Genomic DNA, 54382 nt, shown 5'->3' on the forward strand with positions numbered 1-54382 from the left:
CTGATTAATGAGACTCTGCGGTATAAGGTCCAGGCTAAAGCCTCGAGGTTGATAAGGGGAACCGGGGCAGGCAGGTTGTCTGGCCCCGGCTAGGCTGCTGCTGCCTCTGGAGCCTAGAGGGGCCATACTAGGAGCAGACACAAGCCATTATGTTGCTGCTGGCGTTTCAGGGTTAAATTCCAGTGCGGATTGGGAACCAGTAGACTGTAACTTCTATAGAATAACAATAGAAAGGATACGTAAAAAAAGAACAAAACAACCCCCCGACACAATGAGATTTTAATAAAAAAAAACAAAAGAAAGAAAAAGCGTTTTCCAAAGAGCAGCGCTTTCCAAATTATATTTGTCACCGGCTGCGTGTTTGGGAAACGAAGTTATGGGTAATGCTGACAGACACATGCGCGTTAGGGTCAGCACTTTGCATTGATCTTTGAGACAATTAAATACATGGAGGCCGATAAAAGCTGTCAGGACGTTTTTATGTGGAATCTCTCAACTGTAAAGAATCTGCCTGTCACTCGTCCCTTTACGCAAGGTCACTCACGGGCTCATAATATTTGGGTGTGAAATATGAATAAACAAAACAGATCGTTTGGTTGGTAGAAAGTTGGAGGGAAAACTGGAAGAATGATGCGTGGGATAGAGAGGGACTTTTGTGCGTTATTAATTTATTTCCAGTGGACCATTTTCATTTGGTGCTTTCTCTCTCGCTCTCTCTCTTACTCGCCTTCTGTCTTTCTCTGTGTGAGTGAATTTGTGACCTGTGGCTCTGTAAAAAAGACTCTCAGGGAGCAGAAGAGCCCCCCGAAAGGGCTCTGCGCGATAAAGCAGCACTGCCCGAGTTTCAAACTGTGGTGAAACCTTCAGACTGCGAGCACACGTACGTTTTGCTCCCCTGACATGCAGGGCGCACGGGAGAGCTGCTGCTCTCCTGCAGGACGATGACTTGCAGTAAATCCAAAGATAAAACAACAGCTAGTGTCGTAAACCTAAAGTTAAAATGTCTCAGAACGCCTGCAACAGTCCGGAATTTAATCAACGGAATAAAATTTTAATTTCTGCAAAGAGAGATATTACTTTAAGACTTTGTTTTAATTCACACTGTCACATGGGGACAGATAGCTATGAGCGTCATCCATGAGATGGTGGTTTGAGCTTCTCGTAACACCCAAACAGTTTGCAACAACAAAAGTTTAGACCGAAAGTTTACATGTCATGCTATGCTACTGTGGCTTGCTCCTTTAATTGCAGTGAAACTTTTAAATGCTCAACTCGAGTCTGACTTCCCAGAGCCTCTGCTTTTGGTGTAAGACAAAGTTTCTCCCCAAGGATAAATAAATAAATAAATAAAGTTGTTCAGCCTAATGGCTCCTGAAACGAGAAGCCTCTTCTGTGAGTCCACTGGTCCTTAATTTACACAAGTCAGATATGACGAGTGTGGACAAAATCAAACATTAAATTCTGTTCACACTTAGATATATTTCCTTTTTTTTGTATTAAAATTATGCAACCTCACACTTCCGAAGAATCATCGTTTAATGTGTGAAAGTCACAAGTCCCATTTGCATTTACAAATATAATTTAGACCAAATTATACTAAATATCCACCGTCTTCATCCGCAGCTTCTGAGCATGTTCATTTTAATTTTCAAAAGCTTTAGTGACTGGTAATTATCCACCGTGTATTGAAAACCACCATGAACTAGAAACGCGCAGAGCAAAGCTCTATCCTTACACTTTTCAAGCAACATCTATTTGTAACAGGAATTATTTAACAACATAAGTTTCAATCTGCTTCTTCTCCACCAGCTTCCCGTTTGGAGTTGGAGCCACCGTGCCCAACTATAACCGATATTCCCCTTCACTAACGCAGCCACTGTTCACTCGCTTCACTGTAGCCCCCATCACCGCGATCGCCGCTTTAACACGAAAGAGCGACGAGCCGGGGAAACAGCGCTGCCTCTGCCGGAGTTTACCCGGCATCCTGCTGCACGGAGCCGGGGTCAGAGGGAGGGATGGCGGCCTGTGTGGAGAGCAGCTGCAGCTGGGAAGTGCACCGGTGCTGCTGCTGCAACTTTTCCTTTTTTAAATATCATCCAAACGCCAAATAGTGTATTTCAAAGTATAGCGAATAATATATTGGACATTTTTATAAAAGAATTTAAACAATTAAAAATATTTTTAGCACGTAGTCCCCTGTGCGTAAATGTGCTATATACTTGATATATTTATATTTAGATAAAACAATACACAATTATTATTATTATTATTATTATTATTATTATTATTATTATGTAAAATGGTCGTCTTGTCTGGAGAGATTCTTCAGACACCCTGATTGTTCTGTGCGTATTTTTAGCCTGCGTGTGTCAATTAAATTTAAATGCTCTCGAGTTAATAACGGAGCCCAAAGCACTGAACACGCGTTTCAGAAACGACACAGGGAGCCCAAAGAGCTGGAGCCTGGTGGGTTTCCCTGGCCAGAGGGACTTGAGAGTGGGGGGAGGCAGGGGAAAACCAGCGCCAGAGGGCTTCTGCTCCGTCATGGAGCTCAACTCCATTTGTAAAGGCTTTTCTGGGGGACAGCGGAGAGCCAGATGTAGCCTAACGTTGAATGAGGCCCGGATACTGGAGCAACTTTTAACGTACAATTCAATCAGCCATCAACAAGACCCGGTCAGAGATGTTTGCTTCGAGCGCAACTGGGGAAGCCAAGCGGGGAGAGGAGCTGACCCACAGGAAGACATTTTAACAGGCATTCATGCTGTTATCAAGCTGCACGTTTAAACGGGGGCTATTCCTCATTAGTCAAACACAAATAAATATATATCCTGCACTTTCCTTACAGCCTGTGGCACATTTAATTAAGAATAATTCATCAACTTGATCAGGGGAATCATTCATAGAGGCTAAACATATTTTTTGCATTCCTTAAGTGTTTTAAAGTAGCACAACTTTTTTTTGTTTGTTGAAAAAAATGCAGCTTAATTTAATAAAATATTCAGTTTATCAGAAATGCATTTGGATCAAAATTATAATTCCTAAAAAAAAAAAAAAAAAGTTTTAAAAATCAAGACGGTGACATAAAAAATGTCTGAAGTTGAAAAAAAAGACAAGCGGAATAAAACTAAAACTCTGTTAGTTATATAAACATGAAATAACTATTAAAAGTTTTTTTTAATTCTTTTAGTGACCTATATATAGGTGTAAAAAAAAAAAAAAAAAAAAAAAAAAAAAGTTAAATTCCGGTTGTTCACTGTCAAAATTCAGGGATCAGCCTAAAGATAATTATTATGTTTAATATTAATATAATTATTATTAATATTGTTATTATAACAGTGGTTGAATAATGTAGAAACTTTACAACTTAGCAAATAATTGTCACACTTACCCCAAAAAGGCTAAACTCACCAACTTTATAAAGTTATTTTACCAAAAAAATTCAACTACATCAGTTAAATATGTAAATGTATATATGGTAATAAATAAAATAGTTTGGATAAGTCTGAGGTGAACACCCACAGTAACATGTATGACGTCCTGGAGAGAGTTAGGTTGGAAAGAATTCAAAGCCCCAGATGAGCTGATTAAAACGTTCCTTGGTCTAAAAGAATAAAATAAAAACCAAAATGAGGACACTCCCTCTCTTTCTGAAATGACAGGTCAGTCGAGAACATTGCACACTATAGAGGGATTTGAACATGGCCACAAGCAGCAGTGACCTTTGACCCCTCATACCAGGGAGTTAGGACAAGGCTCAACTGGCTGGATAAAAGCCACCAATGCACACACACACACATACACTCACAAACACACACACACACACACACACACACACACACACACACACACACACACACACAAGCACTGCCACAAAATTAGCTGAATTTCTAACAGCGGCGTTCAGGCCACAGCTTGTTGCTTGTTGATTAGTATGTCAGCGCCGCTGCCCCCTTGCCTAAGTCGACAGATATTCTCATTTATTTGTCATGAGGCAGACAGATGAAGAGCACAGCCGTTCGCCTCGCTGCAGGGCACAGAGACACGATGCGTCACAAGCAGATTTGAGTGGATGAGTTCTTCCCCTCTTCAAGTTAAGTTTCTTACACTGGGCCATTGGGCAAGTGAGAAATATAACAGGATACTTTTTTATTTTGGGGGTGGGGAGGGGAAAGGGTTCCTGTCTGGGACTTAAGTTTCAGTCTGCATTTTTCAACCACACCTTTATGTTGAGGATTGAGAGTGTGTCAAAGTAAATGGTCTGATTTCACCGGACAGTTGGACCATGAGTCAAAATGAAAAATTGCCAGAACTTGTGTTTACAAGTCTATGAGCACTACTCAGTAATGAATTTGCTAATAACTTAATTCAGGATCATTTTCATCTGGATAGTCTTGAACAAGGCTGGTATGGTCTCAGTTTTGATTATAATAATTATATTAGAGCTAGGAAGAGTTCGTTCCTTTTTTTCTCACTGTACTTTGCCTAATTGTGATTTTAATTGTGATAACATCAACAGATTATTGATTTAATATAAAATAGTGCCATCCGTGCACTTTCTGAAGCCTCTTTAGTCCGTGTTTCTTTTCTCTCGGCCGCTGTTGTTAGATATTCTCGACAAATCCAATTTTCTGAGTGTTGTTTTTCCTACAGGTGCTCCGCGGTCGAACTCGCGGAGCTGTCCCCGGTGATCCAGCTCCGATACGATCTGCATGTTACACTGGATCCTCGTTAATAATTTGGCCTGATTCGGGCTTGTTTGCAGAGTAATCTGAGCCGGCAAGAGATCCTCCTTCTTCCCCCGCGGGGGGAAAAGAGAGCACAAAGGGCCGTTAAGTAGCGTTTTAATAAGGATGTTTAAGTTATATGTTCAAGTCACAGCGGTGACTGGAGCGAGGCAACGTTACAGGACACGTTTTATAAGAGCGCACGGCTCAGGGTTTTATCTCACACTCGTGCGTCCCAGCAGACCTATTAAACCATCAATTCAGTGTTGTTCCGTGTGATTGCTTAACCAGTCTCTTTGCTTAAATACCCATTAGTTAATGGGCTGTGTGTCGTTCTTAAATCGTGCGCCATTTGGCCTACATGTCTCCATATTTGCTGCTTTTATTGCTTTCCTGCAGATATACAGTATCCTATGGTTCACTGACATGGTTCCAAACTTCCCCTTGCGCTCCCAGGCCCTAAGCCTTTATGTACTCGAGGTTGAGGAGCGTGTAAATTAATTGATGAATGCGTGAACCAGAGGACCAGATGCAGAGGTTTTTTGTTGTTTTTTTTTTTTGGAGGGGGGACACACAACAATCCAGTAAAGTCCCGTTAATAAGCTGTGAACACAAAGAGAGGACTCGGGTTCTCTTCTGCTTTTCGATGGAGGGATCGGACCTGAGGAGCTTTGTTCAAAAAAAATGCAGCAGATTGCACGACACGTTAATTAATATATGCACGACCTCCGTTAATTAACAAACAGGGTTAGGGTGTATCCCAATTTACTGATATGAAGAGACTGGACTCAGTGAGAGCTCATATATCTAAAGTCGAGGTTTAAATAGTAACATAGCTAGGATTAAACAAATCTGAAGTTATATATGTCACATATAATCTTGTGTTTTATATCATATACTTTACTACTGAGTGTTTTAGATGAGATAAAATGTGTCCATGAGAAACAACAGCTTAAAATACAAAGTAGAGACTTTAATGCATGTGTTATCAAACCGGAAAAAGGTGTGCGAATAGAAAAGAAATAGAATAGACTGAATCTTTTTTTTTCAGACTAAAGTTCCCATTTTTTTCTCTCTTTCTAACCAAACTCTTTTCATTTACAGTATTTATTCATTATGACCGAGTCTGTTTTTCTGTTGTGTAGACTCGCTGCCATCACTACCTATAATCTCCTAATCTGCTTTCATTTCTGTTTTGGCAACATGACATGGCTGCGTTTTTGGTCCCTGGGCCTGATGTCTTCTTCCTTTTTTTATATTCTTTTTTTCTATTATCTTTATTTTTGCACCATCCTCTTTAAATGTCAGAGTGCTTGTAAATAAATCTAGTTAAACTGCTTGTAACATTGTGATGTGGACTGTGGCTGATATTTGGGGACTTCCACTCAAAGTGTTGGTTCAATAAACGGAGCATTAGAGGACTCTGTGATCCTGAATCTTTTTTAGTTTTGTTTTGTTTTCCAAGCAGGCAGGATTTACAAGATATTTGCTTTAATAAAACTGCTTTGCTTTCGAGTGTATGGGTTCATCTGTGTTGTCTTGGCTCTCGGAAACGGTTCCATGAAGATATAGCGGAAAGTCCACAAGGGTTTAAAGGAAGAAAAAAAAAAAGCTGAGGCTGCTGCACATCGGATCATTTATTAATATTGTTGATGGAGATGATATCAGGAATTATGATCGTGAAGATTAATGTGCTCAAACGCGTAATTCAAGATGAAGCCAAAAGGACCATTGTTCGGGGTTAATATTCCTCCAGGAAACCAAAGATAATTTGGTTACAATGAACAGCCAAGAGTACAGTGGCAGGTCAAAACATTTGGAGAAGTATCGAAGAGAGTTTTTATGTATTTATAATTTAAGATGGAGAAAAGTGACTGGAAGAGGAGGCTCATCCTCCACTCTGTCAGCATCATTTCATTTATACATCTCCTCCTCAGTAGAAATCTGTTTCTGTGGCATAACAGGATGAGGTCTTCTATAATTTAGAATGGTTCTCTAGTTTATTGACAACTGATTAACTCTTAAATTATGCAAGTAAAGAACGCGGGTGGACTGGATTTAGTGGGTGGTTTAACACCTCCGCATCCCTAGCATCAAAATCATTCATATGTAATCTGAAGATCGCTCCATCTCAGTCCACTTCACAGCCTCACCGAGTCAGCGGTGTTATTTTCTCCAGCGTGCTCCTCGGTAGGGGCGCAGACTGCAGGCGCTTACATAACGCTTCGCCCCGTTTATTGGGACTCTCCGTTACGCAGCGGCGCAACGCTGATCTGGCAGCTTCTTTGCAAAGATTTCGTTGATTTGATCACTTGTTCGCCGCATCCCCGCGTGCACACGCTGAAAACAAAGCGCGCGCTTAACGAATTTTACAGGCTCTGGCCGAGCGTTTAGGCCTGAGGTGGGTTTTACGCACCGACGCGACAGCGGCGCTTCACATCGATGTTTAGCGTTTTTGGTTTGAGAAAGGTTTTCAAACTGGGTTCCGGGAAACGCCAGGGGTCCTCGGAGGGGGCTCCTAGGGGTCCCACAGCGTGTTTATATTGTGTTTTCAATATAAATTAATTCACATGGAGTGAACTCAATTTAATATGTAGGCTGGAAATGCACGCCTCTCCCCCACAGCTGTTTTACTGCCATGTGTAGTTGAGTCAATTTTAAATCAAGACATAGAAATGACATTATTTAGAGGTTTTAGATGCAGTAAATTAGTGTTTCTGCGGTTCCATAGGTCTCAACTTTGTATTTTTATGGCGCCAAAAACGTTCGAGGATTCCCGAGTGGAGAGTCGAAACGAAATCGACAAAATATGCGCGTATTCCGTATAAAAAATGCGCTCAGAAACTGTGTTTGATTCCCCCGCTGTGCCTCTCTCTGCTGCAGGCAACAGGATGAGATGGTGCGGTCTGACGGCGCCCCCTGCTGCTCACACGGAGGCGTAGAAACCTCTCTTAAAGGGGATGTCAGAAAACCGGAAGAGGTTTTTAAGGTGGACCGGCGGAGTTAGCTGCACGACGGGGATGTGTATTTTGTTACCCAGCAAAGGACTCACAGGGCAAGTTGGGCTCTTCAGAGGGGAAGAGTGGCACCGCATCCGTTTTTTTTTGCCCTTTTCCACCTGACACTTAATGGCTTAATCTGCGAACAGGCTGTAGACGCATTTGGGGGAAATCTAGTGCCATGCTGGGGTTATCAGTCGTAGCATTGTTAAACCAAACGCAAAAAAAAAAAAAAAAAAAAAAAAATGACACTGCGGCGGATTTATTTCCTCTACATTCTTAGTATAAAATGAACGGCGCAGCGTAATAATTTCCTTGAGTTAAGCAACTGAGTGACGGCTCGGATCGAAGCAGAGGGACAGATTAAGACAATACAGCTTACTCTCGGTTGCAGAATGTGTCACCACGTTGCCATTTTGGCTCTCCGTGAAAATCTGTTTAATAGAATTTTAAAACTAGATTCACATATGTTTTAATGTCCCTACTTTGTATTGAACAGCACGGACACAGTGTTAAGTTCAGGTCGTCTGCAACAAGGTCCAGTGCTGCTCATTTAAAGTAGAATATGGCTGCAGATTTCCTAAAACATAGAAGGCAAAGCGACGTCTGAGTGGCTCCTGCATAACCAAATCAATAACACGACCACTGGCTTCGCGGCTTTACGTAGGTAGAAAGTTATGTCATGAAATAAACAAGTCATATTCTACTTTCGGTACAGTAGTTTATGAACCTGCCTGAAGCACAAAAGCTTCAGTTCAGTTTAACTGTGTGGCACACTGTGAGTCTGTGTGAAACAGACTCATTTTACACCTCATTAGATTCAAAGACAGAATAAGAGAAGCACCTTCTTTTTTTTCTTCTTTTTTTACACTGTAGATTACATTATTATTTTATTTTAAATTTGTAACTATAGAGCCAGCAGTGAGCGCAGCTATGGCCTCTGTTTTATTTCACACTGAAGCCCAAACTGCGATGATGGTCTGTTACGCACAGGTGAACATCGTAATTGAAATTTAGACGTAGTGGAAAGACGGATACAAGTCCCTGAAGGGGCGATTTCACTTCATAATTGTCGGGCAGCTGCGCATTTATTTCAGTTCTCAAAATTCACCACCTCCTGCACAAAATCTTCGCCCTCAGAAGCGTTGCATGAAATGCAGTTATAACGCGACACAGCACTAAACTGTGGCCTTGAATCAAAATCCTTTCATGCGTTTTCTTTTGGACTCGACTGTTAGGATCACGCATGCATCCTATTTTAGTGTTATCCGGGCTATTTTCTGCACAGTGCCACATCAACAGGCCTGTATTTTTTTTTCCGTTTGACCCTCGATCAGTGAAATGCGCTTCCTCCTCCCTCTCCTGCCTCCATCGTTTGCATACAGTTACCCTGTATGTTCTCACCTCCCACACACAACTTGTATGCGTGGGGCTTGTGGTATCGGTGCACCTGCTTTTATTTTTCCACTCTTTACCTCTCCTTCCTCTCCCTCGCCCCTTGTCAAACGCAGTCCATGCTGAGCTTTGCTCTGTCTGCGGCCTGTGTCCGGAAACTTGCCCGAGCAGACATGCTCAGTGTTCTGGTCTGCGTGTTCGTTGCATTGCACCTGTATTTTTACCGCTCGTCGGCTGCGGCCTACTCACCGGGTCAGGAGAGTTCACCGTGGTTCATCGGGTGCGTCAACGCCAGCTCCTCTTCCCTCAGTCTTTACGCACCCAAGGGTGCCCGTGACCTTGACCCGGTAACTTGCTCTGTGCGCTGCCTGGATGAGGGGTGAGTTGGAGGGGAGCTGTGGAAGAGCATGACGAGTCAGCTGCGTTTGAACCAAAGCAAAAATTTAAAAAATTACAGATGAATGATTAAAAAAGATTTGCATGTCAACTGTGACACTAACACAAGGCTAAAAAATATTTGATGCATAAGGACGTATTTTATTTTTTCAAATAAATCGTTGCTCCTACTCTGAAATATTTTAATTTAATTCCAAAGCCTGGATTTATTTAATAATAAATATATGAGATGCTAATTTTGCCTATTTTTTAAAAATTTAATCTGAACGTGAACCCAGTGCTTTAACTCAACCTTAGTCTAAAACCATTCATATAAAATGTGTACTTTGGTTTCTATGCCTTTTGCAGATAAATAATAGTTTTATTTATTTGTAGCTACACCAATAATTTTAAAGCCACAAACATCCAACACCAAGGCTACCAACAGGACATGAAAACTAAAACTTGTTTTGTGAGTGTCAACTTGCATACATCAGCGTTAACCTCCTCTACTTGTTGTCGAAGGTACCAGGTTGCAGCATTGTCTTCACAGGCTTGTTACTGTGGCAACCAGCTTCATGGTTTGGTGGTCAGCGAGTGTTTCGACACATCTCCAAATGAAGGGACAAAAGATGTGAAAGGAGGAAGTGAAAGACAAAGGTGAGACAGACGGCTGCCTTTTGATGTGCAACTGACTGCTCTGAATCTGGGTCATCTTCTGATCCACCAAAGTCAGATAAAGTAATGAGAGTATTAAGGACCAGTCTGTGAAAGCTTTTAGTGTCTGATATTGTTCTGGATTTTTTCTTTTCTTTGCTTTTCTTTTCTTTTCTTTTCTTTTCTTTTCTTTTCTTTTCCAGTGCCCTGTACCTGCCCCTTGGAAACCAACAGGAAGGAAACATGGCCCTCTATAGAACTGAAGGACCCTTTCTGCACAACATCAGCACGTCTACCTCTCCAGACCCACTGCAGGCTGGGGAGACTTTTGTTGTGAAGGTTTCTGGAAACCTGGCTGGATGCCTCAATCAGTCCACAGGTCACCAGCTACACTATTTTATGAAGTAGCTCTTGGAAAAAAAACACTCCTCAGTTTGCACGGACTCCTGTGAAACACATACCTGAAGAGATTTGTTTTGAGAAAAGGCAGCATTACTTGATAGGATACCTACTTCTATTTGTAATTGTTTTACTTTAATTTATTTGAAGGCTACTGTCATATAACAATAAATAATGAAGATATAGTTTTCTTTTAGCTTTAATTTAAATAAATTGCATTGTATTGTATTCACTGGAATTATCACAGATGCAGAGTGAATCCATGCACGGTGCTGCTAAAACTGTAAACTGAATTTTACAACAAAACATTTTTAATTTTATGTGTTCGATTTATTTTTATTAGATTTTTCCACCCCAAATGACGACTTACTTTGAAAAAAACTAAAGTATTTATGTTGTTATATTAATTAAAAATATATATTTCTTTTTGGTATAAAGTTGAAACAAGCCGCATCGAGTTGTTTATTCTAAAAGAAAACTAAAAATTCAGATGTGGGGTGGATTGTCATTAAAAGCATTACAAATTATTTGTGTAAATTGGATTTTTAAATATAATACAACTATAAAATTATTAGTATGCCTTGATTATTCCTAAAAAAAAAATAAAAAAAAAAATAAATGTAATAGATGGAACTGTTCCTCTATGTTGCACTGAACAATATTAGACTTTTATTGTGAAAGGATATGTTTGAACACAAAGCTATATAATTTAATTCGGAAATTCACATATTTTATAAAAAAATATATGTATTTATATCTCAAAGCCCTTTTCTGTGCTTGACTATATTGTGTGGTTTCCAGGGATCGTGGGTCTTGGAGGGCAGGACCTCTCTCACGTCACTGTGGAGTTTCTGGGCACGACCTCTAAAGGTCAAAGTTCACTTCATGTCAGCGTGTTGGACGACGGTTCGTTTGCTGTGTCATGCCACTGGATTTTGAACACTCCAGGCAATTATAAATTCAGTGAGTTCACAAACTTATTTTGTTGACTTGAATGAAAACGTGTATTTAATAATATCAGGTCTCTCTTATTTCTGTTATTCTTTTAATGGTTTTTTTTTTTTTTTAGCTGTCCTTGTCTCCAACCCTCTTTCCACACTGTCCACTACCCTTCACTTGTCCATCTTGGATCCCTCCCCAGGGAGCTCAGCGTCCTCCTTGCGTCACAGTCCCCTGGGCGTCCCCACCTGCATCCCCTTCGTACATTTAGACTCTTACGGTGTGACCGTGGAGGCAGCGTACCAGGGCGACCCCGTCACACTACGGGCCAATCTGAAGGAGGAGCGACTGGCAACAGAGTTCTGCTGCTGGTTGAAACACGAGGAAGAAGAGAGCTGTTCACTTTGTCTGAACAGCTCAGCGGTAAGTTAGAAACAGTTTTCATTACTGTGTGATGCTAAACTTTAAAGGCCGAATGTCTTTTCATTTGCTCAGCCTGTGTTTGATAATTAACCAGTGCACAGAATGATTATCTTTTCTTTTTTTAAATAATTAAACAAAACCTTATAATGTACACTAGATTAAATACCCCACATTAGATATAGTTGTTTTAATAATTTTTTTATCATGAAAGAATTTCAAAAATATTCTAACTTCTATCAAATTCTCTTCAATATATATAATGTGAACATATAAAGTGAACTTTAAATCTGATTAAGTTTTACTAAAACTGACAGCAAGTGTTTTTTTATGTTCCATCTAAATCAGAAAATAACTGGTGAAAATAGACAATTGCAATTTACTTTTAATCACAATTTACCCTGTTTTCTTTCTGATTTTGTCTATACGTAGAATGGGAAAAGTGCACAAAAGCATAAAATGAATCAACAACATAAGAAACTATCTGGTTAATTAGGAGGAAAACTATTAATGCTGGGTAAAAAAGCAAACTTAGTTGTTGCTCCTGATTGCTCATTTTTATTCATGTGGATCAGAGGCACTGTATTCTGCTAGGAAACTGGAAAAAGGATTAATATTGACTCAACGGAAAACAATGTTCAATTTAAAACTACTACTCATCCGTGTGCTGTCATATCTTTATCCAGCTGAAAAAAAATATAATAATTTTACACGTCCTAAGACCTTTGAAGCAGAAGGAGTCCACAAAGTGTCAGTGAACGCCTCCAGTTCTTCTGCATTGATACAGGAGACGATGCATGTTAAAAGTATTCAGCTTTCAGTGTGTGTGGCATGAATGATGCAAATATGAATCAATTAATTAAGAATACAATCTGTATCTTCATCTATAAAGGAAGGCTCAACAAAAAAAAAGTTTTAGAAAAAGAAGAGTAAATTTGGGGGACTGCTTCAAGCAGGTTAGCACATATTTGGGGCTTTAGTAAGTATTTCTTTCTCTTAAGGAATCTAACAGTGTGGCACAGAGTGAGGCATAGATAAATATGGTGAGAGATTATACAGCATATCAGACTCTGACAAACAATATTTGTGATTACCATGACCGTGTGTTTTGATGTCTCATATGTGTGTGTCATTGAGTGCATACTGTGTCCTCTTGCAGGCGGTTGTGCGTCTCATCGTCCCTGACCTTGGAGAGGGCGTCTCTGGGGTTCAGCTGTCTGTTTCTGTGCACGCCACGAGGCACCTTCTCGTCCTCGGCCTCACACAAAGCTATGGCAGTCACGGAGATCTCAGCGGCAAAGAGCAGGGCTGTAACCATGGCAACGTCACACACGATGATCGCAGTCGCAGTCAAAGCCACGGTAACATCCGTTGGCATGTTGCTATCCATTCACATCCGTGCACTGATACCCATCACCCCCACAGCTCCAGTCAGTCCAGCTCCTGTCTGCACGTCTGTCTTCATTTCCGCTCCCCTGTCTTCTCCGCCGCTGATCCCTCACCTGTCCCGCCTCTAACCTCTATGTATGATTGTGTCTGTGTAGTGAGAGCTTCTGGAAATTGGTCATCAGTAGTTTCAGCACATGAAGAATTCAGCCTGGAGGTTGTCAGCTGCACCAACTGCACGTGGTCAAGAGTGGTTTGGACCATTAGTTCTGAAGATGGCGTTGTGATAAACAGGACGACCGAGGACTGTAACATTAATGTGTCTCTTCCAAAAGCCGGGCGTTACACTATGATGGTTCACACCTATAATCTAAACAGCTGGGCCTCATTTCAAACACAAATCTCAGTTCAAGAACCAGTTGGAGAGCTGCTCTTACACCTCCCCAGCAGGGTCGCAACAAATCAAAAACACTTGGTTTCATTTAGCATCACAGCGGGGTCAGACGTGACTGTCTGTCTGCCTGTGAATGAAACATTAATGTACAGAAACAGCAACACTACAGGAGTAGAGGCAGCTTCGGTTTGCAGTCACACTGGGACTGTCATGATCGAGCTTCGAGCTCAGAATCAAGCGTCTTCTCAGAAGGGAAACGCAAAGGTGCGTGTTGAGAGGAAGCGGAAGCCGTCACCACAAGCTAAAATTAATCCACCACAGCAACCCCCCACCAGTCAAAGCCCTATTCAGGACACTAGTGACAAAGGTAAAGGAAACATTTAAACGTTAATTAAGCTTTGCAAAACATAAGAAGTGTGGCTTTCTTTACTTGTAGATAGATGTACCCTTGAATTGTTGAAGATTATCAGCATCTCTACTATGAAGCATTTATAATATGTGGAGTATAAAATGACCATGTGTCTCTTTGGTCCCCTAGCTGTGAGCATTTATGCAGCAAAGCGAGCATATCCCACGAATACAGATATAACCTTGTTGGCTGTGGCTGATGTACCTGATCCTGTGGAGTTCCTCTGGCACTTTGGAGACTCCAGATCAGCAAGAACCACCTCAAGGGCCATCACCAGAAGATACCACCACCCTGGCAGGTAAAGAATAAGACACATGCAAAATATTCAAAACTGACTAAAATGAATAAAACGTACATGCAGAAATCTTATCTTGAATATTGGCCAGTGCAGGAAATAGTAACTTGCATGAGACTCACCCATTGAAATATCACCTTTCTCCACATAGTTATGATGTGTTCGTAGTCGCGTCTCGTGGACAGACGTCCGTCACCTCTGATGTCTTCCCGCTGGTAATCCAGAGAGCGGTGAAGCTCAACAGGCTGGTCCACCGGGCCTCGGTCCTGCAGAATCAGACGGTGACGGTAAGCTGCCGTGTGAATGTTGGGACCAACATTAGTTTCTTGTGGAGCTTCGGTCACGGAACAACGAGGCCCGGACAGAGCACGGAACAACACGTCTTCCACAGGTAAATCAAAGGGTTTTGCTTAGTTTTGCGGTTCCTCAGGTAAATTAAAACTGAAATAACACTCCAGGGTTTTGAGTACTATTGTTGTTGGTTACATATTGCTGCCCTCGGTTCTGTGAGTAAAGGTAAGTTGTCATAAAGTGGATGTGAGTACAAGCATGACTACATGAGCCCAGTATCAGTCATGTACTCATAGCTTCTTTCTAAATTTCAGAAATAAAGGATTACTTTTGATATTTGTATGTGACAACACAGAATTTACTCATTTGTGCTTACTTTCAAATCAGTCATGTCTTGCTGCTGTATTAAGTGGATGTGTTCCTGTGTGCAGGACAGGTGCGTTCAGAGTGGAGGTGACTGCGTCTAATCTGGTCAGTTCGGCTTCTCTGAGCAGCTACATCTTTGTCGTGGACCGTCCTTGTCAGCCTCCGCCAGTCAAAAACATGGGGCCTTTGAAATTACAGGTACCTCTTGGACCTTCACCTAGTCCTTAACATGCAAGTAAGATAAAGACTTGCATGATTCTTCTCCTCTCTGCATCCAGGTACGGAGATATGAGGTTGTTCACCTTGGGGTGACCTACGAGACAGAAGTTGACTGTGACATATCAGGAGGACTCCGTTACTCCTGGACGTTGTTGGACTCTGCAGGCCGGACCTTCCCTTTGCCTCGCACAGACACATACAGACAGAGCCTCATACTGAAAGGCCATCTCCTGCAATATGACACCTACACTGCCACGGCCAGGGTGAGTAATGACAAGAACTGTGGAGCGCTGATCTTTAAATAGGAGGGAGTCTTTACAGTAATTTGTGAAAGGCCAGGCCAAGAGTTATTTTTTTACTTAAAAACAGAGATGTCTGTGGTCATTTGCAGGTTCAGGTCATTGGCAGTGTGGTGTACAGTAACTACAGTGTGAGAGTTCAGGTGATACCGAGTCCCCTCGTGGCTGTCATCCAGGGTGGCACCAACGTCTTCATTAACAAGAGGAGCGGTGCAACAGTAACGCTGGATGGACGGTCATCTCACGACCCCGACTGCCCCGGGAACCTGCTCAGGTAGAAACTGCGATATTTTAATTGGTGCATTTACACAAGTGCTACAAGTACAAGTCTGAGGTAACGGTGAAAACTGAGGCTACTTAGTTTATTTAAGGAAATGTTATTGCCTTAAAAATTGTATTCTTATCTGAAGCAGCTTCACTGACTTAGATGAATGGTATACATTTAAATTTTCAAGCGTTTCTATGTGTTTCATTACCATCACTAAGTAAACCTTCTGACCAGTAGCCCAGACAGTTCAGCAAAAAAATCCTTGGGAAAAAAAAGAAAAACATTTTATGAATCAGTTTCTATTTAGAATATTTTGGACACTGATGGAGGCAGCTTTAAGAGCAAAGGAAGTGTTAGATCTACACCATATCTACTGAGAAGTGTAACATTTACTTTCACTATTTACACCGCACATTAAAATAATATAATTCATAACAGTAAAAGAAAAAACCACCACACTACATAAATAATGCACACACGTTTATATCTCTAAGCTTCTCGCTACTTCTGTTTATACTGTACGCACCAACAACCCTTTACATGGATATATGGACTTTTAGGTACCGCACTAATAAACTGTAAATATTTTAAAGTGAAAAGAATATTTTCACACTTTTCTTACTATTTCAACAGGAATTTTTGATTTTTCCAAATAATTAAATGCACATCAGCAGAAATTATTCTGTTTTCTTACTGTAGCTTACTTACTGAGCCTACGTTGTTACGAATGAGTTGATTTAATGGAGGAGTTTAGTTTCATTTGTTTTTCAAAATTAATGCATTTGTAGTAGAAGTAGATTTTTTCTCTCCCAAGAGTTTTATCACCCCCACATGTAACACTAGCTTTTACTATTGCTGTGTAAAATGGGAGGTGACCACTCTCCCTCTATTTGTGTGCAAAGTGAACAAACTGATTCGGTGCATTCAGATTATCTGTTGTCTGCTATAGAATAAGCTGGTTAAACCCATTTTTTTCTCTTCATTAATCATTTTACACAAACAAAAAAACTGCAAATATGTTAAAATAATAGTGATCACTTTATAGAAGGCTAATGCCATCAGATATTATTTGATATATTATCATTATATAAGTATTGTTCAACATATGCAAGTTGTTCACCTTACTCTAATTAAATATAATGATCTACATCATTTTTAATTTTCACATTGAAAATTTAACTTTTATGCCACAGTCAAAATAGCTGCTGAATAATTTTTGCTGATCGCTTTTTTAGATGTTAAAACTAACTCAATGTTAAAATTATTTTTGAGGGATCGATTCAGTCACTAAAGCACAATCTGATGTTTTTATAACCTGAAATAAAAAACAGAAACTTCAGCTGTGCCATATTATACTGACACTTGAGACACTGAGAGATTCTTTGTTTTGTTTTCTCTTTGCTGTCCTTTAAAATTATCTGTTTCATTTATTTATTGAAGAGTTGCAGGAGTCTTAGCTGCCTCTGGACGCCTTCTCTCGTCCCTTCTTGTTCTTTTCCTTTAAACCGAGGAAGCTGTGGATTTGTATCCAGACAGAGCGTCTATTTCTTTTTTTCCTCTCTGTGAACTTCTCCTCAGAGGCTTCAGGCTCTGGCACCAGTTTGATATCCTGTGCAACAACGAGGGACTCCTCCTCCTCCTTTTCCTGCTCCTTTGGCTCTTTTGCTGAGCCTGGCAGTTTCTTTCTGGTAATCCTCTTCCTCGGCGTTGAGCTTGGTGACGAGCTCAAACTTGGTCGAGTTCAGTTCCTTCTGAACTCTGCCTTGAGCTGTTCATTATGGATGTCAGTTCCTTGCTGAGTTGATCCCTCAACTGCGGTCTCTCGGTCCTCTCCCTCTGTTGCCCTTTAGTTCTGTGCAGTTTTTGCCTGAAGCCTGGTGCAGAGTAGACTTAATGTCTCGTCTTTACAGACCGCGAGTTGATCGACAAGCTTGATGCAAGTCTTCATCCTAAGAACCTCACACGTTGCTTGGTATTTCCTCGGCTCCTTCTGGTCAATTCAACCACTCAAAACAAGTGTCATCTGTTAACACACAGTATATAACATAAGGACCTAATTTCAGTCCTAGAACTCCAGGATCCCATTTGTTTCTGCTTGGCTTCATTAAGGTTATTTTCATTAATGGCTCCAAAATGGCAAATGACAAATTAACAACTTTAACATTTCTTAATTTGTCATTTTGCTTCTTTCTTTAGTTGTTTCAAGTCTTGTTTTTTCTAATCTTTGAGGTTTGAAGTCAAATTGTGCCTCTTGTGTTTGTTAATGTCATTCTGAAATGATGTTACCTCTTCTATTTATCTCTGCTACAGCTACAGTTGGACATGTAAGCCAGTCAGCTCCATCCCTGCCTCCTGTTTCGACCAGCACGTTCCCACTTCAGCCCCTCTGCTCGAATTTCCCGTCAGTTTCTTGAAACACAGCTTTGACCAGTTCCAGTTCACGCTCACCGTCCACAGCGGGGAGCGTTCAGCCTCGTCAGAGACCTTCCTCACGGTCACATCAAACCCAATCAGGTATGAGTTAATAAAATACTCACCTAATTATTATTTTTTTTATTAAAAAGAAGTAGTAACTCATTAGCTTAGCCTTTACGATTACCTGCTATTTAAAATAGCACCATGATCCATTCTGCAGCTTTTAACATGCATCTAAATACATCCACTCCAGGAAGGTGGCTGTAAACTGCCCTCAGTGTCAGGGAGACCATGTGAACTGGGATCAGTCTTTCTCTGTCGGTGCCACGTGTGAAGACTGCGACATACCTGCAAAACACATCCAGTACTCCTGGAGTCTCTACCTGGTCAATGCTTCATCTAAGCCTGTCACAGACGGTAGTACAAAGACAAATTCATCCAGCTACTTCTTTTTTTTAGGACTGGCCCTGTACAGCCGTCGTCCTGTATTTATTTATTTATTTTTTTATGACATTAAACATCTGTTCTGTTCCAGTCCCGTTTTGTTACACAGTGGATCTCAGAGCTCTGTCTGCCATCATGGAGGATCCTGCCACATCTGCTCAGAATCCTGTCGCAAAAGCTTCACAGTACACCCATGCTGTCCACTCCTCGGCTCCTTCCTACCTTACTGAGAATGCCTCTGAAACTGAGGCCAAAAAGGAAAATCTGGACCTGGCTGACAGTGTCGTGCAATCGAGCAAAAGCAGAAACACAACCAACAAAACTGGTGAGTAGTGTGGCGATTTGAGATTAAAACTACGGCTGTGACTTCACCTCTGACTTCCCCTCTTTCCTTCCAACACAGGGGTGTCAGAGCCTGAGCCCTCTGACAATGGTGGTGAGCTATATTCAGATTACACTGGCCAGAGCAACAGTATCAGTGAATCCCTAATGGACACCGACTCCTCTGCTGACTGGGAGCTTTCTTTCTCTCTGCTGGAGAGTGGTGATTTTAGTGGTCGACCAGGTGAGAAAACCCCCATTTTAAATAAAAATAATAAAAATGATTTATGTATTTTGTAAGGAAAAGAACTCAACCACACACCTTTAAAATCAAGCAGCCATGTCTGAAGAATTATAATTTTTTTGTTTTTAACTAAAAGTTTAGTTTTGCGTTAATGGTCCAAGTTGGAATCATATTCCAGATTAAACTTTAATCAGCTCGGTAGCAGCATGTTCACATATAATAGTCACCCTGTTTTTTGCTAAGTTTTGGTCTCCACCAGTTCCTGAGTTCAAAGATATGTGGCTCGTTAGCTACTAAATGCTACGCTAAATTCGCAAGCTGACTTTGTTGTTTTGCACTGTTTTGCACAAATACCAATTACACAATTCTAATTAGGGCAGTGAGATAAAATCTGAATGGTAACGTTAAGGGTGGTAAAACTAAGCTAATTTAACACGTACAAATAGGAAACCTTAAAACTAAATAAGCTAGCTGGCTGTGTTTACTTTTAAATCCCCTTTGAAAACCTACTGCTACAGTATATACAAACAAAATTAAACATGGTTGTCTTTTTGTGTATGTATTTTCTTCCCTCACTGTATGTATCTGGGGTTTTTTTTGTTTTACTTCTGCAGGAGTGTAGTCTGGGAGCTGCTTTTTTTCTCCTCCCCTCTCCTCTTGTTTTTCTTCCCCTTTTCCTCCCCCCACTATTGCAATTTTCCCATTGCGGGACTAATTAAGGTTTTCCTATTCTTATTATCTTATTCTTATTTAGCTACTTGTTTTTACCCGTGCAGACAGCAATCTGCTGCAGGGTTGCTAAATAATTACAATCTTTTTAATGCCTCTACATGTGGGAATAAGACTTTTGTCCATATGTCAGTTTTAAAATTATTTAGTTGAGGGAGACAAAATCCTAAAACCCTTTTTGATGTACGTACACTGAATTTTTTTGCCTCATTCTGTTTCCTTCACAGTTTCACGTGTATCACAAATGGATTGATATCCATCAAAGAGCACATAAATACTCTCTAACTTTAAATATGTTTGTCAGAGTGTCCATTATCTTAGGTAGCTCTGTGTTGTGAGACGTCATGCTCTTCAAATAGTGCAGCAGTTGTTGTTATAATTATTTTTGAGCTTTCTTTTCTGTTTATTCTGTCACAGATTCTGATTATGATCTTCCCTTTCCAAGTGCAGAGGAAGGGGACCCGGGGATGTCGGCGGGAAGACCCAGAGGTACAGTACACGTCTGCTTTTCTTATTTCTTTACTGCTAACACAGTATACAGAGATTGTTATTTATTTACTGCGTGGGTGTACTCCCAGGTGTAGATGGTGAAGACGTCAGTGCGGGAGATGACTCGGCGTTTGATCCAGCTTTACACGAAGATGAGGGGAGTAATCTGGTGGATTCCAAGCCGTCCGCGCTGAACCAGGAGCCAACTTTGCTCGACTTACCCCGAATGCTTGTAGACAGAGGCCTCTTTGAGTCCTACACTTACACAGGTACATTATTCAGCAATCTGGGCAACAAACATTTCCTGTTTCTGTGTCTCAGACTCAGGCATTTAGTCATTGCTCTTTTTCTTCTTGCTTTTTTTTTTTTTTTTAGGAGTCTCCTCCTCTTCCCTCAGCTTCAGAGCCTTCAGTCTAAGACCGAGGAGCGCTTACATGTTGGAGGTCACTGCCAGTAGGTTTGATCACAATAACTGACATGTAATACATATACAAGTGTAATCAGCTCTGACTCTCTGAAAAAATTAAGATATTTCCAAACAAGGTATGTCTAAATGAAATTAAAGATGAGTATTAACTGCAGCATAGGACATAGTGCGAGCTTACATTTACCAAACTACTGTCTGTAACCTCAATATAACAAAAATAATCTTTGCTCTGAGTCTGAATCCGTGTGATAACGATGCCCTCCGTTTTTCCTCTGGCAAATTCAGAGTCTCAAAACAGTTTTCTGGGTCGAACTCAGCTGTTCTTCAAAACCAACCCAGTTCCGGCGGGCATGACGTGCCAGGTGCAGCCAGACAAAGGAGTGGAGTTACACACACACTTCAGCATCTTCTGCACCTCGGGGAAGGAGGTGAATGCAGCTGACACATTTAGGTTATTGCTCACTTGAGTCTGCACGTCTAGGTGAAACATTTCCAAGTAATGTTTTTTATATATTAAAATAATCACGTTGTCACTCAGCTCACTGCAGTGAATGCTTCCTTTATATTTGAGTTCAGTCATTCTTGGCTACCTCTGAAAGTTTGAATTATGCCTCCTTTTGATGATCTTCTTTCCTCGCTCTTTAATATAGGATGATTTCTAATTATCTATTATACTCTTTGGAAAAAAAAAATTACTACCTGCATTCAGTATTTATTTTCTCATATTTATCGTTGGCATACACAGCAACAAGAAACTCAAAAATACTACCTGTCTATTAACCTTTTCTCTCCATCTTTTCACGCTGTTAAATTATGATAAATGTTGTGTGTGTACTGAAGGACTTACTGTATAAGTACAGCTTCAGCGTAGGAGACAAGGCCCCCAGGACACTGTACCAGGGCAGAGACTTCCAGTACTACTTCAGCCTTCCCTCAGGTGACTCCAGTGATGACTATAAAGGTAAACACAAACCAAACAATATGCACATTAGGCGCTGATTTATTAGTGTTCAAACACACTTGAGTGAAGTAATTTATTGTTGTTGTTTCTATAGTAACCATTTATACAGAGATCACCAATAGCGCATATGGGTCGTCCACCAAACCCTGTCCCGTCATCGTCCAAGTCCAACCGAGCTTCCTCAGAGACGCCTCATCATCTTCTTCCCATCATGATCCTGGTCTGGAGCTGTAAGAATAAACATTACATCAACATGTACACGAACATATGATCATGTTCATGTTGTACTCTGGTGAGGTCCACAATAAGTTGAGGTAACACAGTGTTTCCAAGCACATTGGGCAAAATAAACACTTTAAGTTTAGGATCTCATAAATATTAGTGTATACACGTACCACTATCACTTTTAAACGATGTATTCTTTATAAAGGGTTTAGTTGTAATTAGCAAAATGACAAGTTTGTGTTGTGAGTTAAAGAGATAAGTAAAGACAAAGCATGTTATGCTAAGCAATATTTAGGGAGTTAATTCAATCTGACAGCCCAAAAGTTACTCTTATAAATGGATAGTTGTTAATCGATAAATCATATTCATCAATTTCTTACCTTGTGCAAGCCTTCCCAATATGCATACTGTGTGATATGTTGTCGTTGTTTGTCGTCTCCAGTTCAGAGGCAGGTCTGAAGAACCTGTCTGTTCTGGTGCAGCTTGGAAACAGTGCTGAGATTCGTAACTACGTCAGTCTCCTCTCCGGCATCCTGAACAGGCTCAGCTTGGACACTCGGGCCAACACACAGGCACAGACACACATGCGCAACGTGCTAATTTGCACAGTGTGCGAGCTCGAAAGCAGCGAGCAGGTACTTAATTGCACACAAACCTGCAAGAGCACTATAAGCATCTTTTCCTGCGTTATTCTGGCGTGTTTTCAATTCTAGGCACCAACAGCAGACACCATCGGCATTCTCGAAGACCTTCTACAAGCTACAACACAGGTGGGTTTTTTGTTTTTCTGTTTTCTGGATGAAGAGACACTGATCGGCGTCTGCTGAAAGATAAACACTTTCTCATACTTGTTTAATCTCTTTTAGGTGACATTAGCGAGTGCCAAGCGAGTAACGGCTCACGTTCAGGCTATCTCAGAGCCCAGAGTTGGTGACCAATACTATGCCAACCAGAGGATAGTCAGCTCTCTGGTAGGCCTGCTTTCATACAACCTTCAGGTGGCCACTAGTCATAACTTCACACCTGGAGCACATGCAGAAGTCATTCCTGATGCCTCTATACTGAACTCATCTACTCGTCTTCACATCAAACAAGTAGGAGCAGTTCCAACAAAGCAAATAGTGCAGCTTGTAGCCGATATCCTCCAGACTGCTTCAGACTTGATGCTGGTGAGAGAAAACATACATTTTTATGTTTGTAGAATCCTCATTCAGTTATTATGCACGCTTTACTGACTGATACTCCTTTTCTTTTTTCCAGAAGTACATTTTGTTTCATGAAATCCAGGAGCACAGAGTTAGCACCGGTCTCATCACCTTGCATGCAGCATCCCAAAACCAAACCTCCACAGTCATCAGCAGTGGCTCAGCCACTTTCTACCTGCCTGCTGCTCTGATGCAGATTCTGTTTGTTCATCGGAGTAGAGACAGTGAGGGGGATCGACCGTGTGTCCTCAGGGTGCTGACTGAGATCACTCACAGCCCGTACACCTGGGCCAGCTATTCTCTTACCTCCTCTGCTGATTTCCAGCTGAGTGGACTGGTGTTTGACCTCAGTCTCTTCAAGTGCAGCAACAGGAGAAAGATTCCTGTCCGCTCCCTTGTTCAGCCGATCAACGCTGTGCTGCAACATCCTCAAAGAAACGTATGTAGCTACTTGTTCTTTTTGGAAAATGAAAGGTTCCCTGTGGAGTGTTTTATGTATTGCATGCATCTCTGAGCTCTAGCGGATGTATTGAATGCATTTTCTTCCTCACATTACATTTGAAAAGCTAATTTTTCAGTACACCGACACAGCGACTAACAACATTCAATCACATATTTGCTATAGAAGAGTTCTGTGAATGAGCACGTCCTCCTGCGCGACCAGGTCAACTATCACAGCTTCAACATCAGCAAGGAGCACTTGCAGCAAGCCGTCCAGCTGACCGTGGTGTTCACTCCGCCGCCTGACAAGCCGTTTCCTGTCATGCTGCTCTTCAGGTAGACTAGCTGAAAGCTGGAGCTACGAGAAATGTAATTATGTTTAATAAAGTTTGGGATAATGGCAAGAAGAAATGACAGATCATTTGTCTCTTTTTTTATCAGGATGTTTGAGAGGCCGACTCCCAGCGTGCACCACCTGCGCAAGATTTACCACTGGAAGGGAAACACCGCACGTATCACTTTGCTCCCATTCTACCTCAATGGTAAGAAATGTTGACGTTCAATCTTTATATTTTCAGCTTGGCCCTTCTTCCTCCTTCCTGGTCATTTTACGAAGTGTAATAATTAATATGACTCTACATTTCCAGCTGCAGGGGTTGGTCACTTGGCCCTGTTCAACGCTGAGTTTGGGAAAGCACCCAGAAGCAAACGTCTGAGTGAACAGATAAGCTACAGTCTAACAGTTGACAGCAGCCTCTGTTTGTCCTGGGACGGCCAGCAGGGGGCCTGGACACACCACGGCTGCAGGACACGGCAAGCAGACGCGGCCCCTTCAGTCAACTGCAGGTAAGGCATCATTCAAATGCATGTGGACGTGAGAACAAGATAAGATAAGATAAACACATAGCAATATAGTAATTTACTTTAATCAATCAGTCACATCTTGCATTTCCTGGTTGAATCCAGTTGCCACCAGTTAAGTCCGCTGACTGTGCTGAGGCAGCAGATCGAGAGCAGCCATGACACAGAGAGTCTGGACCCGTTCCTAAGGTGACTGCATCCCTCTGAGACCTGGTTCATGATGCAAATGCAAGAAAATGTATCAGTGAACTCAGAAAATTGTTGCTTTCATTAGATTTTATCCTCTCTGAATCCTCAGTGTGTCCAGTGACCTGACAGTGCTGGGTGTGCTGATGGTGTGCGTGTGCTTGTACATCCCGTTGTTGGTGGTGTGTAAGAGAGCCGACGTCGCCTCTGAGGAGAATCAAAGAGTCCACTACGTTCCTGACAACTCTCCATCTGACCCGTATCTCTACGCTGTCACCATCCACACCGGCCTCTGCTCTGTGGCCTCTATGAGTGCAAAGGTAAGGCAGCTTTTTGTTCCTTCCTAGAGTCAAATTGTAATTTACCTGCACATTGTTATTCTCCAAAATAAACAATTTTTACTGTAATGGTTCATCATGACCACAACGTTTCAGTGTTCTTGGTTCATTCCTATTTATTCCTCTGCTCTGCATTTCTGCGTCAGTGAAAAGCTTCCTGGTGGTATGTAGGATAAGAAGGCAAGTATATTTTGGACCGGCTGCCAGCCCAGTGACCAGGCAGTCAGACACATTCACATCTTTTCTTTCAGCTGCCTCAGCCCAGCCCAGCCCATACACCAGGGCTGATGCTGGTCTGGTTGCCGCTCTGATCCTGAGCAGTTCTGACTCTTTCTTCCTGTTTTCCCTCGCGGCCCACGTGCTGTAAGAATAACGCTGTTCCCTGTCACCCTTCCACTCTCATGTTGAGTCCATGTCCAGAAAAGAGAAACCGCAGCTGTCCTCGTTCTGAAATATCACAGGTTTTGACACCTAGATATAGCCTGGCACACACCGAACAGCTGTATGAGAATTAAACTGGTGTCTCTAATAACAAATTCAACAAGTTCTTTAGAAACTAAGCATGTATACTTTACTAAACAGGAGCAATATTTAATTTCAGTTTGTGTTGGTTCGTCTCCCAAACTTTATTAAATTCAGTTATAAAAATTGGTACTATTGTTTACCAGGTTTACATAGTGCTGCATGGTGAAGACAGGCTCTCGCAGACAAGAGAACTACAAGTCCCAGGATGCTCTCTGTTCAGGAGGAACTCCCAAGACACCTTCCTACTGAGGTAAGAGCTTCCAAATATATACACATACCTGCAGCTAGATTATACAGTTAATCAGTGTATAGTAGTATGCAACATTATTATACTACATCATGTCTCTTCTCTCCACAGCACAGCAGACAGCCTGGGCCCTGTGTGGGGGGTCCACATCTGGCATGACAACTCCGGACCCTCCCCTGACTGGTACCTCAAACAAGTAGAGGTATCTGAGGTAAAGCAACTCCAGTTTAGTGCTTGTTTTTTGTCAGTGCTTGGACTTTCTTTTTGATCATGAAACTGGTCAAATACCCTGTATGTGCACATACTTGGTCATTAAAGCTGATTCTGATTCTGGTTTGTTTATCTTCTTTTATTTCAGGTGAACAGAGCACACGTGATGGGGGGATGCACTCGGCTGTTTGTCGCTCGGTGCTGGTTAGCCGCGAACAGAGGCGACGGCCGAGTAGAGAGGATGCTGCGCGTTTGCACTCAAAGGATGGGCTTTGCTAAGGTACAGCGTTCACATACGTATATAAACACTCATTTAACCTCTACTCCCACGTGACTCTAGGTCTCCACCTCGTATCCTTGCAGGTGTTGTGTCTCAAGCTGTCTGACTACTGGTCAGATTTCCACATCTGGACATCGGTGCACAGCTGCCCACGTCCTCATTCATTCACACAAACTCAAAGGCTTGGCGTGTGTCTGCTGCTGCTGTTGGGGTATGCATGTGTCGACGCAGTGATCATATCACAAACGGACCATCAGGTAGGTGGATACCACCTTAAAAGTTTAAGATTTGGTGCACAAGAGTTATAAAACGCGTAAACCTGCGACGCTGTGTTTTCTAATCCTTTGCTCACAGTTGCCGTTGGAGTTGAGCCTTGTCGATATGTCAGCTGTTTCTGTAAGAGCAGGACTTTTAAGTGTGCTGGCTGTGTTGCCTGCAGCAGCAGTGATATCTTTCCTGTTTCGACTGCGTGAGGTCAAGCTGATGGGACCAAGAACCCAACGTACAAAGGGAAGAATGCCTGAAAATTACTGTTCTGAAGGTGGGTTTGGTTTGAAATTAAATCCATCACCTAAAACATGATTTTTATTTGTTTTTTTTCATTTGTTTTCTTTACCTTTTTCTCAAAGATGCTCTTTCAGTTAATACCAGTGTATCTGAGTCCCATCTCTCCTGGAGCGGCCTTCAGCAGTGGGCACAGGAAGCCTGGAGGAAGAAACAGCAGGTTACACCTTCAAATATTTTCTATTTCCATTTTTTTGTGTCTGTTTTTAGAGTATTTTACACCTATTTTGTGTTCCAGGACACAGACCTCCTGTCAGTTTCCAATACGTTTCTAGAAAATAAAGATGCAGATAAAGCACCTGTAATCCAACCAGGTGGGGTCATCAGAAAGGAGGATACTCTGGCATTTGAGATAAGTTTGGAGCCAGAGCTTCAAAAAATGTTCCCGATTTCTAAAGAGAGCAATGCTGATCAAGCACCTGAGGGAAACGAGTCTGACCTGAGAGCCTGGCTGTCGGCTACGAGGGATGAAGGTCAAGCTGTTCAAAAGGAGAGAGTTCTTCAAGGAAAATGTTCGCCAGACCGTGGCTTTGAGGAAGGCGGCCATCAGCGGGCTGCTCTGCACAAACTGACAGAACAAAGACTCAGACCAACATCTCAGTGGTATCACTGCTTGGCCTGGGCGTTGTGTCTGTCCTCGTCCCTCTCCTGCCTGGTGCTCTGTGCAGTGCTGGGAATGAGGTGAATTAAATGGATTAGTGTGGTAAATGTGCTATTGCGTTAATAAATGATGACACGTTTTTCATGCATCATAATCTAAGTGTGTCTCTGTGTGTTTACATGCGTCAGATTCAGCAGCAGCGAGGTCCTGCTCTGGATACAGTCTCTTTTCTTCTCTCTGATGTTTTGCATCTTCCTCATCCAGCCAGCTGTGGTAACTTATTACCTCTGCACATTTCAGCTAAGCGATGGTGTAATTACCTATCCTCCATAAAAAATGCTGGCTTTTCAGATTCTTACCGTGGCTGTGGTGGCCTCCTGCTGGTACAAGAACACACCAGACTTTCACAGTTTCTTCAACACGAGGAAGTTTGATATAGAAACGTCAAAACTGTGGAGCCCCGATTCTTCCAATCGACCAGGGGACCGGTTCAGACCATCTGCTGTCCCTCAGAAAAGCTGCTCGTACCTTGAAAAGGTGATGACCCTACTCTGCCGCAGTTTGCTCTGATCTTTGCATGTTTACTAAAAGGTAAAATCAATTATTTCCGACTGACAGCGGCTTGAGGATCGTCAGAGAGCTCGGTACCTGCGTCTCGTTCGGCCCCCTGCTCCAGCGGAGCTGAGGAAAACTCGTGCAGATAAAAGAAGAGAGGCACTCATCCATAAAACACTGAGGTGTGTCTTTGTGTATGTGTGCGCTTGTTTGTGTTTGTTTTGAAGCTGCATAAAGGATTCACTCTACTGCCTTTGTTGTGCAGGGAGATGTCTCTCTGTGCCTCCATGGTTTTCCTGATGACCTGTATAACCTGTGGCAGCTCATTCGGAGACCATTACCACCTCCAAAAAGCTGTTACAAACCAGTTCATAAGGTAACACCGTCTCTTTGAATCAGATCACCTCCAACATACGGAAAAATTAAATGTCATCTCTCATCAGGAGCCGTGATAATGCTTTTATGTCCATACGAACTCATGAGGACTGGTGGAAGTGGACCCAAACAAGTCTGCTTCATTTACTGTACAAGAATGCATCACACAAAACTGAGGTGAGCTGAAAGAAACACTTTCCACGTTACTTGAGCAAATTGATTAAAGATACTTTTAACACACAAAGATTAGGAAATTAATTTACCAGGTACACAAGTCGATCCACTGAAAACTAGCTTTTTGTGGAAGGAACCTGTTGCATATACGTATGAGCATAAAGCCATTTACTTACCACTCATGTCATTCAGCAGGCACGCATTTTGGTTGGAGATCCTATCCTGCAGAAGACGGAGGTGACAGAGGTAATTAATAAAAATAACCATTTAGTTGCAGGTGCTCCAATACTCTGTTAAACTGACTTTAATACAAACATTCAGATTACATTTATAATAACAATAACGGGAATTTCATCATAATTTTATTTAATTTTTTTTATATATACAAATCGAATTACTGAACACAGATCAAATAACAGTAGTCTCTTAAAGACATTTTTTCTTGAATGGTTTGTGCTGATTGATATTTTAATTTCTGGCAAATAAGGGGTCACATGACTCCATTAATGTCATTAAAAATACTGAGTTTTTGCTCCACTAAACTCTCCTGTAGAGGGTGCTGTTTCACAAAAGACAGATGGATAGATGGATAGATGGATGGATAGATTGGATAGATTGGATAGATAGATAGATGCTTTATTAATTCCACACTGGGAAACATACCAGGCTGTTAGGTACGCCTTGTTAAAACTAAATGCACCCACAAGAGCTTCACTTATAAAGGTTATAATGTTCTGTTTTCATTGAAACTGTGTTCAAAAGGTGCTGGTTCAACTGTACAATCACTGTACTGGATGTTCATTGATATGAATGATTTAGACAAAATAACAAACACCTGCCATCAATCGAATCAGTTCAGCCCAGCTCAGTGCTTTTCATCTATATTTCGTTTAATGTGTTGCTCTGACTGTCTGTGTGAATGTGTGCTCTGTCCTGAAATGTGACTCTTATGTCAGAATGTCTTTGCAGAGAGCCCAATTAACATATACTCAAATCTCACTCTTCCCAGGTTCCCATGGAAACTCTTCTAAGGACAAGTGGTCACCTGGGTCGCTACTCGGGACAAAGTGCTTCAATTTCCTTAGGCCGTAAAAGGTGAGCAATGCACTGGCAAGCATACGTGGGGAACAATTTCTTTTTCCACATGACGACCTCCGCTATAAAATCATCTGCTCTTCTACAGGACTGACGCTGCGTCAAAGCTGAAGCTCCTGCATTCAAGTGGTTGGCTGGGTGGACACACGACAGCCCTGAAGGTCCAGTTCAACTTCTACAGCCCCACACCCAACTTGTTCACCAGCGTGACCCTGCTGACTGAGCAGAGCCCTACCGGCGTCTTGCTGCCGTCTGCTAAAGTCCAGTCAGTTAGGGTGTATCATACTCCTGCCCTCTGGGACTACATGGTTATGGTCTGCCAGGTAAAATGCTTCAGTAGATTTTAGCTCGCACAATTACTAGTTTCCAGTGCCAAAACAAAGCTGACCCAACATGAGACTAAGTTTAAATATTAACTTTTAAGGTTGATAATTCAAGTTAGTTCTTCTCTTCCCCACCACCAGCTCCTCTTCCTCTTCTTGTCTCTACTACAACTTCGTCATCAAGTGTCCAGTGTAGCAGAGCAAGGGCTGATGGGATACTGGAGGACACCCTTAAACTGGATGGAAGTAAGTATACTAGAAGTAAAAACTGGGATTCGAACTTAATAATTCCCACGACACTGAAACACTTTCCATGCCTACTGCTTGAACGTACAGTAAATACATGGTCACATACCCACCTGCTCACATTCGGCCTCATACCAATGCAAACAAGACCACAATGACCTCGATGAAAGGTTAAAGTAACCCAGAGCTATTAAACTAACATACCTGTCGAGTAAAGCACAAAAGGAGTAAACATCTGAAGGTCAAAGCACACGGCAGGGTTCTGACTGCAGTCTGAAATGTTCATGAATGTAGGCGTAAAAGCATACTTCACACTGTCACCACGTCTCTACTTTGCAGGTCAGTCTGCTGACAGTGACGCTGGTGTATTATGTCTATCACGTCTACCACTCGGTTATAACCACAGAGATTGTGGGGCTGCTGCAGAGACACAAGTGCACAGGACACGTTGATGTTAGCCTCCTGGCTAGCTGTGAACAAGTGAGAGGAAGAGACCAACAGATAATGTGGAGATATCGCCTGTTCTGTTTAGTCGTGATTAGTTCACTGGCATAACTTTATTAAACTGTACATTTAACTTTATACTATAGTTCAAATACATTCAAAAACCAGAGTTGTCTTTTTTTCTCTACAGATCGTTCGGACTCTGCGTGGCATTATTCTCTTTCTTCTGACCATGAAGTGTGTGACTGTGCTGAGGGTGAACAGGACCTTAGCTACCTCCGCTACACTCATAGCTCACTCACTCTCCGCCCTCTTATGGCCAGCGGTAAACACATTATACCCTAATAGCACTAGCTGGGGAAAGGTCAGAGGTCTGAGCAGCATGACTGCAAATAGCCTTTAAATTCAAAGAGTTACATCTCAACTGTGAAGATTTTGTTAGAAACAAATTCTCTTCACTCACAGAAAATCTGCACCTTCTCCTCTGCTAGATTTCAGGTTTGATGCTCGTGCTGGCGTTGTCCTGCGTAGGGAATCTGCTCTACGCACAAAGCTCCTGGGCCTTCAGCTCTATTCCCCGCTCCCTTCAGACGTTACTCTGTCACCGCCGGGGATTTGCAGCCACCAGTGGCCTTCACCTCCCCTCCGGACGTGATTTCTTTTACCGTGGAGTTCTTTATCTATCCTCCACTGTGGCGTGGACAGCGGTGGTACATAAATTTGTGCATATGTTAATTGGAAGGAACCAACCTGCCATGTGAGTTCACATCATTAACAGCCGTGTGTCTATCTTATAGGTGGTTGCTGTGGTGTCCTCACTGATTAGAGGAGTCAAAAGATCTCAGAGCAGGAGGAATGTCTTCACCATAGCGGAATTGGCTGGTTACGTCAGACAGAGGGTCTCTGAGTTCACCGGGAAGCGTAGACCAGCGTGGATTGATAACAACGTGCAGAGGAGGGTGAGACAAAAAGCTGCTTAGTCCCTGAAAAGGAGCCAAACACAGACTTAATTAGAAGTAAATGACTTTCCCGTTTTTCAGACCTATTATCTTGAGGAGTTTGAAACCTTAGTGGATGAACTCTTGTTCCGACTCAACGCCCTCTCCAACAGCCTGCACCACACTCTGCCTCCTAAAGCTCATCTCTACAGAGAGGGAGACAGTCCTGTCGTCTCACCCACACCACTGCACTCCAGCACGAACAGCCAGGTGATCCCGACATATCCATATCCATACCTGCTACCATTCACAAGGCTCTGTTTTAAACTAGCTGTTTCTCGTAGGACTCTGAAAAATCACAAATGATGGTGAATGACCCCACGAATGTTGGTGATCGTGGAGAAACCTTACCCTCACTTCACCTGCTCAGGTAACAGAATTCGACTCATTACTAAGATGCAAAAAGAAATAAAATAAATAATCATGACTCTTCATTTCTGTTCCTACCAGGTCTCAGGTTGACCTGGAGATCCTGCAGGTCCTACAGCAGAGAGGCCAAATGAAACACTTAGACGCTGCTGCGGCATCCGATTTTATATTAAAGGGTACGAACTTGCTGTCCTGCCCAGAGTCGGTGTCACTCAAAAGGCTTTGGGCTGAAGGTGTTCAAGAGAAGCAAGGCGACAAATGGACTGAAACAAACGAAAGCTGCTGGTTGAGTAAAACTCGGGCCGCTCGTGCGGAGGTGATGGTGGAGGTTCAGGTCCATGAGGAGCCCGGGAGAGTAGAATTAAATGTGCACTAGTGTCAGGGATGACGTTATGACTGGGAGACACCTAAAACAAAATCTGAACTGTAAGATTTTCTGCTCTGTAAAGATGTATGTACCCAGGAACGTATTGGTATTTGTTTGTTGGCCAAGTTGTTGGTTAAAAATCTTACATTTTTCAGTTGAAAGAGGAAATAAAACATTCTAGTTATGCAAAAACGCTAAACATGGCCTGGATGACTGAGAACCTTCACAGATATCTTCTGTTGTTGTAAGTGGCATATATTTCTTTTGCAAAGTATTGTTATTATGTTAGTTGTTCTTAACTGCAGCGTGTTGTTTATCTATTGTAGGAATATTATGCTGGCTGTTATAGACACTGTGCAGTCTGACAACATGTCTTAAAGTTGTTGCTTTTTGTATTAGTTGAATATTTAGTGTAATGAATGCCTGGAGTTGGAAAATGGAAAAAAAAAAAAACTATGTAAACTTTAAGTAAATAAAGTTTGTGAGTCAAGTACAATCTCTGTCCTCTACTGCCCCATATCCTGGAGATGATCCAGTCCAAGAGGGGAAAACAATCAACAGAAGTGTCCAATAGCATCCTTCAACGTTACAGACTCGGAGTTGAGTGGCGGCTTGTGATTGGAGGAGAGCCCCACCATGGGAGCCAATCACCGCGTGGCAAGTCAGACAAGTTGCAGGAGGAGGAGGAGGAGGCGGCGTGGCTGATTTCAGAAGTGCTAGTTTGTATGAAACCTCGAACCGCAGGTGTTGCACGGCCACTTAGTTGTCAGTATTGATCCGAGCTGCGGGTCCGAGCGCGCGTTTTGATGATATTCATCAGCGTCATTAGCTAAGTTAATTAGCCGCATACACTTTTCGGAGGAGCAGTACGTCTTTGACGCGGGGCCCGCACCGTTTGTGGACAATGAGGAAGGTTGCTTTGCTGCTGATTGTGCTGCTCGGCGTTGCACACTTCGCCACCGTGAGCAGATGCGAAGATGGTAAGTCGTTTTTTGAGCCAAACGGTGTCGCGGCTGGCGTGTGCTCGCTGACAGTTGTTGTTATTATGCAAAGTAGCTAGCTAAGTCACAGTCGCTGCCCTGACTGTTGTGTTAGCATGCTAGCTGACGGTAACATCAACAGAGCTGCAGCACACACTCAGATCTGCTTTAAGCTTCACCCTGAGTGTCAACAACTACATTATGGACATCAAAAACATTAATTAAAGTTGTCATTTCAGTTATACACCACCAGTGAGTAGCCTTGTTGCTGCCTGTCCAATCTAAACAAGCAACTTCCTGGTGGCAGCTACACATTGTCTTTGTTTATTCCTACTAAAAATGAGTGTGTACCCCCCTTCCCTTTCTTTATCTGGTGTAAGATGTTGAAGAAAACAAGGAGGATAGTGACGATGAGGAGGAGGATAGTGACGATGAGGAGGAAGATGATGATGACACAGAGGTGAAAGAGGAGAACGGGGTGCTGGTTCTCAATGACAACAACTTTGAAACATTCATGGAGGGGAAAGACACGGTTCTGGTTGAGTTTTATGCTCCATGGTGAGTTTTAGTTTCATTTTCCATATGTGTTCATTTTAAGAATCTAAAATCAAAACTAAAGGCGGTAAATGTAGAGGAGTTTTTTCCCAAACTTCCACATCCTGTCAGATTTTTTTCAGTATATCCATGTTCTGTTTTATATTATTATTTTTAGGTGTGGCCACTGCAAAGAGTTTGCCCCCGAGTATGAAAAAATCGCCCAGACTCTCAAGGAGAATGACCCCCCGATACCTGTGGCCAAAGTGGACGCGACGGTCGCCAGCGAGGTGGCGAGCAGGTTCGAAGTGTCGGGATATCCCACCATCAAGATCCTGAAAAACGGGGAACCTGTGGAATATGACGGAGACAGAACAGAGAAGGGTAGGAACGGTTCATTCAGTTTAAGTAATGTTCCTTTTTTTTTTTTTTCTTTTTTAAACATGTAAGCATTAATGTGGTGAACGTACGTGCGTTGCAGCCATTGTGGAACGTGTGAAAGAGGTGGCTCAGCCGGACTGGAAGCCCCCTCCTGAGGCGACGCTGGTGCTGACCAAGGACAACTTTGACGACACGGTCAATAACGCAGACATCATCCTGGTGGAGTTCTACGCTCCGTGGTGAGTTATTGTCACAGTGACTGTGAGGCCTTTTTAAAAAGCAGCTCTGAGCACCAATAAAAGATTCCTCATTGTTGTTTTTTTTGTTTTATAATCAACCTCCAGGTGCGGACACTGTAAGCGTTTGGCTCCAGAGTACGAGAAGGCAGCCAAGGAGCTGAGCCAGCGCTCTCCTCCCATTCCTCTGGCCAAGGTGGACGCCACAGTGGAGAGCGAGATCGCCTCGCGCTTCGATGTTACCGGCTATCCCACCCTCAAGATCTTCAGGAAGGGCAAGGTGTTTGACTACAACGGGCCCAGAGAAAAATATGGTAAGTTTTGACACTGATTTTCATGCTTGCTTGGGTCTGTGTACACATTTCCTGTTCTCTATCACGGCTGATATCTATCTCTATTTTTAGGTATTGTTGAGCACATGAGTGAGCAGGCAGGACCTCCTTCCAAACAGGTCCAGGCAGCAAAACAGGTGCAGGAACTCGTCAAGGATGGTGACGATGCCGTTATTGTCGGTGTGTTTACTGGGGAACAGGACGCAGCCTATGAGATTTACATCGAGGCCTGTAAGTAATTCTGCATTGTGGTTGCTGCATACTTTGACAGACATGCAGTGACTTCACTCCTAAGATTATTTTCCAAAACATAACATAACGCACATACTATGGTTCTTCAAATGCCTGTCATCACATGGGTATTATTCTCACTGCTGTTTGTCTGACAGGTAATGCACTGAGGGAAGACTTCACCTTCCGTCACTCCTTCAGCGCTGAAGTGGCCAAGCTGCTCAAAGCTTCGACCGGCCAGATCGTCATTGTTCATCCCGAAAAGTTCCGCTCCAAGTACGAGCCGTCATCTCACACACTCGCAGTCAAGGTGCGCTTTTTTTTTTTTTTTTTTTTTTTTTTTTTTTAAAGCAAGTTTCAGTTGAATTTGAATTAGTTTCACCGGGTATGAAACTCGGCAGAATCTCAAACGGCTGTGCTTTCTTTCTGTTGAAGTATCGGTTTAAAAAATATATTTGCAATATACATGCTCCACTTGGCAACAGCCATTTTCAGTTTTATGTGCTGTGTGTGTGTTAATTGATCAAACAGGATTCTACGCCGGTGTCCGAAGTGCAGGAGTTCTTCAAAAAACACGTGATTCCTCTGGTGGGACACAGGAAACCAAGCAACGATGCTAAACGCTACGCCAAACGACCCCTGGTGGTTGTGTATTATGGTGTTGACTTCAGCTTTGACTACAGGAAAGGTGAGTTAATCCATTAAACCTAGTGGTCTACTGTCTTTTGCTGACGTGATAAATTTGGATCGGCTTTTGCACATTAATTTTTTATTTCTGGCCCTTTGGTGTAACAAACTTCTTGTCGTTTTAGCTACTCAGTTCTGGAGGTCCAAGGTGCTCGAGGTGGCCAAGGACTTCCCAGAGTACACGTTTGCCATTGCTGACGAGGAGGATTACGCAGAGGAGCTGAAGAGTCTGGGCCTGAGTGAGAGCGGAGAGGAAGTGAATGTGGGGATTATGGCAGACGGAAACAAAAAGTTTGCCATGGAGCCTGAGGAGTTTGACTCGGAGGTGCTGAGAGATTTTGTTATGGCTTTTAAGAAAGGTAAGTGTGTTTTTGTGTTTGTTTAGTGCATGATGTGACTTTAGATCTTTATTCTGAATTTATTTCATGACTCCTGTTCACAGGAAAGCTCAAACCCATCATCAAATCTCAGCCGGTGCCAAAAAACAATAAAGGACCAGTTAAGGTTGTGGTGGGAAAGACCTTTGACGAGATCGTCATGGACACCCAGAAGGACGTCCTGATCGAGTTTTACGCTCCCTGGTGCGGCCACTGTAAGAAACTGGAGCCTGATTATTTGGCTCTGGCCAAAAAGTACAAGGGCGAGAAGAACCTGGTGATCGCCAAGATGGACGCTACAGCCAACGACGTGCCAAACGAGAGCTACAAAGTGGAAGGCTTCCCCACAATATACTTTTCCCCAAGCAACAGCAAGCAGAGCCCTGTCAAATTGGAAGGAGGAGAGAGAACAGTAGAAGGGCTCAGCAAGTTCGTGGAAAAGCACGCCACAAAGCTGTCACAGAAAGACGAACTTTGAAACCGTCTCTCTCGACAAGAACTCTTACCATGTGAGGGCGTAGCCTTAGAGGACGCTGAGGGAGAGGCCTCTGGGAAGGTGAAGGGAACGCAGAGGATTATAAATGGTGTTACTGAGTTGCGGTGATGGTTACGAGATTCGATCATCATTTTAGTTTCTGTTCATTCCAAGAGATTCAGCTTTCTTCTGTTTCTAAAAGCATGTAAGCACTGTTGAAGAATTTTTAAATAAAACTGAAAATGATGGCAGCTTTGTGGGCCAGCACTCAGAAACGACTCCTTGTTTTGGTAAATTAATTCAAGTCAGGCTGGGAAATGGCAAGAATCAGTACTGAATATAGTTCATAAAATAAGCGTTAGTTTAATCACATTTAAGAACAATTTAAAAATTATACAAATGGCTCCATTCTGAGACACCCCCAGACAATATCTGTCAATATGGTGCAAAGGTTTATCAAGTAAACATCTAACATGTCAATGACTATTTGGCTGCGTTCACCTTAACACCTGTAGCATCTGTAGTAAGAGTACGGATGAAAGATCTGAAACACTATTGATAAAGATCAGCATTAAGACATATTTTTAAACAAACCTAAGAAAGTGCGTCATGTAGTGACATTCCTTACATCTTCACATGCTGTACGTCCCTAGGAACAGGAAGTCTGTCTTAAGAAATAAAATTTTCAAGAATTCTGATGAAAAATAAAACCTGATCTAATGTTTAATACAGTCCTTGAGGTGAGAGATTGGTACTGCAAACGGCTGCTGCCTCGTTCACACGAAGGCACTGAAAGATACTGGCACTGAACAAGTTGTTTGTTGAGATATAATCAGAAGGTGGGAGGATCGTTAGGAGAACTCTCGTGTGAACCGTGTGTGGAACTCGCTGATCTTCTGCAGCACCACCTCGAGCTTTTCAGCCGGAGGCAGGATGGTCATCCTGGACGGAGGAGGATGGGCGTGTGTTAAGACAGTGACTTTGCTTCAACTACAATTTTGCCTATTACATGTTAAGAAACCGACTAACACAAATAGTTTGGATTAAAATGGCTGCATGTTTATTGTACCATAACGCTAAATTTAGGAATCCAAGTCTGCCAGTTTAACTGCACTAACCTGAAGTGGAAGGTTCCTTCTCTCTGGCCGAAGCCACTTCCTGGCACCAGACAGATTCCCTCCTCTTCCAACAGCCTCATGCAGTAGTACATATCTGGGACCTGGCCTTCCTCCTGCAGAAACAAATACTTTAGCACATGATGGTCTGCATAGATGAGTAAATAAGAGGACGCAGGGTGAGTGTGTGGAGCAGACCTTGGCTTTGACGATGGCCTTCTGAGGTAGAGTGATGCGGGGGAAGGTGTACATGGCTCCTTGGACTGGGTTACATTTGATACCAGGTACTGTGTTGAACATCTTCTCCGTCAGCTTGGCCTTGTCTGCCAAAGCTTTCAACACGGCTGTTTTTTCCTGGAAGGAAAGCAAACAAGAAAACTGTCAGGGGGGCAGTTGCATGAATCCGCCATGAAATACTCTCTTTGCGTGTCACACTCAAACAGCAACCTGCAGGGCTGAGGAAGTGTAGTTCCTCAAATGACTCTCCAAAAGGGAGTAAATGACTGACTCCCTTCAAATAAAAATCTTCACAGCTTTGTACAAAAAATTATTGGAAATGTTCCTCTTCCTGACAACTGTACCGTGTGGATTTTTGTGTAACACGCCCATTATATTTTAAATTATATGAAGTCTTAAAGTTATACACGTGTTAAGGTGTGGTCTTTAATGTCACAGGTGGCAGGTGGCAGCCCTCAAATGTTGTAAGCTGTTGGCTTTAATATGATCCAGACTCTGAAGTGATCATCTGAGCATTTGTTAGTTTTTCTTCCCCCTTGTGGCCAATCGAGGCATGACAATGTGCTCCCACACTGACCCATTATTTGAACTTTGCAGAAAACACAACACAAGATGCCACTGGAATAGATCTACCTTCTTCTCCTTTTTATGTTCACACACATATATAGCAGATGATTAGAGTCAATGTGTTGTTGTAACTATAGGCTGTACTATTATTCTCCTTTTATAAGATAAGATAGTCTTTATTGTCATTGTAAAGTCACCTATACGACTAAATTAATACAGGTACAAGGGAAGGCGACTAAAAACACAAGAATATAAAACATTTAAACATGATGAAAATGCTCAACATTAAATGAGGATTATATTTGTCCGAACTGCTGAAACATGCAGTTGGATGGCGACAAATCTCTCTACAACCAAGGACTCATATTACCTAAGAACAGACAAATGACCATCAACATAATGGCTTCCTCTCTCTACCACACAAAGCTTCCACCTATCTGTGGGTCCAGTGGACACAGACTGCCCACATTACAGCAGCATGCATTATATATGATACTCTTCACAAAGCTCAAACTCCTTTTCCAGCTCTAAATTATACGTTGGGATCTATCAGAAAGCACCGTGCAGCAGCATTTTTTAGAAGATTACAGGATTCACAAGCTGATTATTTATAACTGGCTGGGTGCTGTGTGAGGACTGTACAGCACTCAATACAGGCTTTGTGTGCACAGATTATATGATGTGGTACATTTGAGTGTTGACATAAGCGAATTCTATTTGCTTACACCCAGAAGATTTCCAGGGTGTGTGTGTGTGTGTGTTTGAACTGGTGAGGTGTGTGCGCTTTTCATACCTTCATAAACGTGGTGTACGAGGGCTCTTTTTCGTTTGGGGGGTTCACCACAAGGTCCAGGAGAGCCTGTCCGGGCACAGGGGGGCACAGACGCACCGACACCAGTTTGGTGAGTTGGGCCTTCACCTCAGGGTCCATGTTGATCACCTCCATGTAGCCTCCACGGAATCCACACCTGGCAAAGCAAACAGAGGAAAGACAAAAAAACAAAGTTTACTACTACTGAAGGTGATGTACACGTCAGTACCCGGTAGTAATTCCAAAGTATACTTAAGGAGTTTTCTTGTTTCGGATGATGTGAAACAAACATCTTGGGGGCCGTAAGAGGGTTTTACTTCCCTGGCTTTAGTCGGTGCATTTGCTACTTTTCTTGACCATCTAATGACACCTTCAACACCAGCGTGAATAAAAAGAACAGCAAACTCAGTGAAAATAATGTTTAACCATGGGCACAACGCATGCATGTGTGTCAGTGTGACAGACTCGTATATAAACAGCGTCTTGGCACTGGACTAACTTAAAAACTCTGCAACCTTTAAGCGGAAACGTATAAATGAATGACTGTGTCTTTCACGCACACTAGCACGCTACTCACTCTCCCATGTAGCATTTGGAGGTGGAGTGGAACGAGGCCATTTCCACTGTACTGGAATACTCTGGTCCCATCTCAAACAGCACTTTCTTAAAGGAGTGGAACTTGCAGCCTTCTGCATAGACATTGTCCTGGTAGACCTACAATAGAAAGACAACTTGAGCAGAGGACCCTATCAAAACACGTCATTTTATGCATAAAAACACTGTACACATAAGAATTAACTGAAATGTGCAGCATACAATTAAGTGTAGGGTTTGGGTTTGTGCATATGATGTATTGTTTTAGATGTATTCTTATATAATGAGTGAGTTTAATTTGTTATTTTTGTATTTGTTTGATGTACCTGATTTACTTTTCCTTGTCTTGTGCACCGTAACATTAACAATACGCTGCTGTAGCATGGCAAACACTCCCAAGGTGGGATAAATTAAAGGATCATCTTATCTTAAATCAGGAACATTTAACATAAAGAGACACCTGAACACGTAGGATTTCTAGAAGATCTTCCATCTTCCAAGTAGCTTCTTCAGTTTTGACCGGTAGAGATTTTAGGTTTTTATTAGAAACATCTGTGGGTGAAACTGCACGACTTGGGTCTGTTCTGCTTTATGTGTGGCCTAAATGTTCTAAGTCTATTATAAGTCAGAGATAAGAATTTTTTTATGTTCACCTTATTGTCAATGATTAGTAATTTCTTTTATTACAACACAGAACTGAGAGTGAAACACTTCTCAATAGAGGAAATGACATTTGTGAATTACTTCATCAGCCATGAGGAAGAGATGCTCCTCTTTAGCAAATCGGATCACATCTTCAATGCACTGCCTGCTCTGGACCTGACCTGTAACACAGGACAAAGAGTGGGACGATTAGAAGAGATGTGTAAAGACAAATGGAGAAGCTCAAAATATGTTTGAGCTTCTGTCCATTTCATTTTAAAGACACTGATTTTCTGTCCAAATCATATCAGACATGTCACATGTAAGTCGGTGCTTGCGCAACATCGAAATTTCAAACTTTCATTTCGTAAAAATACACCAGGCATACCAGTGGGGTTTCCGGGGTTGATGATGCAGAGGACACGAGGATTGCAGTGCTGCCTTGCTTCGGTCAGTGCCCTTTTGAGCTCAGAGACGTCCAGACTCCAGCACTTGTCCTCGTCCAGGTAGTAATGGATCTGCACAGCACCAAGTTCTGAAAGAGCGGCCGAGTACAGAGGGTACTGGGGGATGGAAATCATCACTCCTGTGCGGTCGCGACCCTCACCGCACACCAGCATCGTCTGGGATTGAAAAGTGTGGAGAGGAGATTTTGGAAAATATATTTATGCTGATTGTCAGAATTTTTGTGCAGTGTACATTAAGAAAAGGAACAGGTACATAACCAATAGGCCTGGTCATTTAGCAGACAGTGATATTATGGAAGACTGAGGAATAAAAATGTAAAAACTTATGTGTACACACTGTGTACACATAAGTAACAGGAACTTGCAGTGCAGTAGTTGAGTTTATCTGAAAGCTGTTCAGGAGCCTGATCTGGTTACGTAAAAGTGACAGTGACAAAGGTCTATGGGTGGAGTGAAGTCATAAATGTGCAAAGTGCAGCCAAGTCTATGATTAACAAAAGTCAAATTGAGAACATACTCAAAATGTTCTAACGAAAGTGTGTCTCTGGCGTTGACATGAAGGACAGGATCAACTCATAAAACAACTCGGGGAAGATAATAAAGAGAGCAATACACACCACAATGGCATCACTGGCCCCAGTGGAGAGGTAGATGTTGTCGGGGTCAGAGTGGATGCCACCGTCTCTATTCTTTATGTAGTTCGCCACATTCTTGCGTACGTACTCAATCCCCTGGCTGGCGCTGTAAGCCCCTTAAAAACACAACAGTGAACTTTGATTTAAACTTAACGTTGCATATAGCGGCTGACAGTGGTTTTTCTTCAAATAGTGTTCCAGTCTGTCCAAATTAATTATTAATGACTAGACAAATGGAGGTTGAAGCTAGTGACGTGTGTGTAGTGGAAGAAGGGGGTTTTCAACTTGATTAGTGGAGAGAGGGGGAGTTGTCTGACCTATACTGCCGCCTCCGCAGGCCCCGAGAATATTGCGCGCTCGTGTTTTGGCATCCTCTGGAAACTTGTCGTCTTGTAGGAGTTCAGGGTAAGCGCACAGAGCCAGGACCTGTATCCGACATTAAGAGGAATCGTGACGCATTCAGTATACTGTCAAGACCGTAGACCAAGTATTTGGACATTAGTTGTTTTCAAAAGAATAGTGTGTGTAGCACAGGCCTGTTGACACTAATTGCAAGTGTCCACATGGAGTTGGAGAAGAAAAGTTGCAGGGTCTTGTTTCAGCTTTGTACAAAAGGGCTCATGTTCAGTGTCTGAGTGGTGACTGAGATTTATCGGCAACCATTTAGACTGAATTAAGTGGTAGCCTTGAATGTGCTATCCAAATACTTATGGTTGTCAATGCAGAAAGCACAAGTGTATATCCAACAGTAATTATATATGCTAAACAAACCCTCAAAAGACTTAAGGCAAGACTGAACAGAGATGGTCTAACCTGTCTGAGAAATGTGATTGGTTTCTGGCCCATGGCATGGGCGTCACCGATGTTAGCCCTGATGACTTCTGTAAAAGGTTTCTTTGCACCCTGAAAGGATAAAGGATAAAGGAGTTTAATTCTGATCAGAAAATACAAAGGCAGTGGGGAACAAGGAAGAACGTCATGACTTTTAGTGGCAGCTGTTAAGCAGACAAGCTGTGTCTGCACATGTGAAAAGGACGCGTCTGTGTTGTTGCAATCTGATAGGTTCAGAATGTAAAATCAGATCACAGTGACCCTTTGGTCCCGTCAGCACCCACACACGTATCCTCGCTCATTAGCACACTTTTGTTTTACAAAGACCCTGGCACGGAGACTGGTTTGGCCTGTGGTGCAGAAGAGCAGGCCAGGGAAAAGATGACGCTGCTGGGACCCACAGAGATGCAAACCCCTCACTGTTTGTGGCTGGCTGGGTATTAATGAAGAATTTCTGGAATCACAGGAGAAGCTTGATTTTTTTGCATTTTTTTTTTCCCGGTCATCCAAATCCTTTCCGTCCACCCACTGTTCATCTCCATTTAATCTTCAAAGCCCTCTTCATGTCTTTGACCTAAGTGAATCATGCCAACTCTGCTCTGGCGCCTGGACGTCTGTTTGTTGCAACATGCTGCACCTGTTGCTGCTTATAACATTTAAATAACCATAACTGTTCACTTGGCTTTCACAAATCCTTACCTAAAAGAATCTCAGGAACTTGTTTTGTTTTGTGTTGTGGCGCAAAAGCTGCTGCTCCTTTGGTTGAAATCTGCCTCAGGTGCGTTCAGAGTCATAAATGCAAACATGTAGAGGCAGATCTCAATTGAAGGGCTGATTTCTGAGTAAAACTAACAGAAAGCTACAGCTGACGTTTAGTAACCCAAACATACAACTAAGGCTAAAACTACTACATAAAATTTCCCACACTGAATGAAAGAGGACAATGGGGTGGCATTACATTACATGCTACTATCCAGGCCAACCAGTTATCGCGGATCTTGCCTAACCCAGCCTTTTCAGCTCTCTGTCTGTCCCACTCAGTTTCTTCATGCAGAAAGACTGTCGTCATGAATCTGTGTATTGACATGATAAAATACTGCGCCTCCAAGGGCACAGGGAGAATTTTACTTGACTGAGTCAATATTATCATTTGAGTGTCCTTGACTGATGGCGTGAGCGAGCTCTCCAAGGTTCTTTGGGCTAGAATTAAATCAAATAAGAGCCTGTTTGAATTCTAAGTAACTGTATGCAGCACGTTCTCTCTTTAGTCATGATCCCGTCCTTATTCACGAGCAACAAAGAGGCTGCTGTTCTCCGGGTAAAACGGGAGCCAGTTAGTTCCCCGGCACGGCACCGTGTTCTCCTGCTCAGTCAGCGCCAGGCGCTGATTGCACAGACCAGCGAGCTAGGCCAAGACATCCTGTGGGTCAGCAGGCTTAACGGAGCTTTGCCTGACAAACATCCCGAAGTCATATTTCATGTAAGATACAGTTCCTTACTAGTTCTGCTGCTCAGTTGTGCTAAAGTAAGTGGAATTGTACTAATTCAAGCTCTAACTGGTGCTAACAGAAAAATACTCTGCTAATTTGCTCATGTGATTTATCTAACCATTTCCAATTAAATGCAGTCACACCCTTCACTCAGAAGAAAGAGAGAAGGGCAATATGAAAGAACTGTATACAAGGTGGATCCTTTTCCCCCCCCATTCTCCTGCTCTATTGTCACCTCTTTATTGTCAGAGATAATGCAGACCTGCCAGCAGCCGAGATCCAGGCCTGAATTAGCTTACTGCAGTGCAGCCAGAGTCATGCCAAATGTCTGGGAAAGGATTTATAAGGGTCATCAACACACCAGCGCACGCATGCACAAACAGATACTTGCACAAAATCTGCTGAGCCGCCAGCAAAAGTGTTGCAGTCACAGATTTAACAGGAAACACACCCGAGGATGTCTACTGCAGCCGTACAAACTCTCCTAGCCCCTGGATGGACTTCACATTGTTAGCACTTCTACAAGTAAGCTGAACAGGTGATCAGTAAAAGAGAAAACCTTTCAAACAGTGTTTGTTGTTTTTTCCTCAGGAAAACTGACACTTCTGTCATAACTCTTATAATTCCAATAAAATCAAAATGCATGGCTTTTGAGCAAATTATTCAAGTCATTCATCTGGTCTGCTTTTGGCTTTCCCTTTACAATAAGATTTAATAATAATAATAAAAAACTACCAAGAACTGCAGCACATTCTTCAGAACCGATTGTAATGAACCTCTGTGCAGAGAAATGCCTCTGAGGCTGCCGGGCCTCACAGCTGCAGCTTAGTCCAATGAACTCTCTCCCCAGCGTTGAGGAGGGAGCTGGGCCAACCCAGAGAGACAAAAGAGGACAGAGAATGCACCCTCTCATCTTACGTAACAACCCTCCACAATATACCCATCCTCTGAATATCCTGCAGCCACCTCAGGCTAGAAGAGACCGAAATGTACTCAAAGATTGAAATGTTCCCTCCAGCTACTCACGTGTCCCTTCAGAGCACATATCTGCTGAGGGGGTTTGCGTTACAGCTTTTAAAAGACAAGCCTGCATGCGCTCCCACTGGAAGCAAGGTAGATCAATATTACTCCTGTCAAATACCATGCGAGTTGCTGGAAGCAGAACGTAACACGCCGATCATGGTTGCCACGCAAGGGCTTTAAAAGCTGGTCTACTCTCTGTCACCTTATACGTCTGGGTTACAAAACACCGTATCTCAAGGAAACAGAACGATTCCACCGTGCCAAAATCCACTAAGAAGCCCGTTTGAACGTTTTTTAGCAGCGTTTGAACAGAAGGGGCATTTCCAGGTGTTCAGAGGAGTCAAAATACAGCTGTGGTAAAAATATTTCCCAGTAAACTGCTGTTGGGTAAAGTGACATTCCAGCTGCTGAATTGTGCAACAGCTGTACGGCTAATAATCCATTCACCATGCCTTCAACTGCCTTCAACTCCCTCACACATATACATGAACTGTTTGCTCAGCTTTAGTTTTTATGTCAAAAAAAAAAACCTAGATGTGATCCGAAAAGTGAGGCTGTCTCAAGAAAACAACTTGTCTCTACTCCTCCCGAGTGCCACATCAGCGTAAAGTTTACAAAAACATTATTTTAAATGTTTTTTTTTGTTGTTGTTGTTTTGCGTTGCAGCCCCGCACTTCACTGTACCTCTTTCAGATCCTTCTCGATCTGCATCGCCCGCTGGACGATGGGACCACGCACCGCGTACTCGACCCGCTTCACATAGGGGTTCATGTTGTCCAAAGTCAGCACCTTGCCCCGGCTTGGGACCCCGTTCACTGCTTGCTGGGACATTTTTGTTCGCCGTTTTCCGCCACTGAAGTGGAGTATCTGAAACGTAAAACAAACACATTATGAGAAACACAAAGAATGATTAGAAAGTTGGTGGCTGAGCAGATAAGGGCTATCGGCGGTTACCAGTTGTTCAGCAGGGAAAGTGGAGTTCAAGTCAGCCCGGCTGGTGTGTTTGCTCTCCCTGCAGTCCCTCTGAGCTCCTATTGACAGATGAGAGCCACTCGGTGTTCATATTCAGGCCACAGACACGCCTTCGCTCGCTTCTGCTCACGGTTGGCTGGATTCCTTCAGCAACTTTGCTCCTGGCTTTAGCGTGTCAAAGGACGCCTTTACGGGCTGTCGGAAAACATAACTACTTCGGGAGACTTTCATGTGCTGCAGTACAAAAAAAACCCCAAAACAAAACAAAACATGTTTTTTAAGCTTAAGACATTTTAGATATACTAAGATGATTCAATTGCCAAATCAGATTTGTCGAAAAAATCTGATTTTAAGGTTATTTATTATCGTTTAAACGTGTTGCCATAGGCGACAGAGGCATTCTGGTATTCTTTAGCAACGGTGTGAGTTGAATAATAATAATAATAAAAAAATAAATAAAAATAAAATCAGTAAACAAACTTCTTAGCGTAACTTAAAACACCAGCAACATTTGCATTTGGAGTCACGCTCGGTCGCCTAAACGTGATTAATGACAAAAGTAGCTAGCATTGAAGCTAGCTATTAAAACCACCTTTCAACGGAGCTACTAGCTACGGCTAACATGCTAACAAACGGTTGATGATTCATATCCACACAAGGACTGGGATTTATTTATACACTGGTATTTACCAAAGTCGTTTTAAACCACATGGCAAATATAAATACAAATATTTACTTACTCTTTCGCTCCATTTTGATCTCCATCAGTATTTAGCATATAAATGCTACACTAGTTCACCTTTTTGTCTCTAATTAAGTTAGCACTGTTTGAAATGGTTTTGTTATTGTCAGGTGAGCCATGACTCTTTCACTCAAGTGGGTAAACGGATTTAATTTGTTATTTTAAAGCTACACGTTTTCTCCTTTGTGAAAAAGACCTCTTCCTATAAAATACTACACAGAAACTACGGGGGACGTCATGACGTGTCAACAGGTATTGACCAATAGCGATGTCGCGTTAAGACGTAATGACGTCCAAACACGCAGAAAATATCGTCTTAACATGTTGACGCCATACAGTCTATGGTTAACACCCAATTACTTGTCAGCACTGTTTACGTCTTATCTTATTTTTCTGGAGATTGTCAGAAAGAAGGCGTTGGTTATATTTAGCGTCTGTGTCTACTGAAAGAAGCAAAGAAAGAACACATGCATCCACATACGCATACATTTAAATATACATGTATCCTTACATGTACATACATTTTAAAGTACACATACAGTTCATGAATATACCTACTGGGGAGGAAGAAACTAAGTAAAAGGAGAAATTATTAACATAAGTGTGGAGGGGCATCCAAAGACAAAACTCCCCGTATTATGAGCTCTGAAATATATATCTTTGAAAGACTTTAAGGAGCAAAGATTAATAGTAAGACCAAAGAGACTTCAAAAACAAGACAGGGAATCAGCTGTGGCATGAAAATGTGTGTATTGAGAGATCAGAAGTAAGTCTATATCAGATGCAGTCTCCAGCTTGTTAAAGGGCTGGTGGCCATCATGTCTTCATTACCTAAATTTACTTTAGAATGCAGAGAAACAAGTTGGTGTCCTAAGCAGGATGTTCAAGTATGCATGGACATGCAAACAGTTTTCTGTTTGAGTAAGAGAAAGAAAGGCAGAGAAGGTGTGTGTGTGTGTGTGTGTGTGTGTGTGTGTGTGTGTGTGTAAGAGAGAGAGGGAGTGCGGCAGATGTCTTGGAAAGGGCTTGGGAAAGACATTCGATATCCCAAACTAAAACGGTTCACGTACAAGCATGTGACGCCCTGGTGACTTTCGTGTGTCATGTAATGCGCATTTTGGCAGCATCAGTAAAACACAAACTGTTCCCTTTACCTTATTCGGAAGATGGTAAAGCTTTTTACAATCAGGGAGACCTACAGGATCAGTCTTTGTAGCTCACGGTCAAAACGTGTCTGAAAATAAGCAGGGTCCATTTTTAACACACAACTGTTGCCAAGGCCATATAAAACATACACAACAATGTTGTGTGCTTGTTTCTGTGTGAATGAGGGTAGTTCAGATGCACCTGAAAGCACACTACTTAAATAAGCGTACTACTTAAATAGATTTACAAAACTTATGATGTAATGACCTGAGGCTGGGGTTCATACAGACATACGTAACCAACGTGTAAAGGACTGTTTACTGTGCGTATCAGGTGCTGCCCAGGCGGATGGATCAGAACAGACTGTGACATTCAAGAAGTGCTGTAAGTGAGAGAGTGTCTGATTTAAGTCCAGGTCAATCTTGTCCTCCAATGATGACTCCATTATCTGACCCTGAGCTGGCGTCTAACATGAATCAATTTTTACTTTTGGAAACATGAAGGTTTAAATCCAGCCATTCATTACAAAAATCAGATCCCCTTCTTTTAAATAATAACTACAGACCTGCCCAATCAGCCATAACATCCGGAGATATTAAATTTGAGAATTTAAAAAAAATCTTTTGTGTTTTTTTTTATGTTTTGTGTTTCTAAACAGAGATCAGTAAAAAATAAATAAAATAAAATAAATCACTAACAAACCTAAAATGCAATACAGAAATTAGAGTGCACTAACAATACATGAAGTCCATGTCAGATCATTTAATCCCGCTGCTCACCAAAATTCCAAGTGGAACTTTGTGCAAGCATTGCAAACCTACAGTACTGAAGTCACCAACCTCTGATACACAATCATATGACAAGTTCAGTTGGTTTGACAATAAAACTAAATGTCTTCTCTTTCTAATTCTGTTAACATAAAAATATTCTGCCCTCACACGGTTTCTTCTCATAATTATATTGATCTTTAAAATGGTACAAGTACTATACTCTCAGTATCAGATGGAATAAATAATGTGATTTCGTTCTGAGTGGAGAAAAATAGAAATACTGACAGAAAAATAGGACTCTGATCGTTATGATATACTGTGGACATTTTCCACAGATTTAAATATTAGAAGAAAAAAAAAGATTTCATTTACAAATTGCACCATTACAATTACTTAAGTGTACTAAAAACCCATTAGAAATGAATTCAACATACTCTCAGTCCAGAAGAAAAGTCAGTCTTTGTGTAAATGTAAAATGTTGAAACAATCATGATCCATCAGTACCAACTATCTTACTCATTCTTAATTTAAACTAAACCTGTGTGATTTAATGTCATTTGTTTCTTACATGAGAAACTAAGACTATTAATCGAACCTATTTGAGTAGTTAAGATAGAAAATGGCCACAAAGACTCAGTGGAGCAGATCTTTGCTTGCGATTGTGTAACTGGAATCTGCCCGTGTACCTGCATGGATACCCGACATCCAACATATTGTGCAGCCTCTTGGTAAAAATGAGTCAGAAGGAACGCTAGGACCTGTGGGTGGAAGTTTATTAAAGGAAAATATTAGCAAAAGGGAAGTAAGCACTTGAACAACAACATACACACCTTCTGTGCCCTGTAAGCAACATGTCTGAGTGTATGAGGCTAGCTACACGAGTCCACAGCACAGATCCTTATTGTTGGACTGTTCCTCCTCGGGGAGCTCAAAGTTCCTGCCACCAACACACATTTGAACGCATGATGGTCTGCACAGATGAGTAAAAGAGAAGATGCAGGGTGTGTGTGGAGCAGACCTTGGCTTTGTCGATGGCCTTCGGAGGCAGAGTGGCTCTTTTGACTGGGTTACATCTGTTAACAGATACTGTGTTCAAGATCTGCTACGTCAGCCTGGCCTTGTCCGCCAACATTTTCAATACGGCTGTTTTTTTCCTGGAAGGAAAGCAAACCAAAAAACTGTCAGGGGAGGAACAGTTAAATGAGTCATAGCCATGACAACACATAAAATAAACTTACTGTGTGTGTCGCACCCAAGCAGCTACCTGCAGTGCTGAAAAATGAAGCCAATGAGGAGCCAGAAACTGTATTTCCTCAAATAGCTGGCTTCAAAAGGGAGTCAATCCTCATAGACCTCGATGTTAAACTACCCAATTTTACAGCAGAAATAAAAATCTTTACAGCTTGGTAAAAAAAACAAACATCTGTATTACAGTATTGTAATGTTCCTCTTCATTACAACTGCACCTTGTGGATTTTTGTATAATACTGTACACCCATTCTATTCCAAACCATATCAAGTCTTCAAGTCTTAAAACTTAAAGTTATGCACGATTTAGGGTGTGGACCTTCAGGTGGGTGCCCTCAAAAGCTGCTAGCTGTCAGCCTAGGAGTCACCTGCTTGTTATTTGCCCTATTTTGAAATAGCAGAGGCAGAGTCAGGTGGTGCCAAGATGGCAAAGGCCGGTGTTACTTGAGCTTTAAAACCACTCTTCAGGAAACCTAAAGGTGACTCACGTAGTACTGTCCATCTGTATATACAGTTGAGGGTCCCAGTGCAGGTGCTGGATAATCCCAGTCATGCAGCCAAAGAATGTAAAGACTTAACTGAACCTCTTTCCCAAAATTATAAAGGTCAAGTAAAGGTTAACAGTTTACAAAGTTGAAACATATCAATGCCAAAATTTCAACCTATCTATTTATGCATGCTGTTTAACAGTTCATTAATTTCTCGTAATAAATATACATACTGTTAGTATAACCTGTTGTGTTCATGTTAATGTCATGACACACATACCCGATAAATACTCATTCTTTATGAGACAGACTGTGGGACACTGTGTGATTCAAAGTTCACTCCCAATTCTGAAAATGAAAGCTGCATTTGAAGAAACCTTTAAAAGGTGATCCAAGCATTTGTTAGCTTTTCTTCCCCCTTGTGGCCAATGGAGGCATGACAATGTGCTCCTACACCGACCCACCACTTACCTTTCATTCATTCATTCATTCATTCATTCATTCAATCTTTATTTATTCTCGGAGGTTCATTGAGGGTAGTCCTCATTTTCAGTGAAGCCGAGATTACACAGTAACAATGGGATAACAATAGATATAGTATAATAATTGTGGAAAATAAAACAAAATAAAACAAATAATAAGATAACCTACATAACATTATAAAGGAGGAAGGAAGGGAAAAATAAAGATACAGAAAATATTAATAGTAAAATAATAATAATAATAATAATAATAATGAAATAACATTTACATAAAACAGGTACAATTGGACATAGGAAGGTTTGTGATTACAGATCTGAATTGATTATAGGAAAGTAGAGAGTTCATTTTTATGTTACATTGGAGATTATTCCAGGAAGTAGGGGCACCATAACAAAAGGCCGACTTTCCCAACTCAGTGTGGATACGAGGAACCTTGAGCATCAAACAGTCATTTGATCTGGTCTGATAGGGACCAGAATTCCAAACAAGCATGTTTGAAATATAACCTGGTAATTTTCCAATAATACCTTTGTAAATAAACAGGTACCAGTGATTAAGTCTCCTCTCAGACAAAGATGACCAACCCACTTTACAATAGAGGACACAATGATGAGTGCTATAGCCATCACCAGTAATGAATCTCAGAGCAGAGTGGTAGACTGAGTCCAGGGCTTTAAGTGAGCAAGCAGTAGCATTTCTATAAATTACATCACCATAGTCTAGAACTGACATAAAAACTGCTTCAACAACTTGTTTCCTACATTCCATAGGGAGGTTGGCTTTGTTTCTGTAGAAGAAACTAATTTTTTTTTGTCCTAGTCTCAGTAACACTGTCGAACTCAAAACTACAACACAAAACGCCACTGGAATAGATTTATCTTCTGCATATTTTTATGTTCACACATATATAGCAGATGGCTAGAGTCATTTGTTGTTAGATAAGATAGCCTTTATTGTCATTGCACAGACACCTATACCATGAAAGAGTGAGAGATACGACTGAAAGCTCACTGCGCTAATGAACAAGGATTAAAAAAAACACTTAAACACTAAAAAACAAAGAGAATAAATACTACACTGCAGTATATGAAAATGCTCACTATGAATATATAGTTGAGAACTGTATTTGTCATTTCCATCCATTCATCAAGAGTTAAATTAAAATCACTTCCAACCAGTGTTAAATCAGTGGGAAAGGTTGTATTTAGTTCAGTAATAACTGTTGACACTGATGTAACAGCTGTATATGTTTGCCTTAACTACTGCGTCCATACACATTTGCCAGGTTAATAATAACATTGTCAATTTCAATGTCCATATACTACCCAATTTTTTTCCATCATTTTCTGTCTTAACTTATTAATTTATGGTCTTACCAGTACATTTGTGAAAGAATATAACTAAACCAACTGAACGATTGGTCCCATGACTGAAAAGGATCTCATTACCCCACCGTTGAGCCCAAAACTTAAATATCTGATTTATCAGATAGGTCTCTTGAAGAAAAATACAGTTGCTCTTCACAAACCAAGGACACAATTTTGCATTAAAAGAAATATCTGTTTTCAACTGAAATACTGAGCTTTTGTTTTGGTAATTTTTCAGGAACTGTAGGAGGTAGAGAAGAGAACTCATCCACTTAATATGCTGGTTAAAATGTTAGTTCAGCCATCACTGGATTTCTCCTGGATTCTCCTACCATCGATTTAATCATATGGACCCCTGTAATCTGCCTTCTTACCCTCCTTGTTTAAGTCTCTTTGAGGAGCAGTTCCATTTGTTTTTATAGGTTTGAGACTTCAATCTTACACTCACTCAGCTCCTCAGAGTTCATCTGCATTGTTTTGGCTACTGATGTTAGCATTTTCTTTTGCATCTGACTGCTAATATTTTCAACGCGGTCGTCGACGCGATCCCAAGAGTGTTTGTGTAGATGCATCTGCTAGTACCTTTTACTTTCTTGTGGGTATTCACTGACGTTGCAGTTTGTTTGTCTGTTGTTGTTTTTTTGTCGCTAGCTACCTCCATTGGCGTAGCATAGTCGTGCTCCTTTTGTACTCTGTCTCCGGAGTTTTTCAATTAAAGAGATTTCAGCTCAATTCAAAAGAAAGGGAAAGTATCAAACTGTACTTTTCATCCGCCAACAGGTGTTTCGTCTGAAATCCTTGCCGCCATCCGGACGGCGCCATCTTTGCAGTTTGAAAACAGAGTCTGCGCAGTAGTGTCCGAGAGTGGAGACGCGTTTTCGATAACACGCCCACACTTCCGCTATATTCACTGGCGTTTGATACATACAGATTTATATACAGTCTATGACTCTACCTCCGCCAGTTACAAAGAAATGTTGGACTATACATTGCACTTATTTATTTATTTATTTATTTATTCCTCACGGTTGTCAAAGGCAACTGCCAATGATCATGATGTCACATCCTGTTTCTGAACTAAAATGAAACTTCTCATAAAATTGGAGACTTGAATATGCACCAGCATTATATTAACTACCTAAGATGACAGAAACCATCCTTGACAAAAAAAATAAAATAATAATAAATATTTGACGTGTATTTTAGTCCCATCCACTAACATGACGGAGGTGGAGTTTATACTGCAGCCAGCCACCAGGGGGCGCGCTATTTGCTTTTTGCATCACTTTTGAGGAGGCGTCATGGCGTCCATTTTTGTAGTCTGTGGTTATTACTAATGGCCATTCAAGAGCGTTGCCTAGCGACAGGTGTATTATTTAGCAACGGTAAAAGTTGAACGATAGGTACAACAACAAAAACACAAAATAAAAGCAGTAAACCAACTTACTCAGACACTGGCTAACTTAAAACACCAGCAGACAGGGACCAGCGATAAGATCTGGAGTCATGTTTGGCTGCTTAAATGTGATTAATGAGAGGAGTCAATTTTTTGTTTTTTTGTTTTTTTGTTTTTTTACAAATTATAGCTACCACTGAAGTTATAAAGACAGCACTGACACCTTTCAACAGAGCTAACATAAGAGACATAAGACATCCCACATATGGGAAATTTCCTTGTCACAGTAGCGCAGAATTTGACAAGAATATATGATAACATGCTATCAAACAGCTGATAATTCATATCCACATAAGAACAGGGGCTACACTGGAATTTCTCAAAGTTGTTTTTAGCCACCTGACAAATTTTGGTCTCCATCAAAATTTAGCCAATAAACGCTCTGCTCCATTTAGTGCCTAATTAAGTTAGCACAATTTGAAAATCTCGCTCTGGAAACAAGGTTGACAAATTTGCTCAGGGTTGTAAAGTGAAACCCTGTATTTGTTTTTGAATATTTGCAGTGGAGCGTGGCTGTCTTAATAGAGAAGGCTGGAATCCTGCTCAGAGAAACAAGTCAAACTTCATT

At 41.8% G+C, this 54382-nt stretch overlaps 3 protein-coding genes across 3 annotated transcripts; 2 read left to right on the forward strand and 1 right to left on the reverse strand.

The window, feature by feature from the left end:
• Nucleotides 1–376: 376 nt before the first annotated feature.
• Nucleotides 377–32223, forward strand: pkd1l1 (polycystin 1 like 1, transient receptor potential channel interacting; the record flags this gene model as incomplete). Its single annotated transcript, XM_084566630.1, has 53 exons — nucleotides 377–380; nucleotides 781–880; nucleotides 1810–2059; nucleotides 9238–9500; nucleotides 10022–10156; nucleotides 10357–10532; nucleotides 11354–11458; nucleotides 11622–11914; nucleotides 13071–13272; nucleotides 14230–14398; nucleotides 14547–14786; nucleotides 15118–15250; nucleotides 15331–15534; nucleotides 15663–15844; nucleotides 18149–18352; nucleotides 18507–18670; nucleotides 18789–19022; nucleotides 19089–19262; nucleotides 20409–20480; nucleotides 20570–20749; nucleotides 20856–20933; nucleotides 21193–21335; nucleotides 21748–21868; nucleotides 21963–22098; nucleotides 22536–22779; nucleotides 22960–23262; nucleotides 23354–23737; nucleotides 23924–24075; nucleotides 24181–24281; nucleotides 24387–24585; nucleotides 24706–24789; nucleotides 24899–25106; nucleotides 25793–25899; nucleotides 26008–26107; nucleotides 26255–26386; nucleotides 26470–26643; nucleotides 26741–26888; nucleotides 27016–27110; nucleotides 27189–27631; nucleotides 27740–27824; nucleotides 27903–28088; nucleotides 28170–28288; nucleotides 28372–28482; nucleotides 28550–28658; nucleotides 29665–29750; nucleotides 29839–30073; nucleotides 30215–30319; nucleotides 30659–30863; nucleotides 30910–31127; nucleotides 31255–31473; nucleotides 31561–31722; nucleotides 31804–31971; nucleotides 32212–32223. 53 exons carry the CDS (start codon nucleotides 377–379, stop codon nucleotides 32221–32223), a joined length of 8856 nt encoding a protein of 2951 aa, XP_084422756.1.
• Nucleotides 32224–33182: 959 nt separating this feature from the next.
• Nucleotides 33183–37008, forward strand: pdia4 (protein disulfide isomerase family A, member 4). Its single transcript, XM_084565925.1, has 10 exons — nucleotides 33183–33477; nucleotides 33858–34035; nucleotides 34190–34395; nucleotides 34493–34631; nucleotides 34737–34942; nucleotides 35033–35191; nucleotides 35350–35501; nucleotides 35723–35879; nucleotides 36004–36237; nucleotides 36321–37008. Exons 1-10 carry the CDS (start codon nucleotides 33402–33404, stop codon nucleotides 36731–36733), a joined length of 1920 nt encoding a protein of 639 aa, XP_084422051.1. The 5' UTR covers nucleotides 33183–33401; the 3' UTR covers nucleotides 36734–37008.
• Nucleotides 37009–37077: 69 nt separating this feature from the next.
• Nucleotides 37078–46338, reverse strand: LOC311503286 (alanine aminotransferase 2-like). The gene is made up of 12 exons (XM_084565926.1): nucleotides 46097–46338; nucleotides 45827–46009; nucleotides 42612–42701; nucleotides 42116–42224; nucleotides 41781–41914; nucleotides 41085–41319; nucleotides 40799–40878; nucleotides 40038–40174; nucleotides 39443–39617; nucleotides 38044–38199; nucleotides 37849–37961; nucleotides 37078–37672 (listed from the first exon to the last, which is right to left on the reverse strand). The coding sequence occupies exons 2-12, from the start codon at nucleotides 45971–45973 to the stop codon at nucleotides 37582–37584; spliced, it is 1467 nt and encodes a 488-aa protein (XP_084422052.1). The 5' UTR covers nucleotides 45974–46009; nucleotides 46097–46338; the 3' UTR covers nucleotides 37078–37581.
• Between the last annotated feature and the right edge of the window lie 8044 nt (nucleotides 46339–54382).

Source organism: Chelon labrosus (assembly GCF_963514085.1).
Source record: "Chelon labrosus genome assembly, chromosome: 18".
Taxonomy (NCBI): domain Eukaryota; kingdom Metazoa; phylum Chordata; class Actinopteri; order Mugiliformes; family Mugilidae; genus Chelon; species Chelon labrosus.

Bases quoted from the DNA above. Each gene is read 5' to 3' on its own strand.
- pdia4 (XM_084565925.1), top strand. From the start codon at position 33,402: ATGAGGAAGGTTGCTTTGCTGCTGATTGTGCTGCTCGGCGTTGCACAC. The intron at 35,502-35,722 runs GTGCGCTTTTTT...TTGATCAAACAG, and splicing joins CTCACACACTCGCAGTCAAG to GATTCTACGCCGGTGTCCGA. The intron at 36,238-36,320 runs GTAAGTGTGTTT...TCCTGTTCACAG, and splicing joins TGTTATGGCTTTTAAGAAAG to GAAAGCTCAAACCCATCATC.
- LOC311503286 (XM_084565926.1), bottom strand. From the start codon at position 45,973: ATGTCCCAGCAAGCAGTGAACGGGGTCCCAAGCCGGGGCAAGGTGCTG. The intron at 40,175-40,798 runs GTAATTCACAAA...TTTCTATTGTAG, and splicing joins TCTTCCTCATGGCTGATGAA to GTCTACCAGGACAATGTCTA. The intron at 38,200-39,442 runs GTATGAAAAGCG...CTTTCCTTCCAG, and splicing joins CGTACACCACGTTTATGAAG to GAAAAAACAGCCGTGTTGAA.